The sequence below is a fragment of the Borostomias antarcticus genome, assembly GCF_949987555.1.
Source record: "Borostomias antarcticus genome assembly, chromosome: 10".
Taxonomy (NCBI): Eukaryota; Metazoa; Chordata; class Actinopteri; order Stomiiformes; family Stomiidae; genus Borostomias; species Borostomias antarcticus.
This window is the reverse complement of record NC_140243.1, coordinates 18047545-18118388: the sequence shown is the minus strand read 5'-3', so window position 1 is coordinate 18118388 and position 70844 is coordinate 18047545. Positions and strand designations below refer to the sequence as shown.

Sequence of the window (70844 nt, the reverse complement as noted above, 5' to 3'; positions counted from 1 at the left end):
TTCAATGCACTTACTCAGCGCTTGTATGGGAGTCCCCTATTGATATGGTGATATAAATTTGTGTGTCATCTGCGTAGCTATGGTAACATATTTTGATGTCTTACATAATTTGAGCTAGTGAGAGCATATACATGTTTAACAGAAGAGGCCTCAGAATGGAGCCTTGGGGAACTCCACAGGTCATTTTATAAATGCCTATAGACACAAAGTAGTCCCTGTCCTTCAAGTAGGATTCAAACAAGTCTAGAACTGTGCCAGAAATTCCCAGACAGTTTTCTAGTCGGCCTAGTAATATGTTGTGGTCAACTGTGTCGAATGCAGCGCTGAGATCCAGTAATACTAAGACTGAAATTCTGCCATTGTCTGTGTTTAAATGGATGTCATTGAAGACTTTAACAAGAGCAGTCTTGGTGCTGTGGTGTGGTCGAAATCCTGACTGGAAGATATCAAAACAATTATTTAGTGCCAAGAAATTGTTCAGCTGTTGAAAAACTGCTTTTTCAATGATTTTACTTTTACTACGTGTAAAAACGTGAGGTTTGATGTGGGTCTATACTTAATTTGTGAGGTGTCTAGATTATTCTTTTTTAAGAGTGGCTTGACGGCTGCAGTTTTCAGGGTTTGTGGGAACACACCTGAAAGAATAGATGTGTTTACAATTTGTAGTAAATCAGAGACCATACAGTAAGATACTTCTTTTTTTTTTAAAGCCTGTAGGCAGAATATCAAGGCAACAGGAGGATTTCAGATATTGTATGATGTCCTCCAGGGTTTTATGGTTTTGTGTCATGGTATGGATTTTAAGTGGACACTGGGACAACACATATCCTGTACCTGATATGGAGCAATAGGGAGGCACTGACTGCTTGTCTAATTTTCTGAATTTCTAAGCATGGATTAAAATCCAATAAAGGACTCACTGACCACAAGGCAGTTTGGTTCACTACAGGCTCTGCTAAACGTCTGAGTCACTGTGTGTTGTACCTCTTTGTTTTAATCTGTGAGTGATCCCAAGCTACTACCTTATTAACTTAATAGTGGATGAATCTGAGACTCACAGGTCGCATTGTCTTCATTTTGTTTTCTGTACATGGTACTGTTCCACCAGTGAAGTTCTGAACATCCAAATATAGGCCACACAGACCACAGCTCATATTGTCCCCACATTCATAGCGAACAGGCACATTGTGGCGATTATGGCTTCTAACAGCTTGGCTCCGCTGGGTCCGCTAGCGTCAACAGCAACCATCAACTATCAGACGCTAAGGAAATGAATCCATTGTAATCAATGACAGCGGCTCCACTGCAGCTGCTGCGTCGCGTTCGACGCCAGCGTCCGACATTAGAGAATCGCAGAGGTTTGTTTCTTGATTTTTGACGGTAGAATGTCGATGCTGACGGTTGACGCTGATGGACGCAGTGGAGCCAAGGGGTTAGCCAATTGATAAAAACTGCACTGGCCAGTAGTCTGTTGGTAGGAGAATTACTCAGCAAAAGACATCACAATTAACTGTCAAGCTGACTATGGCACCTGGTATACAGTTCAAGCAATAATTTACTAAGCTATATCTTTTAATCAAATCCTAATTTGGTACAGTAGCACGTGCAATGACAAGGCCGGCTTCCCTTCTTTGATCAGCTGGTTCAGAGTAGGTTGAGCTTAACCCGTCTAAAGTAGAATTATTGCTACAGTATGACATTGGTAATAAATCTTCACATGCCATTATACCAACATTTTACTCATCACCATCATATGAAACCCATCAGCAACAGACTCCTCCCATGGCAGAAGATTGCATTCAGCTGCTCTCTTTCTCTCTCTCTGTCTCCTTTGACCTTGCTCTTGTGCAACCCAAACTAAGGACTGTTTCTTGTCTCTGTGGAGTGGATCTCAGAGATTCTCATTCCCACTGTGATGGGGGCCTATGGTGTTGGTGCTTGACATGTTGCAGGGCAGTGGAGATGAACTTCCATTCCTGGCGTATTTCAGTGTTGTCCGAGCTCCTCCATATGGCGACATAGCTGGCTCTTGCATAACTCTCTGGGGTGCGAGGATGAGGAGAGCAAGTGGATGGATGTGACCCTTCAGACCCCTGTCTGCTCCTCTTGTCCGGATACTGTAGGACTGGAATGTGCAGGAAGGAACATCACTTAATTCAGGTTCATCTGATTATGGATATTCTCTGGCTTGGTACTGCTTATCTGAGACATTCCTCTACCGTGGAGTCTCGAGGAACAGTGCTGTATGTCCTGTCTGTCACATGTGCAAGTAGCTTTGGCGTTGCTGCTTGTCAATCACAGTGTCATTATCTCTGCTCTAGCCACAGCGCAGGGTGAGATGTTTTTGGTGGCTTTTGTGCATGTGTGCGTGCGTCTGTGTGTTTGTTAGCAGGATGACTCAAAAACTACTGGACAGATTTTTACGAAACTCAGTTGAAGGGTGTAGCATGGTCCAACTTGGGACCGATTCAATTCTGGTGCAGATCCGAAGCACGGGTCAGGTCATTGGGCCGCCCAAACACGTTCATTGGAGGCATTCACCTCCATTCATTTTTTAAACCAGGATTATGCAAAAACTACCTGACTGATTTTCATAGAGTGGGGTGCAGCATGGGACAATTTACAACCCCTTAAATGTTGGAGTGGATCCGAATCACGAGGAGGGCTCACAGGCTGCTGAGACGCAGCCGGACTGACCTTTCACCTCCATTAATTTTCTGGACTAGGATTAAGCAAAAACTACCAAACCGATTTTTATGAAACTCGGTGGAAGGGTGTAGCATGGACCAATTTAGAACCCCATTCAATTTTGCCGTGCACAGAGCCACGAAATGCATTCAGGGGCGGAGGTCTGTGCTCTCTGAGCACCATTTCTAGTTTTATTTATAGCACCGTTCATACAAATCACTGTAGCAAATTGCGCTTTACTGTACATAAAAAGAGGGATAAAAAATATAAATCATGTAAACACAGTGAGAACAACAATAAAAACACAAAAGCTAAATAATTAAAAATGTAAAGATAATGTAAAATAGAATAAAAACAGAATACAAACGAAGAGCACTTAAAACAAGTAAAGCTATGCGGTAAAAGCAATGTTAAAGTTATGTTTTAAGATCTTGCTTAAAAATGACCATGGTCTCAGACATTCTCAGGTCCTCTGGCTTTAGGAACCATTAAAAGCTCAGTGCCAGAGGACCTGAGGGACGTACTAGGTGTACAGTATATCTTAAAAGCATGTCTGATATGTATTTAGGTGCTTGATTATGTATGGATTTATTGACTAATAAAATAATCTTAAACTAAAACTGACAGGTACCCAGTGCAGTGATTTTAAATTGGTGTGATGAGAACCCTCCTTCTGGTCTTTGTAAGAACACGTGCTGCAGCATTTTGAATCAGTTGGAGTTGACTAATCGCTTTTTTTGGTCGGCCAGACAGGAGAGTGTTAGAATAGTCCAACCTGCTAGTAATAAAAGCATGTATTAATACAATAGTAACGCTCTCCAGACTGATACTGAAAGACTAATTAGTCTTTCAGTATCAGTCTGGGAGAGGAAAAGTTTCACCTTGGCATGTTTCACCTTTTACACCAATGATCAATACTTCAGCTTTGTCCTGGAGGAAGTCCTGTGACATCCACACATTTATGTCAGCAATACATTCAATCAAACGGTCAATTGAGCTGTAGTCGGGGAGCGTCTCAGAAATGCAGTGCTTCTGTACAGAGTACTTGGCAGGTTTGGTTAATCTCCCGCTGGTTTTCTCCCACTCTCCTCTCCATGTGTCTCCACCTCCATGTGTCTCCGACTATCACAGACATCTAAAATGGCGCAAGAGTGGATCTGTCATCCTCAAGCTGCCCGCCAACTCTAAACATCTGGCGCAGGGGAAGGTGGGGGACCCGAGTCAATGGGAACCCTTGTCGGGTCTGTCAACGCCAAGGCACAGGCAAACCACAAGGTGAACAAGGAGGTGTGTGTGTGTGTGTGTGTGTATGTGTGTGTGTGTGTGTGCTTGTGTGTGTGTGTGTGTGTGCGCGCGCGCACTGGTTCGTTATGGGTTAGTCATGTATGATATTCTTGCTGCAGCCACTCCGTTGCCCTATGCTCTACCACAGGAATGTCAGCCACTGCCTTCTGCAGAAAGTGAATGTGATGGCCAGTGATTTATAGGTTATGAGGCTTCATGTACAGTATGCACCCTCCAAAATATGTTCCCGGAAGGCATGGAACACTTATTCACAGGATGGAGTTACCCTTAGCCAATCAGATATTCACGGTAGGTTGAATTCAAACCGAGCAAATTTATGTGATGAATTTCAACAAGCCTTCCTGGAGATATGACTGTTTTCATTCAGAGTACGATAAGTGAGACACTCAAGTTGAGAAAGTGAACAAAATGAACACAGTAGAATGTGACATGGAATAAAGAGCCGATTGAACAAATGGCCTGTTGATGTTTATCCTCATCCTGTTTATACTGTAAATGTTGAAATATGATGGGATCATGTTCTGGCCGGCAGTCTTTTTGAAAAGGAAAACATTTTAGTGCCATTTAGTCTGAAATTATTCTCTCTAGACATCCATCGCTGCCTCTCAGGATGGCAGGTCCAAGTGCAGCTGACTCCCATACGGGCGTGCACATGCACACACTCTGACCAATTCCACAGAGGTTACCCAGCGGCCAACTCCGGAGGAAGGCGGTGTCAGCTTGGGAGAGTAGCCCCTGTACAGGGGGAGTGATTACGACTCTTAACAGCTGCGGCCCCTCACGAAGGCCGTCAATAGGCTGCTCCCGGAGAGGGAGGAAATGCAAGGCTGCGCTTCCAGGACCAGGAACACTGGGAATCGCAAAAAAAACATGTAGAAAAACTCAGCTGTCTTTCCACACTTGATTTTAATCTCTAATGATGTATTCTCCGCATATTTTCTCTTTCTGACGCCAAAAAAATAACAATGAGACGCTCTCTTGGTTTAATTACTGTGCTTGCAGGGTCTTACTACGATTACGGTGTTTTGATTTTGGCACGGACATTTTAAATGAGGGTGAGAATGGTAGGCCGCACCCAGTCAGATCTTGTTTTGTGATAGCCAAAATGGTCTCTGTGCAATAGACGCGAATGCTTCTGGGCTTATCCAACGGGGACGCTGAAACAGTTGATGGGCAAAACAGATGTGGGGCCACTTTGGAGCTTTTACCAAAGTTTTCATCAGTTGCTTTTCTTTGTCTTGGGGTTCGTACTTAGAGACCCCATGACGAGAGCAGAGAAACTCTTGAACCTAATTTAAAGGAAGATGATATAAGTCTGTTGAATAGATTAGCTGTGAAGTATCTGGCCCAACAATGGGCCTTCATATCCTGAGTGACTATGAAATAATGGGGAAATATATTTTATGTGATTCACTGTAGTGTCAGTTGGAATATAAAACCTTGTATATATTTGGATGTACATAAAAGGCCTAATTGGTCCTACGTGGACGATAATGTCAGTTAAACATACAGACAAGCCAAAGCTTGGACTGTGCCCGGAATATCGTCTCCCACCCCTCCGCCTTTCTCATCCTCCTCTTTTCTCCTCCTCCTCCCTCCTTTCTCTATCTAGTGATGAGAAACAGCCCTTGGATTTCTGTCTCAATCTCCTTCTAAAGAGGTCTTCCGTGTGGGCGGAGGGGGCGGGGGGCACATCTCCCTCTATGTGCTGCTAATAGCCTCTGTAATCAAATGGGCTGACTTGAGAGCCAGGCCTAATCTCCCACAATCCATCAGGATGGCACTCATCAAAGCCCAGGATGCTCCGAGTGTGTACAGTCAGGCGGGTCATTTTATCTTTGATAGAGTGTGCATGCACACAAAATCTGGTAGGTTATGTTGTGGTCATACGTGCTTTGGTGCTACTGTAGATTGGCCGATGCTGTTTAACATCTGCTCGTAAGATGAACACAAGGACTGGTAAAGTTCCGTCGGTGTTGGTTCATTCCGTGGCTCAGAGCGACTGCTTCCTCTTCCTCTGGACGTGAGAGTAGAGGATGGTAAATAGACTGCACTTATATAGCGCTTTTATCCAAAGTGCTTTACAATGGCCTCTCATTCACCTATTCACACACACATTCACACACCACTGGCGGCAGCTGGCATGCAAGGTGCTAGCCTGCTCATCGGGAGCAATTCGGGGTTCAGTGTCTCGCCCAAGGACACTTCGACATGTGGACAGGAGGAGGCGGGATTCGAACCGCCGACCCTACGATCATCGGACAACCCGCTCTACCGCTGCCGCCCCAGGAGGAGGAGAGAACTTGTGAACCACGGGGGAGGCGCGAGGAGGGAACGAGCGCCGGCCCACGTAGGCCTGCGGCGGGAGCTCCTATTTTTACCCAGCCCTACTCGCTCCGTCACAGCTGTTAGCCTCCCCTGGACGAGCCGTTCACAGCTAGCCACTCATTACAGGCTTAGCTGGGTACTGCGTTACTGACTGGGTCCCGTCTGTCTTGGCTGCGCTCCCATACCGGGGTGGTTCTCAGAAGGAGCGGGGTGACAAGCCGTTTCTGCAGGGTGCAATTCCCGCGGTCGTCATACAGCCGCAACCGTGGGCCGTGGGCGGAGCGATACGACGCATCCTGCCAGCGTGTCCCGAGCAGCGCCAAGCACCCCACGGTGCTGTTATAGCCTGGAACCGGGTCTTGGCCTGCTCCGTCGACGTGCCGTTCCAGAGTAATCCCTTCAGGGTTTGGCGGAGACTGCCTTCCCTGTTGGCTGCTGGGCCGAGGAGCCTTGCAGGGGGTCTAAAATGGTCCCAGCCGCAAGCTAAGGCAGCAGGCTGAGATACTGTATTGTGATCTGGTGGCGTGGCTATGCCCATATTTGGCGCCCGTCTGTGGGGGTCACCTTTTAGCTTATTCAGTGTTTGTTTGGATTTGAGGTCAAAGAGTGGCTGTGAGTCATTTTAATGACTTGGTTGTGTTGGATAAGACCTGATCTGGCCTCTGTCAAAACAGGACTGTAATCTTCCTCCCCATCCACGGTCAGTGTTTAGGTATCCATTCTGAAGATGTGTAAACAGTTGTGTCTAAATAGCAAGATGTCTGGTCAAACTGCTGAAACAGAGAGATTCAGACAGCAGTGCATCACACTAAACAGGCAGTGTTCCACTGGTCTGGGACAGATTTGGAAAATGAAGACCTTGGATTCTGACGGAGGCAGATTTAGACTTGGGACGCTCACGGCTGTAGCAGGGCTTATTGTAAAGCTGTCTTTTAAAGGCTGTGGTGGTAGAATTCCTGTCAAGTCTATCATTTTCCTAAGATAATGTATGTATTTGAAAAATGAGAGGTCATATCGCTCTGTTTTCTCTGGAAGTGATGCAGACTGCTTCGTGTCCAGAACACTGAAATAACAAGGATAAAGGAACTGCCCCAGAAGCCCTGAATATCGCCTCAATAATATCTCTTCCTGTGTTAATTGAATTCAGCTACCAAAGTGCCGTTTCAGATTTGGGAACATTTGAAACCCCACAGTAACATTTTTCTGTTTGATTTGGATTAGATTAAACTTAATTAAAGCACTTATAAGATGTACTGTGCGATCAACTGAAGAATGGTGTACACAAGCCAGAAACGCCAACAATTTGTCAACACATTCTGTCAAACGGTCAATTGATCCCCACAGAAATATGAGATGAGTGTTATACAGTGAAATTCAGTACCTGATAAAAAGGTAGGATTTGAGACCGTTCACTCTCAGTTGTCTCCAAAGAATAATACGAGTAAGGCCTGCTCCTGGTGATTGCCAGGACGATATAACTCTCTCCTTCCGTCTTTTGAAAGGCTTTCGAGACCTGGCGCCAGAGCAAGGATGGTGTTTAGTGTTAGTGTTGAAAAAGGAGACCCACTGTAAAATGGGATTTAAAGGCCACGTAGTGTGTGCGTGTGTGCGTGCGTATGTGTATGTGTGTGTGTGTGTAGGGCGCGTCTGTTATTTATTAGGGCCTGCACCAGTCATCCTCCATCTTGCGCACGCTCTCCACTTGAGTGCTCACAGTTCAGCGGCTTCATCATTCAAAACACCTGGCTCCTCCGGGAGCAGCTGACTGCCACAGCAGCAGCTCAAGAGGGCAGGAGGACCGACGGACACGCAGACAGGAAGGAGGACAGGCAGGCAGGAAGGAAGGAAGGCAGGCAGACAGGTGAGAATGCAGACAGACGGGCACGCAGGCAGGAGGGAAGGCAGGCAGGCAAGACAGGAAGGAAGGCAAACAGACAGGTGAGAAGCAGACAGATGGGCGACCAGGGGATCAGACCTGGAGGAGCCATGTGAGTGGTGAGGGTTCTGCCAGAGAGGGAGGAGAGGAGAACTACTTTATGTACTGAGGAACTAAGAGGTTCTTACATTTTAAATTTACATTTTTACATCTTACATTTTCTCAGACACGGACAAGGATATTATCATGGCAAGGGTGCACTTTGACCTCAAGTTGAAGTGTGTGCGTGTGCGTGCGTGCGTGCATGTGTGTTTTATGTGTACATACAGTACAGTAAGTGTGTGTGCCTGTTTCTGATTTTAATATGTTTGTTCCACTGATGATTGTGTGGTTGTTTACAGTAGGAGTCAGAGCCAAGGGTTTGCTGGACGGATGTCAGACTGGTGTTTTTTTCCCCGGACAAGGTGTCAGCTGTGTTTATGCTCAGACATAAAACACCGGCATGCCCACCTGCAGGCCAGAGCTGAGGCCTTACTTACTGTCCCCCCAACAAACAGCACTCCGTTTCCACAGGAAGCATTATTTTTTTGTCTGTGTCCTGGAGTGAACTCAGTACTTTTCCAGATCATTGGTCTGGCTTTACTAACCGATATTGTTATCTTTGGAGTACCAGGTAATTTTGTTTTATAGAGAAACATTAGTTCAACACTACATAGCCATCTGGAAAAGCTATTAGCTGTGGACTCCAAGGGGAGACAAAATGGCAGGTAAATGCACAGAAAACTACTAAGTTCTAGACCTTTGGTAATGGGAAAAGGAACTATAAATTAGGAGGAACATTGCATGGAACCCTGGCCAGGGAAGACTTGACGATGATATTCTGTCAACATTTTCATTTCAACTTTCAGACCTGTAGAATAAGTATTATGGGGGAAAAGTAGGCTATAATGAATAGGCACAGTAGAGTATAGTATTGACTGATTGACAGGAGGCCAATATGTTCCCTCCCTAAATAAATGAAAGGGTCGTCCACAGACGGGCCTCCCAGTTAACCTGGTCCTCCATACACCTGGCGATCTCAAAGGTGGTCTCCGCTTCCGGATCCATCTTAATTATGTCCACGCATGTTTTGGTAGGAGGTCCTCGCGACTTGGGTCCGCGCCATGGAGATGGCTCCCATAACACCAGCTTGCCGGCCGGAAGCTCACGGTGTGTGTAGCAGTGCCCAGCCAGCCTCATTCTCCTTGCTGCTATATTCCCACTCACCCTTGGCCTCTATCCGTACAGATCTTCAATACTGACGTGAGCGTTATGACTTATGTCCAGTGCTGCATGTAGCATTCTGGTGTAGCATCCGTCCAGCGACCTCTGCAGGGGGGGGGGCTTAGGGTCCAGCACTCACAGCCATACAGGAGAACGGCCTCCATGGTGGCGTCGAAAAAATGGAGCTTAGTTTCATGGGGGAGGTTGGATGAGGTTAAGTAAAAGTACTGTAAAAAGACCCGCGACATGGAGGTAACTTCAGTGTGACTGGAGGCATATGGTCTCTGGAGCTGTTGAATTGAACCATAGATTCATTGTGAAAGCGCCATTATGATACCCCCTGAACGGGCAGACTGGCCTTTAAAACTGATCAGCGCGCTCCACGGCGAAATCTAACCTGAGCGAACAATTTGGTTTGGCTTCAACATGTGTCTCGACACACGGTACAAAGCACTAGCTTGATCCTGGACTCGCTCTGGAAACACCTCTCAGCATCTTGGCGAGTTTATTTATAGGTGATGGACTCCCTCCAACTCACAAATCGGACCTTGGAGAAATCTACTCCTCAAGTGATGGGGGGTCGGGGGGGGGGAGTAGTGGCGGGGGTACACGACATACGGGGGGGGGGGGGGGTCAGAGGTGAAACATCTGCCGACTCGTTCGTGTGAGCGGGGGGCACATATGCATCACAAAGCCTCCTCTGGCGTGTCGTCGGTGACCACAGCTGCAGACACGGAATGCCGTACTGTAACAGGAGATGTTTATTGCGTTTCACCCAGTGGAGCAAAAGGAGATTTCCCTCGGATGGGGAATGCCATCGGGTTTGTTCGCTGTGTGCAGAAAGCAGACTTAGCACCCAGGCGGGCCTGCATTCTTTATTAATCTCTGGGCTTTAGTGGGCCGAACGGGTCCCTGCACTGTACACAGTACTTTGAAGTCTCCACTACCACTCTGACTTCATGAACCATCAAGGTTCACTGAAGTTCCATCCAATGCTAACGGCACAATTCAATTTCTACACCATATTATTCATTTGGATTTGCGCTAAGCCTACTCTTTAAGAATTGACCTGAGACTATATAAGGATATACATTGCTAATTTAATTTAGTTTCTGGGCATAGCTCTTTGGCTCAAGCCCTGGGGTGAGGTCGTTGACTTCGTTATTGACACCCAAGATAAACATCATACAGCACATACTGTATATACACCAGAACAGAGCCTTAAAGAAATTGATTTATACGGCTGTTGGGTCCTTTTTTAAAACTGCTCAGTCTTAGTGTAAACACCCTGACACTGCACAAGCTGATTACAAGTGAGGCAGATGGTTTGGACTTCTAGGGAGTTGTGTTTTTACATTCCTATGTCATGGGAGAGCTAAGAGATGATAGGAGAGCTCCCCCCCCCCTTGACATGACAGTAGAAACTATGGCTTTTAACTACAGTATGGTACTGAGGGGTTGATGCATTTTGTTGAGTAAAGAGGAGGTAGTCCTGAATGATGGCGGTGCATTTCCTAGAGTGGATCAGGGAGATATATCTCTCTTTAAAAATTAGCTGTACATTATTACTGCAGCTAGGAAGTTTTTTTTACATTGATTATACTGGAGAGCAGATCTCAGTTTCTCAGTTCAGCTCTCAACACCTTATCAACCTGGGGATCAATAAATGATCTGTCTGTCTGTGTCTATCTATCTATCTAGCTAACTAACTTAATACCATCCCAGGAGTGGGACTCTTCAAACACCTTGAACCTCTGAACAATCCTCTTTCATGGACAATAATGAAAAGGCAGTATCTATCTATCCATCCCTGCGGGTTGGGCCTGAAGCCTGCCCTGAATGAGGGCTTTGATATGGTTCCTGCGCAAAGACAAGAGCTCTGCTCTGTACAAGTCAGCTCCTGCAGCAGGGCTTAATGGGCAGGAGCAGAGATAGTGATTAAGTCATGTTGGCTGTGGATGCAGAGGTGTCCATGCATGCAGGAAACATCAGGGTTCAAACCAGATGTTGTTAGAAGATGATGTGCGCATTATAGATAATTGCTGGTTTTAGACGCCCAGGGTCGTGGCCAATAAATGTTCTCTCCTTAATCCATCTTTAAAGGAGATAATCACACCCTGATGATGTATGTGTTTATAATGCAGGGTTTTGTGTATGACCTCATAACAACTCTGACATTAATGTCGAGCACGTCTACAGCCAGGGTCTTTGGAAGAATACACACCGTACAGTTTGTCTTAATGCAGTTGTCTGTGTTTCGGTACAGCCTGCGGCCTATTCGCCGACGTCCCACCCCCCCCCCCCCCCCCCGGTCGAGAGCTGGTGCCGGCCTCGGTGTAGAGAAGGCCCCGTGATGAGAAGCAGCACCGCTCGTTATCTCGTGGCATGGGAGGCGTTCGTGGTCCAGAGGTAAATAACCGGAGGGCCACGTCGGGGTGGACGTAATGACTCGGGGCCCAGGAGAAATTAAACATGAGTCAACGGTTACCAGAAGAGGGGGGGTAAGGTCCACCTCATCTGACAGGAATGTCAGAAAGAGGAAATGTAATCATTCAGATGACCAACATGTGTTAGTGAGTGACGTGGATGGATGGGAGTGGAGAGTGTGTGTGTGTGTGTCTGTGTGTGCGTGCATGTGTGTGTACTGTATGAATGTACGTGTGTGTGTGTGTCTCTGTGTGTGCGTGCATGTTTGCATGCGGGTGTACTGTACAGGTATCTGTGTGTCTGTGTGTGTGTGTTTGCGTGTGTGTGTGTGTGTGCAGGCCAGGTCTGTTCTCTGCTTCTCAGATTGGGCCTGTCGGGTCGTGCAGTCAGAATGTGCAGTGAACCCGTGGCTAACCTGCCGTGAAGGCTCCATGGTTCTGCAGGCCCGGCTCTGTTCTCCCGTCCCTGTCATTACCCTGATCATACAGCTCTGTCTCTGGCTCCGACACGCTCCCCCACAACCTCACCTCCATGAGAGGGAGAGGCCTGGTGTTCAGGGATCTGTGCCACGGTAGGTCATGAAAAACGCACGGGTCAACTCGACACACGCGCACACACGTCAATTCAGTCATTTATTTGCCATGTCAGTGATAAGTTGATAAGGAATGTGTCAGGTTCGCTCATCACATCGAACAAACATCAAAACAACAGCACACAACACATATAGTAAGTGCACACACACACACACACACACACACACTTCCATGCACTGCACTACAAGTCTGTGTATGGGCTTTTTGAATACCCATCCTGTATGTCAGCAAGCCCAGACCGTGTGGGACTTTTAGCGGTGGGACCTTATGACCATCCACATTGTTTGCTGTCAGATACAAATTGTAAATGCCGGATCGCGTATTGCGACTGAGAATGCTACAGCGTTCTGCTCAGATGAGACTGTCGCCAAGCATAGGTTTCCACCCAGCCAACCAACTTTGTGTTGATGTCTCGGCTGTAACCGTTCAACTCTGTCATCTCTCTTTCTCACGACAGACATAAATAAACTCACAAAACAAGGACATATACTGAGGGGTTGTAATTACAGTTCTGTTTTGATAGCTTCCCCAGCCAGTCTGTAAGTCTATCTCTGCCTGTGTTTGCCGTGTCTCCAGGGCCAACGAAGCAGTGTGTGTGTGTGTGTGTGTGTGCGTGTGTGTGCGTGTGTGTGCGTGTGCGTGTGCGTGTGTGTGTGTGTGTGTGTGTGTGTGTGTGTGTGTGTGTGTGTGTGTGTTTCTACAGATAGGCTAGGCCGGGCCCCAACATCCTCTGGGACACCAGGGGGTTCCAGGAAGTATATTGCTGAGGTATGGGCGTAGAGGATGACCTTGTGGATTTATCTGCCATCTGATTGGCAGGTTCCTTCCCAGGGGGGTGATTATTGGTGAGATTGGTAAGGAGGGGGGGAGTGACAGCCAGAGATGATGGGTGACCACGCGGTTAGAGTCGTCACCATCCCTCCCCTCTCCTGCTGTGGTACACTTCTGCTTAGTGAACCCACCAACTTCTTTCCAAACAAAACCACACATTTCAGTCATTTCAGTCGTCAATAGGCAGCTGCTTGGGTTCATCACACAATCTGTGTCAGCCTGGCTTCAGCCACAGTGAATCAGTACCATACTCTCCTGTCAGCCCAAACTACACGGAGAGTCACTGGCAACGGTTAAACAAGTCGCCCTTTTTATTGTCCTGACCACACAAGGGGCTTTTTTTTCCATCTCGGGCCCACTCTTTCCTCGTAAACAATCCATCAAGCAGCCAGAGAACCTGAGAGACTCCATGTTTCCAACAAAAGTCCATCAGCAAGGAAATCCTCAGTTGATAAACAGGGTGAAACAAACAGACAGTACGCCGCCCCGTGACCTCTGACGGGCCTCTAGAAGACGTCCCGACAACGTTAGATCATGACCTCTGACAGGCCTCTAGAAGACGTCTCCGCAACGCTACAGTACCTCAGCCTTTTCCTTTCTCGTATCCGTTTTTTGTTTTGTTTTTTTGTCGCCACGGACCAGGAATAACTGGGAATTCGAGACGGGCTTGGACTGGTTTCCTGTTGGCAGGCCTGCCTTGTTTACGTGTAAACCAAATTACAGCTCGGAGCGCCACAAGGCACACCACACCACTCCTTTGGGTCTCCCTCTAAGCAGAGGGCCTTACTGCGGGTGATTCAGAGCCATGGCATCAGTGTGTGTGTGTGTGTGTGTGTGTGTGTGAGTGTGTGTGTGTGTGTGTGTGTGTGTGTGTGTGTGTGTGTGTGTGTGTGCACACGTGTGTGCGTGTGTCTGGGCAGGGGACGTGGTGGTGGGTTGTTAGAGGAGGGGGAAATGACTCAAAACTTAGCCTGGAGCTGTGTCCACTGCCTGAAATGGCATTGTGGGTGTTTGGGTTGGCCTCACACCCTATAGACACAACCTCGCCTCGTCATAAAGAAGAGGCCCCCTGGCTTTATTACGGTGGTCCATCAGCACCATGCTTGTAGGCTAAACACTGTGGACAGCAACGGTTAAAGGACAGGCTCAGAATTTAGCATTATAAGCCATTATAAGTTTTGTTGTCAATACAAATCAATGGATTGAATATGATCAATGAAACCCGATCGGAAGCATACTTTGTGGCGATTTTTTTGTCAGAACATCAACGGACACCAGTGACCACTCGGTGAGTTTCCTGTCTTTGAAAACAAGAGTTTATGGTGTTTTTGAGGTATTTTGTCTATGCACCTACGTATGGATCCATTGAGTGTGTTAGCTGCGACGGGCTATATCTCAAGGGTGCACCGTTTGACGAAACTTTGATAGCGGCTGTTGTATATGATCCTAAATAACCTCAATCACATACAAATAACATGGCTTATAAAGCTAAATTCTGTATCTGTCCTTTAACTAGGAAATTTGAGATAAGTAGTTGGCCAAGCAAAAACTTAAACGCAATGTGACAGCAACTGTGATCTGCCGCCTGCGTCATATCTATGTCATGTGAGGTTAACAAAGTTGATTGGTCAAGGGGCCATAGTTCATAGGTCATCTCAGGCATGTGAGGCATTGACCACCACACATTGTTTACCCTGGCCAGTTGAAAACTGCATTCCTCTGAAATATTCTGCTTAGCGTCTGTTTTTCTAAAAGGGGAAAGGACTCATCTGTCAAGCATTCTGAAGTATTTTTTTTCTGTTGCAGTGCTATCTAGGAGGCGCGCTTAAAGGGGGATTGAGGAGGCCAACTAGGGGGTGTTGAGCAGAGGTCAATGGAGTAGAGTGTTCTAGAAGTGGAGGCCTCAGACAGGCTATGTCATTATGACTCACTTGTCAGTCGCCTGTGTGTGTTTGTGTGCGTGTGTGTGTGCGTGTGTGTGCGTGTGTGTTTGTGCGCGTGTTTGTGCGTGTGTTTGGAAAGAAGGGAAGGCAGAACTACTGTAACTGGCTTCAGTGCTTGACGCCTTCTTGGTCCTGACGTCTTATCAAACCATAACCACTACTCTTGCTGTTTGAGTGCTCAAAACGTATATTTTGTGAGTGCAAGTGGCCAGTGGTTGCGCCCCATAACCCCTTTTTTACACCCTGTAAACGATGGACTTTAATTTAACTGGGCTAGTTTCCGAAATGTTCAGTCTTTGAGAACTATCATATTTCAAATTGGTCAATTTTAAGAAGGCTTTGAATATTCTTTTGAGGGAAACATTACAGAGGTGTTGGATGTGAAAGTCATTTCATTTCAAAACTTTATTTATACTCGTAAAGCACTGAGGTTTCCCTCATTTACAGTGTTGACGAGTTCACACAGATACACAAATAACAACAGAACATATACAATATACAATAATTATAATAATTAAAAACAGTTACAGGTCAAAGTACAAATGCCAAGAGCCATGGATTTAAACTCTGCGACTGAAGGAAGTACCTCAAGCTTTAGAGTCTGTTGTAGAGTATTCCAGGTATAAGGAGCATCATGGACAAAAGCAGATCTACCGAATTCAGAATACACACGAGGAACCCTGAAAACAAGCCGATCGTTTGATCGGGTCTGGTAGGTACCAACACAGTCAGAATAACGAAATATATAAAGAGGCTGTTTCATAAACTGACCCCCTGAGGTGACCCACATGACTTAACGAGGAGGATGCACGTCACACACCCGAAGGGACTTCTATTAATACATCCATGGACTCTTCCCACCGCGTCCAGTAAACCCAGCCTCCAGCTCGCTGACTGCCAGGAAAACAAGCATTTGAGGGTCTTTGATGATCCTGTAGATAACCTCAGCCTTTACTTCCCGTCCTACTTCAAGATGTAATGAATTGTGTTTGTCAATAATATGAACGTTGTAATAGACAAGGGGAGTTATTGGTGAAATATTATAATTATTTTAAGACAGTTTCTTGTAAAAAAAAATAAAATAGTAGGGCCATCTTTATACGTCAAAGGCCTGTATGTTTCTGTCGGTGTTAGGAGTGGTGCTACTGGCTAATATTGGGAAGTAAACCATCTCCAGAACGGCCTAATCTTTTAGGGCCGGCCGTAAGTGCATTGTGTTGCCTCCGTTTGAAATGCGCGTTACAAATAAAGTTTGATTTGGTTCCCCCTCCCCGGGATGCTGCTCCACGCAGCCCCCTGGCAGAGTGTCTGACTGGGCCGGCCGGCCTTGTGACCGCGGTGACACACTGGGAGCCTATACAGCCTGATAATGGTACATTGAGACGGCCCCCGAGGGCCGTTCCACAGCCACCTCCTCAAGGCGGACTTTATGGCGTAATGGACCCAGAAACACGCAAACATGGAGACGCGCTCGCTCATACACACGCACCCAAAAGCGCATACAAATCCGGACGGCTGTACACAATGAACTAGTCTTGTATGCAAATCGAGGAATGTAGTTTCAGTTTTGCTTTGGTTTGTGTTGGGAAGCTGGCTTTGTGTGTTGTCCGTTTGAAAGTAATTCTACACACATGTCCCGATAGTTCACAAAAGGAGCCTGCTGTTTGTCTGGGTTGCAGACATGTGTCCTCTCTTACCAAGATCTGATTGCTACATTTGGAAAATTCCCCATATATAGTATAAAAATTCAAGTCTCTCATCGTAGTCTTCATTAGTCCAAAGAACTCAAACCTGCAGCTGAATGCTGAACGCTGACACCGATAGCCCTGTGTGGAGTGCCAGCGATGCACTTCCAGCATTTTGAATGAATGAGACCCACCCGCCATCCTTCTCGGAACACTCCACACCTACTCAACCTTAGCATCATCATCGACAAGCTGAACACCTGGAATGTGTGGCGTGCTGCTGGAGAGCCTGTAACCTTGTAGGAGCCTGGGGGGCTTTGGCTCAGCCTGCCCAGGAGAGAGCAGGGAGGGAGGGAGGGAGGGAGGGAGGGAGGGGTAGGAGAAAGATGCCTGACTGCCAGGGTGTTGAACTGTTAATGCGCTCTCCCCCGCCCTCCCCCTCCCCAACCCCTGCTCCAGACTTGCGCTTGGCCCTCACACCAATTTAAACTCTGTCACCCCCTCCGAGGAGAAAGAGAGGGAGAGAGAGAGAGAGGAAGAGAGGGGAACACTAAGGCCTTATACTAACCCCCAACCGTCCCCATCCCCCTCCCCCCCCGTAGCCGCGGGACTCCTGCCTACCTACCACTCAGAGCGACCGCCCCAGTCTCAGTCCTCTCTTAGCCATTTCCTGTCCCTGCCGTTCCCGCCTAATCCCAAACAGACCTCTCCTTCTGCCTCCTCTAGCCTCCTCTCACTACACAGTGCACTCTGCATGGGTGTGCCGGAACGGGTGTAGCCTTCCAGAGTCCCATACACCCACTTCTCCTTCTCCGTAGTCCCACAGAGACACTGGACCGGGGGACTACTGTATCGGCTTGGACATAATACTGTGCTACTGCTGTGACCAGTTGATACAAGGCGGAATTGGCTGTCAAGTAAAGAGGAGTTTCGACAGCGACACCAGGACTGTCATCACAACTCTGGAATCACAAGGTAAATAAGGGACTGAAGGGAGTGGACTGTGTGTGTTCGCGTGTGTGTGTGCATGTGTGTCCATGTGCGTGCGTGCGAATGTGTGTTGACGGAGTTGAAAAGTGTAGCAGGGAGGAGTAGGCTGGCCTCCCTCGATAACAAAACAAGCTCCGCGTACAGGAGGGAGCCAACGCCACAGAATCCCACGTGTGTCGTAAAGATGCCACCGATGCCCGCAGAAGCACTCCGCTAACGGCGCCTGCAGACAGAAAGGGGGCGTGCGTTTTCACGTACACTTCCAGAGGGGAGAGAGTGAGCAGACCGTACCTGGAGAGTGATCTGGGACTGTCTGTCCTCAGACTCATCAATGGGAGAGAGGTGCCAAGTCATGTTGAATGCTGGCATGGACGGCGTTGCTTAATGTGAAGGGAACATCATGGGTTTTTCCAATCCCCTCCCTCCTCTCCTCTCCTCTGCTCATTCTTTCCATTGAAGAGCTCTGCAATATCCAAGTCAGTAAAGTTGAGGTAAGCAATCAGTGTTCTAGGGAACATGTGTTTGGAGTTTGGAATCTTAATACGTTTCTGATTTGAAAGGGACTGGGGGGTATAAAACATAATGCTAATTCTCTCTGGGGATTATCCAGTGGTGTTCATTTCAGTGAGCTGCATTTTGGACCGATGACTTAGTCAATGGTGTGAGGTGGGGTTTTTTTCTCTCCTGGATTTGGTGTCCTGCCTTTTGTCATAGTTTTCTGTGTTTACAAGTGGCTTTTGGGGCTTGATTGATGACATTATCCAGGTCAATTATCAGATTACAGATAGATAGACAGATAGATAGATAGATAGATAGATAGATAGATAGATAGATGCGAGATGTGTGTTGAAGTGCAGCTACTGTATGTGTGCGTTTACATGATATGCATTTACAGCGTGTACGGCATACAGTTTAGGTTTGGCTACAGTGTCTGTTTATTGTTTCCTTGCTTTGTCTATGTGTGTAAAAGCCAGCCCAGCCCAGCCCAGCCATTCAGCTCCAGTCTTCACAGCGCTATTCATACAGCGGACTACATCCACCCCACTGGCTCCATCACACCAACAAAGGAGTTAGCCTACATGGACGCGTTTTCAATGGAGTGGGCGATGCCTGCTCTTACACTACACACTGTAATGTCGGCAAGAGACTAGTTTCTTTGTCTTTGTTCCTCCGAAATCTGTTAAGTATTTATCACCTCAGTTCACCCCAGCGCTGTGCTTGGTGAACGAGTGCTATCTTGTCAGGAGATCTCCCTCCCCCCCTTCTCTGCTCCGTTCACCTCACCCTCCCCCTATCAGCCCCTGTCCCACCTGCTCCACGCAAAAGATAGGATCTCCATTGCTCCATTATCCTTGAACATAGTATCCTCCCCTCCTCTTCCCTTCCCGCAGACACGCCTGCCGTGATCGATGGACATCAACGTGACTCAAGTGCCCCGTTCCAGTCTGCGGCTCACTTTAGACGGTTGTCTCCTCTTTAGACGGTTGTCTCCTCTTTAGACGGTTCTCTCTCCTCTTTAGACGGTTCTCTCTCCTCTTTAGACGGTTGTCTCCTCTTTAGACGGCTGTCTCCTCTTTAGACGGCTGTCTCCTCTTTAGACGGTTGTCTCCTCTTTAGACGGCTGTCTCCTCTTTAGATGGTTGTCTCCTCTTTAGACAGTTCTCTCTCCTCTCAAGACGGTTCTCTCTCCTCTTTAGACGGTTGTCTCCTGTTTAGATGGTTGTTTCCTTTAGACGATTGTCTCCTCTTTAGACGGTTCTCTCTCATCTTTAGACAGTTGTCTCCTCTTTAGACTGTTCTCTCTTTAGACGGTTGTCTCCTTTTTAGACGGTTGTCACCTCTTTAGACGGTTCTCTCTCCTCTTTAGATGGTTGTCTCCTGTTTAGACGGTTGACTCCTCTTTAAACGGTTGTATCCTCTTTAGACGGTTCTCTCTCCTCTTTAGAGGGTTGTCTCTTTAGACGGTTCTCTCTCCTCTTTAGATGGTTGTCTCCTCTTTAGACGGTCGTCTAAAGAGTTGCACCGGCTTCCTCCAGACTGGGCGAGATCAGTCAGTCTTGACAGCACGGACCCTCCCTCTCCCCCCTCCCTCTCGACCCCCAGGCCTCTCCTCTCCTCTGTCCAGCCCCGGTGTCAGAGTATAAATCTGTTCCAGGGAGAGGTGGACATCTGCCAGCCCCGGGGAGCTCCCAGACAGGAATGTGATCAGGGATGGAGCTTCCTGAAGAATTCCTGGGGACTCAGCATGATCAGAAACCCCTCACACACACACACACACACACTAAGTAACACACACACACCCGTCCAATCGCCTGAGCCGACCCTGAGGGGAGAGAGGCTGGAGGGGTGCCTCGCGGCTGTCTCTTTCTTCTCTCCGGCGTTTTTGACCGGGGACCAGGGAAAAGTGAACAGAGGAAAGTGGGAGGATGTTTGAATTGGAGCGACGAGCTCCGCGGTCGGGACAAGCTACGTGAATTCCCGCTGAACTGATTCTGCGTGGTCTGCTGCCTTCTCATGGGTACTTTAGCGTTGCTTCTCGCGAAGCGGATAATGAGTGAAATATGTGGCTGGAAACCGAGATGTTCTCAGCTGGGTGGATCACCATTACAGTTCTGCTCTGCAGCTGACCCCGGTGAGAAATAAAGGGGTCTCGGTGACGCACTCGTAACGGCACTTTACAATATTGATTTCATAGGCTATTTTCTCATGATCTCAATGGAAGCGAAGGCCCTGTTGACGGGGTATGCCTTCATGCCCTCCCAGGCACATGGTTTTCATCAAAGCCGGTCAAAGCCTGGCTTGGTGGCCGAGTACATTTATAGCTGTTGATTTGGTAGGAGGCTCTGGGCAAAGGGGATTTACACCTGTTACAGTGTTGGTTATACTGTACAACACTGAGGACCAGCTTGGGAAGGCAGTCAGGGGACATGTTTGCATGGTATGGAGTAGCACCAAACAAGAAGACTGTCTTTCAACATGAGGAGCTTTCAGAATATTATGGGTACTTATGAGATTTTGTGGGGTTACATGACTCAACCTGATGCAGCAAGGTAAATGACTAGGTACGGTATTTCAAAATAACTACAGTTCAGTGGTCTCTGAATCTGTACCATTGACATCCATGTGCTGCAACGAGGCCTCCAACTGTTTACAATTAGCCAAGTCAACAAGGGAGTTGTCATGTTATTCGGAGAACATGTTTACCCTGTTTCGCGACCTTCCAAACTTTGACTCCACTATCATCATTCCCAATGAAAGGCATGTGATGCAGTTCAGTCTTATGTTCTGCTTCTTATCTTCGGTGATTAATGGTTCTGTACGTAAACACCGATCCTGATCTCTCACGTATTATGCCTTGTTTTGCCTGCTGTCAAGCTGTATCCAGTGTGGAAAATCTCTGCTGGCTAATTTGTCGGGAGTAAGATTTTCCTGGCTGTTTCCTTAACAACAGAGGGGAAGGCTGCCCCTCCTCCCTCCCCTCTTCCTAGATCCTGACCATTTTTGGTTGTTCCTGTTTTTTTTTCTCCCTCCCTTATCCTCTCTTTCTCTCTGAGCAGAGGGGAGTGTGACAGCCTTTCCTGCTGTAGTGGAGTGGAGCCGGGCGGGAGAGAACTACTCACTCAGTCTCCGGTTCTGAGAGGAAGTCACCACCTCTTCCCTAGACTCCTCTAACACACTGGCTCTCCCAGCGCCTGTCCACTCACACAGCACTGCCGTCCATGAAGAGGACTGATCTGACAGGGTCAAGGATTGAGCCTTAACTTTCTCTGACAAGAATGACATGTCCTAGAGGGACTTCGTAACGACGCTTTCTGGTGAGTTTGACCACTTCTACCTGTGTGTGTGGATAATGAAATAGAATCCTCTGAGTCATTTTATCTTGTTTTTTACAAAGGCTAGAGCTCCTAGTTTTTCCATAACATCAGTCGTCTCGGTCCAGCGATCATGGATTTCAATGGACGCCTGCAGTTTCAGTGTTATGCGCTCCTCAGAACTTCAGCGTACAGTAGCAAAGCTGTTTTGGTTTTGGTTTTGGTCGCACGTTTTGGAAGTCTGACTCGCCAGTTCCTACAAGCGATCCACAGAGTGCTGTAAATCCCGAGGTCTGGCAGGCAGTCCACATCATCACAGTGCTAGATCGTATCTTCTCCACTATGCAGTTTCCACTGACGTGAAGTACGAGGTCCTCGTGTGTTTATTTTCATATGAGACCATAGCCTGAAACGGTACTCGCACTCTGCTTTGCAGATCATTTCAGCACACATCTCAGATGCCCAATGTCTTTAACAGAGTGACAGATCGCCTTAAAGTGGAATCTGACTTTGAAATGAGAATGGGAGGAGGATGGGCAGAGATTGTCTCCCACTCTTCTTCGTGCAGAATCAGCTTTAAGAGCAAAAATAACTGCTAACCCCCCCCCCCCCCAACTTCCCAGAGCATCCCAGCCAAACAGATACTGCATATCGGAACGTGTGGACGTAGCGTCCATGTGAGGTGACCGTTCCAGGCAGGGGCTGATGCATTAAGGGTCTGGGGACCGAGAGGAAAGGACAGGCCCGGTCCAGCTGCACGGTGGCTGACCTTGCGGTGACGAATTGGTCGGCACTCAGCCCGCAATAAAAGCAAACATCCTGTCTGCGTGCAGCGTTCTGGTGAGGGCAGAGTCAACAGCTGTAACATGATCTGGATGGGAGGCGAGGTACGGGGGCGTCACGCTCGGGCACCGTGCAGGCCACCCGTCTCCTCGACATGTAGGGGTCCTGTGTTTGCAGAGCCAAAATCATTATCTCCACGCGCATGCACGCACACACACACACACACACACACACATATATGTCAGACATGCACACTCACACTGATAACTAAGTCATGTACAGTAATCTCAAGCTGAGAAACACACTGCCATAGGCCTCCAAATCAGTTCCCTTAACTGCTGCGGTCAGCGTCTCTTATCACTGAGACATATTTACTCTCGGAGGTCTCCTACAATTACCATATCTTAGTGGGCGGGCAGTTTGCGGGCAGTCCGCCTGTCAATCTGATAAGCCGACAAATTAAAGAGTGAGTGTGAATGCCTCTCCCCCCTAAAGGTTGTTTTGGGGCCAGGTGACTTTTGTCTGACCTCTCCTTGTTATTTATCCAAGTGTCCCCCTAGCTCTGTTTATCCTTGGACCTAACTAGTCTGTCTTGAGAATGGTTGTTAACGGCAGCCGGAGGACTCGGGGCGGGGGGGGGGGTCAGGGATCAATCTGTGACTTGAAACGCTTGTCTGAACTCCTGGCGTGCCTGTCTGTCCTTCCTCAGGGGTGCGCTGAGCGCTTACACAGACACGCACGGCATAGGAAGGAGGAGCTCCTGGTTACACAGAATAACAAAGTCAAACTTTTAAATTAGCGTGCAGTTAAATGGTTGACTTATTGAGTAACGTGGATTTTAGGGTGAGTTACTGTATGCAAACTCTCTTAGGCGGAGTGTTAGAGAATGTGTTGCGTTGTGTCAGTGTTCTGAAAGGACTCAGGGGTCCTGAATCGGCCTGAGCGTACAGTATCTACTGTCTAAAAGCAGACATGGTATTAGATTGTCATTGAGAAATAGCCTGCTAAGTGATTTGTCTTTGAAACTGCGTTTAGCTAGACTCCCCCTAACCGCTGCTGTCGTAGAAGGCTTTCTAGCAGCGGCTTCTCTCTGGTCTAGCCACTCCTATTTCTCGGCTCCGAGGGATGTTTGACATATTAAATCCAGCAGGGTTTGTTTAAGCCTCTCCACTCCCTCTGCACACACACACACACACACACACACTCACTCACTCACTCACTCACTCTTACACACACACACACACACACACTCACTCACTCACTCACTCACTCACTCACTCACTCACTCACTCACTCACTCACTCACATGAATACATGTATGCAGGCCACCACGCACACACACATACACACACACACACACACACATACACGCACTCACTAACTCACTCACATGAATACATGTATGCAGGCCACCACACACACACACACACACATACACACATGAACATCTAATGATTTTGTTTGAATCTCGTTCAAACTCTACATAGGCTTTTGGTTATAGAGGAAAGCATATGGCGATCAAATTGAAACACGACGGGGTTGCCAACAGAATCTCTGTTGTTCTCTGGTTACACATTAACCAAAGCGCACACCAATCAGTAACAGTGAGCACACATATATCTTTGAATCAAATCACAGTTTATTGAGTGATAATAAAATCTTTATGAGCTTAAGCTAACAAAGGCTCAGGCGGAGCCCATAGGCGCTCGACAGTCGTGCACAGGCTGTGGACCCTCCAGCGTGGGCCGTCCAGCCCGTTAGACCCCCGTCCATCCCACATCTGAAGAGGGAACAGCATGTTTGCGGACGGGGCAGAATTAAAACTGCCCACCCACCCATCGGGAGGGCGAAACACATGTTTTGTGTCAGGGTGTAATCAGGGGGTCCGTGTAATGAATGCAGCGTGTGCGTGGCCCTGGTGGACCGGTGCGTGTCGGGGGGGGCGCTGGGCCAGATCGATCAGATGGCTGAGATCAGCGCTCTATTTTTGAAGCCAAACGTCAGGGATCACCGGGGGGTCACTGCGCTCTCAGAGATCACAGGGGTGGATGGGAGATTTACAGCACTGTAGGGGGAACGCACACTTTTACTGTAAACTCACACCGGCGTAGAGAAGCACACACACACGCATGCATACATACAGTAAACACACACACACACACAAATTTGGCTTGGGTTCTTTGACTAAGTGTAGCGCCATGGGCAGTATAGGGTATAGGATGATGTAGTATGTACTATACAGGCAGCATGAAGATGGAGCATGTGATTTCTCTTCTGGATTAACATAGCAAAGCACTCTGACTCTGTCTCCCATCAGGCTGACATCTGGGCACCATTAAACACCCCTCCCACCTCCCCCCCCCCCCCCCCCCCCCCCGCCAAACCTGACCAATATCTCCATTACCCCCCGCCGACCCCCCCCCCCCCCCAATCCTGACAGGACAATGACGACCCTCTCTGCTTTATTTCCTCCGTCGACTGAGATGACACCTGCTCCGCTTTGTCACAGGGTTACAGTTACATGTGCTCCTAAAGCGCAGAGGTCCAGCTGAACCACGCTGGTGTCCGGCTCCCGAGCGCTGATGTCATGGCCGTTCTCTTTCATAGGCGCGACATCGAACGCCGTCTAGAGAATACTGGACCCGACAGTGAAGAACCGTAGATTAAATTGTACAAAATGCACAAAGGGAAGAGCTCTGTGCCCAAGTTCAGAGTGTGAGACGCCAGAAGGCAATGCCAGTGTAGAATGTTATCTCTACTAGTTGATGCCAATCAAGCTGTTAGGGGGAACAAGTGAAAGCTTTTTTCGTTTTTTTTCCTCAGGGGAACTGTCGGGGCCCTCAGCTGGGTGGCCTGCTCTGGGGCCAGCTTCACTTGCCGCACTGGGTTTATGGCAACCACATGTCTCACACCACATGGCAGGAGTAACAAGGAAGAAAGATGCTCTCTTTTCTCTGAAAATGCCCCTTACAGTATACTTCACAGTATACACACTGTACTTCTGTGGGTACTGAGAAAGCCATCCGTGTTGCCCGGGAGAAAACGCCTCCACCATATGCCCCCCGCCCCCCCTCCAGAATACTTTCACAGACAGGGCTAACATGCCCCTTGCATTGGAAATGTGTCCGTGTTTATCGGGTGGAAAGTTACCGCCTGTGTCTCTGTGGTTTTGGGGAGAGAGCTTGAAGTTCCATCATGTTTTTTTTGTGTGTGTTTTGTCTTGGATGCACTCCCGGATAAGTTGGTTGTCAGGTGATCCTGGTTTGGCTAGTTTTGGGAAAAGCCTTGGAGACCTGACTCTGGACTGGCTGATTGAGGCAATATGGTAAAGTCCTTACTGAAAGCTGTTAAATCAAAAAGGTACAGATATAAAATGTCCAGGAGATACTTCTGTGATACACATTTGGTTTCTCTCATGTTACGAGTATCTGGGGAAGGGCCATTAACCCTGTTTCTGCTACTTACAGAGTCATGGCTTTTCAGTGGAAAATGGAGCCCGAATGAGTCCAGCTCCAGCTCAGTTTCAGCGTATTCATTCAGGTTGCAAAAGTCAAGTGGAATTCTGGACTTGTTCAGCTGGACTAAAATGACTAACCAACAGATAAATTGTTCTTGATCCTCAGCAGCACAAACAAAATCAAAGACAGGAAGAAACAGTGGAACTTTTTAATGAACATGGTCAAGGGCAGAATATATATAAATCCTCCTAATTTTACACTCAAAGTGGCAGTCTCTCTGATCTTGCTCACCATAGATGTTTGGGTTTTTGTATAAAAACAAGGAAATGTAATTAAATTCAAATCAGGGATTTTTTCCGTCACTGAAGCCCCATGCCAGGAAACGCCACAGAGAGAGTATCTATTGTTCCAGTAGATTCTTGTGGCTGCACAGAAACTCTAGGTATCAAAAATATCCTCTTCCTTCTGTGGTGCATGGTGTCATTACGATAGAGGAAATGGCCCGTACTCACTCCCTTGTGTGATCTGTCTCTCTCCATCCTCATTCTCAAACTCAATCATGGTTTAAACTCCATGAATAAATCCCACTCCTACAGTAGCCTGTAATTGTGATTTCTCAGAGGTGGTTGGACGGCATCTGGATGGTTTATTACTGCCCTAGTATCTGGGGGAAAGTCTTCTGTTGGGTGAATGAGAGGAGGAATCCTTGCTTGGTATGCTGGTCCCTGTCAGCATGCGGTTGATGAATCATCTATTTAACATCCTAATCCAGACAGACATCTTATTCAGCCTCTCTTACGACCTAAAGACAACACAGCCACCTTCAGGCAACGCAAACTGTGATGTCCTAAGTGGTACGAATGGTGTTGTTCTGGACTGGATCTCAGCACAGATGAAGGGACGAGCCTGACGAGAAGGAAGTGGTCTTCTTCAAGTGGATAACAAAGGGAATATCACTTGCCGTGACAGTTCTGGAATCTGCAAACCCAAATAAACTACGAGGCCGACTTCTTCCCAAACCTCACGACACCACATGTTGTTTATCTTGGCGTCAATCTAAACACAATTGGTGCTTAGGCTCTGCATAAAGAAACTCAGTATTTGACTGACATCTTGATCCCTGGATGAATTTCTCAGTATTTCCTCTTGTTATTCCTTCCAAGTTATGTTCCTGAGACATGTGATCACTCTGCTTTCAGAAGAGATAAGACCTCTCCCACACTCTTCCCAGACCAATTGGTGCCAAATGAGGTGACTAATAACCAAATGGTCCCTACCATATATGGACACAGGAAGCAGTGTCGTGCTCTGTGTGTTTGGCCTGTGAATGGCGTTATTTGGTCCATGCAACATGATGTGTTCTATGTGAAGCCACAATACAGTAGATGAAGCAATACGTCAGCTGTAAACCCCACTGCCTCAACCATAGGAAAAACGCTCGTTGCTTGTAGTCTGCGTGTTGAAGTACTTAAAGGATATGTCACTTTTCGTTGTAGTGCCATAATGACCAAGGTCAATCTTTCAAACATCCTACTTTAAAGGAGCAACATGTCAGAACAGTCTCAGCTCCCAAGGTCCCCAGAATTGCAGAGAGGTTAAAAGGTGTAGAGGTTGTGTTTTTTCCATCCGTCAAGGGCCATGGCAACATCTGCTATGGGAAAGCGCATTAAGTCACTGGGAGAAAATGACCCAAAGTTGAATCCTGGGACTGTGGGCTGGCGAAGAGAGTGTCTGTTAATAATTTCCTCCTGAGGGTAAAACAAAAACACAACAAAACAACAGGCCAGGTTAATTAGTGTTTAGCTTAGCCTCAAACAAGTCTCTGGTTGTCATTAAGCCAGCATTCACAGATGCTTTCGTCCTGACGAGCCTAGTTTCGGGGCATTCCAGTGTGAGAAAACACCGGCGAGGTGTCCAATCATTAGCTTTGACCGTCAGGGACCAGTAAAGGTCGTTCAAGTCTTTCGCTTTATTTATCCTTGGTTCCTCATGATTTCTTACCGGGAGCCTTGGAGCTCCTTCCATCCTGTCATCTGCTCTCGCTGACTGGATGACGCTGAATCATTCCCAATTGTGGAAAAGGGATTAGGCACTGAGGGGCTGGCGCGTGACCTTGTCTGTCCAAACCCAGGCTGCCGTAGTTGAAAACAGAAGGAAGTGTGTAGATCCCCACAGATGGGACCAAAAAAACCAAAGAGCTCATCTCTCCTCACTCTCATGGGCGCGCCAGAGAGGCGTCGCCACTGACAACCGACCGTTCCGCCGTTAGTGCCCCAGTGCCTTCTCAACCAGGCGCTGGTGTTCACAGTCTGGCGGGAGTCAGCGAGATCCAGGTCTGCTCTGGAAAGCATAGAGGCTCAGCTAAACCAACTGGAGCAGTTAGAGGGTTAGTAGAGTTCGCAGCACCGCGCCTTTCATAGTGTTCTTTCCTGACATGTTAAGGGATAATATTCAGTAAGATATATGGTGGCGGTCTGGTTTACCGGGTGAAAGGGATTGCATGGCTCAACCCCCTGGAGATAAACTGCTTTGGAGGGGATCCCGGCGGTTTGATGTGTCAAGAAAGGAACTTCAGTGTCATCTATTCCTGGGAAACATCAGCTTTATTATTTCACATGGTTAGGAGTTGAGGTGTGTATGTACCTGTAGCCTAAACTGTGCAGGCTATCTGTACAGTGTAGTTTTCATGTGTCAGAGAGCAGTAGTCACGAAAACGCTGAAAGCTAAAAGCCTGTTTCTTGTCTCTTGCCGGTCCGTGTATCCTGCTGCAACAGCAGAAGGCCCGTCATTGTTTGCATTGCGAACGGCTCGGTGAGTTTGGATCTGATGCGGTCTGACGTCTGTGTGTGTGTGTGTGTTTGCTCTTGTCTCAGGGCGGCCAAATGAACCGTTTGGCCTGAAGAGCGAAGGACACTGGCTGAAATCCAGAGAGAGAGAGAGAGACAGAGGCTCAATGATTCAGCTCCCATCTCCTCATCTCATAAGGCCATGAACTGGGACTGAGAAGTTACCATCAGAGCTGCATTTTAAGGTAAGATTTACAATTCATCATTTGCACTGTGGACTGTCCACTCGTATTTAAAAGCATGGACATTTACTGTGCTTTTAAAACTCTTGTGCTATGAACTACATATGGTGTACACGTGTATATGTGTGTGTGTGTGTGTGCGTGTGCCTGTGCGTTTTCTACTGGAATTTGTTATCCTTTAAAGCACTGAATCAACAAATAAGCAGGATAAACGCTACATAAATCATCGGGGGTATTAATATTCATATCAATGACATGAGATTATCACCAGGCACAATTTAGAGGAGATTTAGAATACAATCGTGCGGTTTGTGCAATGCCAGGGAATCCTTATGCTCTTCGACGGCCATGTGGTACGACTTAGCATGCGAGCCGTTCGCCCAGGTTAAAATGGGACCGCGCCGGAGTCAGCCATCTCTTCATATTTGAACAAAATGTTTGCTCCCTAGAGAGCCATAACCCAAAGCACATGTGTACTGTAGCATGAAAGGAACCGGCGACCGCAGCTAATGCCAGCACACATCGGAGGGGTAAGGGGTTCAAGGCCCCTCCTGTCGGGGTCGGCCTCCGCGCTCTATATCTCCGGCTCTCATGTGGCGCTGGCCGTGCGCCATGCCCCATGATGTCATGACGGATGAGGGGGGCGGGGGGGGGGGGGGGGAGAACAATAGCAAGGCGGACGAGAAAGGCCGGACTCAGCAGGAAAGGCTGTGTGACAAGGGTCGCGGGGTTTTGGGGGGAGGGGGGGCGGGGGGGGATGGGGGGACAGGAAACACGGAAAGACCCGGCAACACCACATGACCCGAGGGTAGGTAGTGTTCCACGCTGGCAAAGCCCATCAGCCACTCAGTCAGATTAGAAACAGCCTGTCTGTATCTGAGAGAGAGAGAGGGAGAGAGAGAGACGGAGAGGGAGGGAGAGAGAGGGGGAGAGAAAGGGAGGAGAAAGAGGGGGAGAGAAAGGGAGAGAGAGCGGGGGAGAAAGGGAGAGAGAGGGGGAGAGAGAGAGAGAGAAAGAGGGGGAGAAAGAGAGAGAGAGAGAGGGAGAGAGAGAGGGAAAGGGAGAGAGATGGAGAGAGAGAGGGGGAGAGAGAGAGAGAGAAAGAGGGGGAGAAAGAGAGAGAGAGAGAGAGAGAGAGAGGGAGAGAGAGAGGGAAAGGGAGAGAGATGGAGAGAGAGGGGGGGAGAAAGAGATAGAGGGAGAGAGTGGGGGGGGTAGCATGGGGGCTGGCCTATAGGTAATTGGCAGAAAACAAAAACAGACCACATATAGGAAAGAGCCGGCCGTTCTCGTCTCACGTTAGGCGCGGCGCCGCGGCTTTCTCCTCCGTAGGAAACGTGAGACTTCCTGACGAGTCTGAGCGGGGAGTCATGACCGGGCCAGAGGAGTATCAGCAGCACAATAGACCCACACAGACCTGCCGGAAACACTGAGCAAAAGACAGCATCCTGGAGGACGAGCCGGTCCCCAAGTAAGGGACGTCCAATGTCCAAACGGAACAGGCGGGTAAACAGAGCAGGGGGCGTTAAACTTCAGCTGACAGGAAGTGGCGTTTATTGGCTACTGGGGGTAGAGTTGACCTCTGACCCCTCTGAGAGTCCTGTCACGGCCCACGGAGAGACAGAGCCACGTGCCAAAGGCGTCGCTAGCCCAGTTGGAGCTGGTATTTGAGGGGGACACAGTGGAGCTTTTGTTTGCCAGTTGGAGACCTCCCATCCCACCCACACACAGACATATGGAGAAGTGCTGTGGTCAGAGAGTTTTGCCCACTACAAGAGTGGCACCACAGGCGGTCGTAAAACACTTTCACCACATTGTAAAGGGGAGGGACTCGGAGCAGCAGTGGTGTCTTTGGTGTGCGTGAGGTAGTAGCATGACCAAACTCTAAGTATCTCCATTGTGGGCTGTTGTGTTGATCAGTTCTGATGCAGGTTTTTGTTGTTATTGTTGTCGTTGTTGTTGTTGTTTTCTAGGTGTGAGAAAGTGACAGTCAACCCAGAGACGGCATGGACGTGAAGAGGAAAGAGATGGACCTGTTGAGCAACAGCATTGCTGCCTACGCACACATCAAAGGTCAGTGACCAAGCAAACAAACAAACAAACAAACAAAAACAGCAAACAAATCTAAGGTGTGAACAAATCATTTTTAACTAAGATAAACATGGATTACATTACATTACATAATGTGGATTACATATAATATGTAATGTATAAATGTGGATGTTCTTGATCAGAAGACGATCATTGGACGATTGTGCCATGGTCTGTTTTCTTCCTGCAGCTAACCCGGAAAGCTTTGGCCTGTACTTTGTGATCGGGGTGTGTTTCGGCCTGGTCTTGACCCTGTGTCTCCTGGTCATACGCATCTCCTGCAAGCCCCGCACCAACGTCACGCCCCCCACCCCCGAGAAGAAGCGCTTAAAGGACTTCAGCGAGGACGAGGAGGACGCCGAGAGCGAAGACGAGGACGAGGACGACGGCGAAGAGGCGGAAGCCCCCATCACCCTGCCCAGCACCCAGATCCCCATCGGAAACCATCACAGCCAATCGGACGCAACGTTGAGCGTGAACGTGTTCACATCGGCCGAGGAGCTGGAGCGGGCGCAGCGATTGGAGGAAAGGGAGCGAATCATACGGGAGATCTGGAGGAACGGACAGCCGGATATTCTGGGATCAGGGACCGGCACCATCGGACGGGTGCATTACTACTAACGCCCGCTTACTGAACCACACACTGTACTGCGCCAGAGCCAGGGCCCCGCCAAAGACAGACTCCGCCCCATGGCTTCGGGCGGTTCCGGTGCCCCCGACGGACAGCGAGACGTCGTGTTGTAGCATAAAGATCAGCGTTTACGTGCTGCAGTACATTTGGCCGGTCAGGCATGACTGCTACTCTCTCAGAGGGATGTGCTATATGTTGCATCCCCCCCCTGCCCCCCCCCCCCCCCCCATGGACATGTGTGGCGTACTCCTGTCTCAAGCGTAACGCCACAGCCCGGTGAAGTGGAGACCACTGGTGCATCCATGACGTCTCAGGACCATCAGTGGGGAGATCGATCACGATCGAAGAGTGTGGCTTACAAACCTGGGACTAAAATACTATTTGGAATACTTTCAAATAGTATTTAAAACACACCAGCGTTTGCTTGAGTCTGCCTTTAATGTCGGGTGGGCGGGGTTTGCATTTTTGTGTGACAGCTCATTGGTTCCATTGTGACAAGAGCAGTCATGCACAGAAGAGTAAATGGAAGTATTTTCAAATAGTATTTTGACCCAGGTCTGGTAGCTTGGTTAGAATGTATTGCTCTTGAATGAAGCACAAAGACAAACATATGATGTACTGTAATAGGGTCAGATATTGATTGATTCATAGGAAGAGATTAGGACCGAGTGTTTTGCAATGGTTAGTCATTTATTTTTGTTTGCAATGGGAATGATTCCCTTCTTAACCGGTGAGTAACCAATGGGACAGTTCTGTGAACTGTTTATGCAAGTTCATCAGGATAAGATCCCACGTGTCTTAAAGTGGTCTTGGAATCCTCTAAGAGGAAATAACTTTGCTTAAGCAAATAAATACAAACATATTTCTTGGGTCATTTTTCACCTTATGTCAACTCATTTGAAATTAGCTCTTCCTGCATTAGGGTATACAGTAGGGTTGTGTAATGTCTGTTTACAGGAACAATTACCAAGGGAAATTAAAGAATTAGGTTATTAAATTAAAATGACTTATGGTTGTTACAGTTCCACATGCTGCCCTACAGTATGTTTAGAAAAACAGTGTTCCTCCTCGAAATGTCTATGGGCCATGTATTTTCAAGTCTACAATATAACTGTCTGGGGCTAATGAGATATTTCTGAGATTTAATAAGATAACTGAACAGACTCAGTTTACCTATATAATTACAATAAACTCAATAGTCAACTGTTCCCCTTGTGTGCCTTGAAATGTCGAAGAGATTTTATAATAAACCTTTTAAAAGACCCATTCTGCCTCTTTGTTTTTGCACGAAGCAAAATCATGTAGCCTATGTATCTTGGAAAGGACCAGCAGACTTTGTACTTTATTCTTGGGCTTCTACTACAACAGTTACTCACAGAAGAAAGACCTGGCTTCAATTTTTAAAAAATAAAAAAATAAAAACAGCGGAAATATACTACTTATCAGTGTATGGCTGGTGTCCACTCGACTTTCTCAGCCAACCTGGCAACCACAAGTCTTGGTTCCACTGCCCAAGTATAGTGAGGTGGAGAAGGCTTTCTAACTTTGTGGGGAGGAAAGCCTTGCTTTGAGAGGAGGACAGCCAAGAACGTCCATGAGATGTCTGAAATCTCAAAGTACCGTACGCAATGTTCTGGAGAAGCAGACCTGGTGCCGGTTTGCCTTGGGCCTCAGACTGTTTTCAGAAAGCTAGGGCCTGATATGAGGTTTCCTTTGTTGAGGTCACAGCCAAACCTCCTATGTGGAAACAGACGCCTCCAAAGAGATTGGTGCTGATATGTCATACACCTCTATCGAAGTCACTAAAGGCTTATTTTTGTTCAAAGGGGTTTCCTTGCACCCACATGTATTATCTACTAACCTCAGTTAGTACCCTCAAATCACACTGTATGACAGTAAGTCTAAGTTTTTTTAATCATCTATCATCTTCATCTTTGTAGGTTGCAATCAAAGGTCTTATGTTGGTAAGTTGAGGAGGACATATCTTTCACTTATATGCCATGCAAATTACACAATTATGACAAAACACATTAATTAACTTGAGGAAACTCCAATTAGGATGCCCCAGATAGATGGAAGGGATCACCACACATTGAACCACAATGCAGCGTGGGAAAAGGCCCCAGCTCGCCACCAAGAAGATCTGAACATCATGGAGGATTGAAAGACTGTAATTTGTGGTTCTCTGACTGATTTGGGAAAACACCACTTCATAAATAATTACTGGCACGGTACACTCACTCTATTCATTCAACATACTGGTTTCGTCTTCATATTGTTCGGTGAACCACACCAAATTGTGTGGAGCACAGACAAATCTCCAGTTCATACTATTTGGAGGTCTAGTATCAACATGACACAAGCCATACTTGTCTGAAATCCTGTTGTTTGGTTAAAAGGCACAAAGCCTATTATTTATATTTATGATAACGTCAAAATATATTAGCCAGCATTGAAAGCTGTGCTGCCTCAAGGTATGGGTCTCTTTTGAGGTGATGACATTTTAAATTAGAGCTTTGTTGTCATTTGCTCGGAGGCCAAACAGCTGATATACTGTAGCTCGTGGCCCCTTCACAGGCTTCACTTCCTCTGAACAGAGGCAAACTGTTCTCTGTCATTTGAGATCCTTTTCATAATTTTTCTAATTTTAGCAGCTCTGTGTTTCCTACAGAGATTCGACCTCTGACCTCCAGCATCCTCTCATTCTGGCATGCTGCCTTGCCACCAGTTGTATTTTTCACCTCTGAAAAATCCCCCCTCGTCTACCAGTAATTGTTACTTTCACAAAAACAAGTTTGCCCTCTTCTAAGGAAAACTTATTTTCTTTATGACAGCCCTTGACGGAAAGTTTAATCATGTAGAAAAATGTCTTCAATAGAAGGCTTGTATGGAGGCCTCGCCATCGTGATTCATCTAACATGTTGGAATATCTGATTTTAATTATCTGACCTCTCAGGGGCCAGGCGGATAAAGTATCATTTTTTAATATACCTTAAGTTGTGAAAATTTTTTTGAAAATACCACATTATCAGCAAGGCACATGTATTTACTTTTTCTTTCACCTTACACTGCTGGTTTATCCCTTTAGGAAATATGCACTCAGTAATGCATATTCAATGCCCTTTTTAAAAATAGTTTGTTCCCATGGCAGTTTCAGAAGCCCAGTCTCTGTAATGACTTCCAGATGTTGTCCAGATGTACACCCCAGCTCACAGCCCCTGCCAGAAACATGTCTCCAAGCCAAGGACCAGGAAATACATCTACCGCACCGTATAGGCCCTATTCGAACGAAGAAGCAAGGCCCTAAAATGGTAACAACAGACATCGGCCTCCTATCAAAAGATCCGAAAGTCTATTTTCTCCTCAAGGTTGTTCCCACTTTGTCTATTTCCATCCTGATGAGTAACCTTGTTTTCAGCTTCAAAACGAGTCATGTTTCCAGTAGGTATGATGCAACATCCTTTGTCCAGCTGAAGTTAGTTACCTGCTTCACTGATAGAGCATTACGTATGTTTATTCACCATTTTTCTCATGGTTTTCATTTTGTTTCCATTCATTATGACTATAATTTAGTTACATTTTAAAACGCAAAAAGTGTAACACACTCTATACCCAGTTGAAAACAATGCTGATGGTAAATTTGAAGGAATTAACACAAGTATTGTTGATTTGTGTTTTAATTTTGTAAGTATGTGAATTAAAATCCTTAAAAGCAAGCATAGCAACTCTATCCCATTATACAGTAGAACAAAGGTGCCCCCTTATGGATAAATACAACATCACAACTGATGCTTGAGAACCGTACTGTTGAGTGTTGTTCCTGGGCCTGTATTTCCAATAAGAATACAGTAGTACCATTTTGATTTGGACAGATACACGTTTAGTTGTTTATTGAAATAACAACAACCACAACAACAACTTTAAAATATATTTTATATACAGTATAATAGCATATTCGATTGTGTACTTGTCTAAATACAATGCTAAAAAAAACAATATATTCTCACATTAAGCAGAAAATAAACTGCTAGAGGAAAGACAGGATAGAAAATCGAACCCACATTCAATTCTTATTAAACTGTCCTCCCTTGTGTTCTGGACCAGCATTGTGTAGTCAATCAAATACAGTATAAAATTCACTTATTTATGCAAAGCCTATTGGACAATACACTGGCCATAATAAACCAGTATTCCCCTGATGCACTGAGCTGATGACCGTAACATCTCATCTCAGGGAAGAATATTTACAGCACACTTTTCTGGCCCCCTACTGTTTATTTGCTTCCCTCTGGAATATGTAGGGGTAGGACCCATGCCCACCTCCCTTGTTCTCTGTAAAGCGCATTGTGTTACCTCTGTGTATGAAATGCACTATACAAATAAAGCTTTGATTGATTGATTGATTGATCTCATAGTTGCAATGCAGAGGTAGTAACCTCTTCTTTGTGTTCATGTCCGCCCTCCGTGTCACGAACACGTTTGTGTCATTTTAAGTGTGCGTTCCGAGGAACAGCCCAGCAGGCGTGTAAACGTGTGGAATGTCGTTAATGGTGGCAGCTTGGATTAATGTTTAGTCTGAAGAAGGCGATGTACTTCCTCCTGCATAGGGATGACAAATCCATTACAGAACATACAGGTTCGTTCAGTTAAATAGTGTTAGTAGTGCAGTGATCTGGGTTCTGGACAGCAGCGTCTCACTGACCTGCAGTGTCGTCCGCTTTCTTCTCTCTTCTCCAAGTTCCACTTTCAGTTCCTCCACGTCTTGTCTGATAGGAAAGGACAGAACAACAGCTTAAAAATGGTAGAATTTTGTTTCAAGAAGCATCCAAGGAAATTGAAAATGGTCAGACGATTTGGATGTGTGGTTGTGGATGGTTTTAATTTTTCTGAATAATGATAATCCTATATATATATATATATATATTTATATATATACTTTATTTAATAATCGTCATATCTCATCTGGTAATACAGAGCTTTGCTTCTATTGTCCTATTGTGTTGTCTACTGTGTTTTTTGTATTGATTGAAATGGAAAGCACTTTGGTCAACTGTTGTTGTTTTAAATGTGCTCTGTAAATAAAGTTGGATTGGATTGGGGAGCATGAATTCCAGTGGTTGTTGAGGACAGGGTTGTACTCACTTGTGCTGCGTCTGCAGAAGCTCCAGAGCCATCCTCAGCTCCCTGACCTCTGCCTGCAGACTGTCTGGAGGGGGCTTCTCATCGCGGGCTCCCCTCCCCTCCTCCTCTACTCTCGGCCGTGCGGACCTGGCAAGCGGCGGCGGCGTGGTCTCAGGAAGTTGCTCGGCTTTGCCGGGCGGTGGTGACAGATTTTCGGCTGCCTGCAATGGCCAGGTGCACACTTCAGCTTGATTAACGGATCAGGCCGAGCTCAACTCACGCGCACGGTATTAAATAATTGATCGCACAAACCTTTGGCAGGCCGAATTTCTCTGTCTGTGTCTTTTTTGGTGATGTCTCTGCTTCTGTCTCGTCGCTGGGAGTCTGGGGATGAACAACAAACATAACCTTAGTGAACGAACGAGACTTCCTTTTTACAGTCTTCCTTCCCATCACTATCGCCCTTCAGGCTCGGTCGCTCATTAACTAGCCATGTCTCCGGGCAGGTGAGCCAGGCAGACGTACACAGACCACGTCACAGACTGCTACTCATCAAGGAACCACCAGAGGAATGTAGTAACCTAGTAACCTATTAATGTCCACTGGTGGGACCTTATCAAAGGCAGCAGTAGTCTGTCTGTCCGCCTGCCTGTCTGTGTGTCTGTGTGTCTGTGTGTCTGTGTGTCTGTCTGTCTGTCTGTCTGTCTGTCTATCTATCTATCTATCTATCTATCTATCTATCTATCTATCTATCTATCTATCTATCTATTTATCTATCATTCCTGTCATAACCAGAAGGTTTTTGAGGTTGTGAGCCTGTCTGTGGTGCAGGTTGGGACTCAGCGCCCCCCAGTGTCCCCTCGGTGTACCTACATGTGTGGCTGTTAGGACAGACGGGGGTCTCCTGTGGGGGGGCTTGACCCTGTTAGCCGTGAGGTGGCTCAGCTTCTCCGTGGACACGTCCACTGCGTCAAACTGGTCTGAGTCGCTCTCCTCTGGGCGTTTCGGCGAGGGGGGAAGATTGTCACCGTTGGTCCTAACAGAGGGGCAAAACCCTTTTAAAAAGGACGTAGTCTCACACAGCCAGACAAGTCCCCACCCTTTGTTTACGCTATGCCAGCGCTGAAGAAAGGACTGGCTGGCCTCATTACTATTCAGGGAAAGGGGGGCGCTGTATTTCTCTAGCCAATCACAACCGCCTTTCGTAGTCTGGGTTGAATCTGATTGGACCGGGAGTCAGATTCGTCGCCACTGACTGGGCAGTAATAAATTAATGACTAGGCTTATCCCCCAAAACCTACATCCGTTGAGTCGGACTAAAAAGGATGTAAAAAGATGTGAAAGGTCTTATGTGGTTGTCTTTGCACATGATTATTTTGTCAGCATGTCAGTGGATGATGACTGGTTGGGGGCCAAGCAGCAGAGCTGCGTAGGCCACCATTGTGTTTGTACCTTTTCTTATTATAATTATTTTTCTTCTTCTTCCTCTTCTTCTGTCATTGCAGTCTATGGCAGGCTATAGATCCATATGGTAAAAGTTGGGCATTTTGGCACACTCATTCATGACAGTTCCCCTGAGCCGATTTTCAAAAACGAGGTACTGTTGGATTCCTTGGCTCAAGCCGAATTCAATGCACCGCATGCCATCATTTTCCGCCATAATGGATTTTCCGCCATTTTTGATTTTGTGAAAAACACAACAGCAACAATCTATAGACCAATATATACAAAAGTCTTACAGGGATTTGTGATTTCCCTTTACCAAGTGTCATGTCGACACCTTGAACACTCTAGCGCCACCAACATGTCACAGTTGGAGGTGCGTTCATGCTGAGCCGTAGCCTATGCCCGATTTTCAAAATGCAAGTGCCATTGGATTCCTTGGATCAAGAAGAGTTCATCGCATTTCCTGCCATATTGGATTTTCCGCTGTGTTGGATTTTGTGAAAAACACTTAAAATGTATCTCCTCCTAGGACCTTCACCAATCTGCACGAAACTCAGTATGCATCTCTAGTCCAGTATCTCTAGACCAATGTCTATAATGTCTTACAGGGATTTTTGATCTTCGGGTGCGTTAGGCCGTTACAGACAATCGAAATCTGCGGTAAAGCCGCCAAACAGGAAGTTAGGTCATATCTCAGCAACATTTTGATGTATCAAAACCACATTTGTACACTCATTGAGGACAGTCAGGTGACCCCTGTCACCAAGTCTATCACTCAACGTGTCAATGCCCGATTTTCAAAACTGCGGTAGGGATTCAAATGTGGCTATGGTGTGTTTCACTTGTTGCCTTCGAAGCGATGGTCTCGCTTCCTGCTTCCTGCATATCGCTGCTTGCAGCTATATTTGAAATCACATAACTGTGGTTTCTGTTCCTTTGAGGCAGGTGCAAAAGCCAGGCAATCTAAACATAAAACTATGAAACCAAGTTTGAACAAGCACTCATATTTTCCCCTTTCACAATCCACACCCTTAAGGCTTAAACTTTAAATCTTTGAACAAACCACTGTATATTGATTTAACATAATATGCAGTTAGCATAAAAACTCCTTGACAGTGAGAAATATTTTCACTGCTTTCAACGTTGATACAGATTATTTTAGCCACGGTGTAAAACGCACCTTTACGTTGACTCCAAAAATGTGACAGTTCAATTGGAAAGCTGTCTGAATAGCCGTTTCTGTCTCTTCAGAAGTTCCTTAAAGACAGGGCCTTATCCCAGTCTAATGTCTGTGTGTTTATACAGGAAACAGGAAACGAGCTGCTGCTCTAGTCTACTAAGGCCCACTCTGACTCACTCTGAGTTTCCACAGGGCTGCTCACGACTGGGCGTCCTAGCCTTCAGTAAGACTGGCATGGCAACAACGGCACCACGCAAACTCGTCTTGTCCTCCTTGTGCCAGTTGAAATAAAGGAAACTGTTTCAGAAGTTTTTTTTTTTAGACTGTTTGCTTTTCTCGGCAGTGGGTTTGGAAATACAGAGCTATGGTGGTTTCAGTTTGATTGCCCAGTTTGTCTGTCTTCATTAGTGAGAGGCATCCTTCAAAGAGAGGTCTTACTGCTCTCAGCATTTAGATTTGTGCAACCCATAAAACAACTTGAATGATGAGCGCTGATGTATGATTTTGAGAGAGAAGGTATTCAGGAGTTTTCACTCACTTATGTTGGAACCTGGTGGGCTTGTCCTTCACTGGGGGCGGGACAGGCTTGCATATGCTCGGGAGCTTGACTTTGATTGGAGGGTTGCTTCTCAGGTCCTTACTTTCCGGTTTCTCATCTAAACAGAATTAATTATTTCTACAATAATAATGTTAATTAACTTGATTCACAAGACCACATTAAAACATACGCACATTGGCACAATTCTCAAGTGCCTCTCCTTTGTATCTGGTGTTCATCTCTATCTTGTTATGACAAGTCTTACCTTGTGTCTTTGCAGGGCTGCCCTTCTCCATGGCTGAAGCCTCTGCCTTGACTTGGGAAGAAGGAGAACAAAATGAATATACCAATACACCAGTAAACCAATAACAGTGCTGAAACATAATTGGACCAATATAATGCCTTTGATCTACACACAAGACAAATATGTTGCACACAAACACAGCAAAACTCTGAAGCTGCAAATATGTGCCCTTTCATACAACCAGGAAGTACTGGGTTTTTAATGTGGCCCACTAACCATCAGTCAATGTTCTTCAGTTTTCTGGAATTCTAGCCTAAGAGCACTGGCATGGACAGCCACAGATCTGCACATCACATGATGTGGTGTCACAGCTGGACCCAGGCATACCGTAAAAGAACTTTCCCTGAGAAGGCCTTCACAGCCTTGTCTTGGAGACGGAGAGAGCTCATTCAGAGGTCACTGTGAGGACCCTCAAGTGTGAAGCTCATTTTAATGGACTTATAGGAAATAGAACATGTGTCTTTCGATAATTAACCACCCAGTGATGAACAATTCTACCGACCAAGAGAAAAGGAATGAAGGAAGGAAATGAAGCCTACCTTGTCAAACAAAAACAAATAAAAACATACAAAAAATCCTCTGTCTAACCATCCACAGTTGTTACAGAGCTGCTTCTTTGGCTGCTTTTGAAAACTGCTGTGTGACAGTTCTCTGCGGTAATCCACCCGCCGGTTTCCTCCAAGACTTCTGAGGCATGTCACATGGCTAGCACCCCCGAATCTACTACTTCCTGTGAGGATATTACCCACAAATTATAGACAAATAGCATGTAAATATCCTTGTCAGCAATTGAAAGCTTGTCAGCAATTGAAGACTTACTGAAACCTACTCTCAGGGTGCGTATTGCTAAATAGTTTGTGTTCAAATGGGAAAAGGATGATTGATGTATGTTTTTTATGTCATGCATCCACTTTGGATGAGAAAGGGGGATTGAAAATCAGGGCCCTGCTAAGAGCACACCAAAAACACACTCCTTAAGATTTCTGCCAACTGTTACCTCAGCAGAAATGTCTTAGCAAGTAAAAACAGGATCTGTAGCTTCTCACAAGAAAACCTGTCAGCAAACCGCATCCTGCTCTGTGCCTCTGATAGACTGAAGATTTCCTCTCATCTGCGCTCACCGTGTTGAGCAAAATGTCTCATATACTGTCTGGCCGTCTTCATGACAGACATCAAAGCCAAAGACGGAACTTCTGACAAAATACACTGCATCGATTCCATTTTTTCATATTGTAGAGCAAATTAAAACTAAAACAAACAAATTAAAACTATTTTGAAACTCTTTCAAGGGAACCCAAGTTTTAAAACTCAGGCTTCATCTTCATGCAGCTGCAACAAAGAAGAGAGCTTCCAATAACTTCAGATGAACTATGCTTGACATGTTTAAGTTGGCCAATCTAACTTATTGTACTGTAACAAGATAGTGGTTATGCTCAAGATAGTGATTGTGCCCATGTCAGGGCTCTGAGCATGAAGGGGTTTTCCCCACATGTTATCCATCGTTTAGGGGTTGCATCCATTTTATAGTATAGCATACTGTACAAAGGGTTGTGAAAGGTCACTGTTCACGCTGGCTCGGCTAGGTTGAGTTATATAACCTCATGAGCTTTCAGGCAGCCATAGACAGCCAATAGAAGTAGAGACCCAGATACCAAGCGGATCTGGGCCATATACAGGCCAGATCTGGCCCTTGTGGCTTAGTTCCGGCCCATATATGGCCCAGAATCATTACACATCCGCTTGCTATCTGGGGATAGATAAATACTTTATTAATTCCCTTAGGGAAATTCTATACTACAAGACATGCTGCCACTTGGTACGGCGCAGGCACAATCACAATACACGGTAGCAGTGCAAACACAACCTTTAAACATGCAGTGTGTGTGATTTCCTGTTAGACTTAGGAAAATGTTTGAATAGTATAAACGATAAAGATTTTGAAAAATGCAACTGACAAAATCCCCACCCCTCCCTTCAGGTCTCCCTCCAAAGCCCCTCCTCCAAACTGCGGGGAAAACAAATGCCATCCAATCATTTCAACATTCATAAATGTTCTTAGCCGTTAGACAAATATATTCCAGGAGCTTGCTCCAGGTTGCCTATTTTAATATCTGTGTTGGTTTTATGGCTCTGTGTGCTACTAACCCTGTTCTGCCTCCCCTCTCCCTAGTGCCTCTCTCTCTCCCTCCTATCTTCTAACCAGGTCCAGTGGATGCCCCACTGTCACCAGCAGACCACCCTGAGTCCGATAGATACCCCTATGTCTGCTGTGGATGTCGTAGCATTTAGTTAACACACACACACACGTACACACAGACATACACCAGCCCACTTCCGGCTTTAAACCTGGGCCATGGCAAACACACACCAGTATTTGCCATGTCTCTCCTATGATGTTTTTAGCCTCTCTTACTCTGAAAATGTAATTTAAGACAAACATACTCCAGGAGCTTGCTCGATCGCCTTGTTGAGAGGGGTCAGGGAAGAATTTTTACAGCTCACTTATCTGGCCCCTGGGTGATACTGTTTTTTTGCTTCCCTCTGGAATATGTAGGGGTGGGTCGTATGCCCACCTCCCTTGTTCTCTGTAAAGCGCATTGTGTTGCCTCTGGGTATGAAATGCGCTATACAAATAAAGCTTTGATTGATTGATTGAGTGATTGATTGATTCAAGTTGGCAACTCAAAATGATTGGACGCACTTATTATAGTCCTGGATGTACTGCAATGAGAATTGGAAAAAAATATAACAAAAAGTGCTTCTGAGCCAAACCGCATAAAATGCCATTATGAGTCATCTTTGCAGATCCAACAACATGAGTCAGATTTGTATTGACTGAGTTATGACTTTTTACGACTGTCATTGAGACAATACGTTCCTACAGGGACTAGAGCCAGATCTGTGGTTGCTTGACAGAGGTTGTCTGCCCCAACTTCTGCAAGGACACAACCTACAGTTTAAAAGCTAAGGAGCACCGTCTTCGTATTCTATTTCTCTCAGGGAGCCGCAAGACCTTCAGAACATCTCATATCCATGTACCTCTACAGACATGTGGTCACCTGGCAGACATGATGCAATATTCTACAGCTGCTTAAACAACCAACCAAAACATTACCAGCATGCCCGACTAAACAGACACCACCACAGGTGCAACAGTAGTCATTTTCCTGCAAAAGATGTTCATTTCATTTCTTACTAGTCAGCACCTCTTAATCATAAGACGCACTTCTCTGCCAAACAGTATTTAGGCTGTCCCAGATACAGGATTTCCTGTCGAACCAGCCTCTCTGATAATACAGCTGTTCTTACCTGAGCGTCTCTCAGCGCCACAGCGGATCGGCGGTTGGCTCCTGTTCCCAGACTAGAAGGGGTGATATAGAACACATACACACAACAGGTTGGCAACTCTGACTCCGGCTCTCAGGAAAACACTTCTGAACCACACACTCTTTCCACGGGCGGGGAGTTTTTAGCGAGTGACTCCAAAACTGCAGATGTTAAGGAGAGTTGAGTCAGAGACCCGAGTTCCTAGAACAAAAGCATTCACTTCTCATACAGGGAGAGCTTTGCGTTCTGACCCGTTTAAGTCTAATAAATACTCAATGTTAATTACTGGAAGATGTGTTCTTGGTCTCATGGCGGCTGAGGTCAGTGTAATAGCGAAACTCCCAGTGGAATGTAGCAAGCTTCTGTTGACAGCGAGGGCTGATGCCTAAAGGAGGTTTCCCTGCTCCACTCACTTGCAGGGCGTCCGTCGTCGGTATCACCATGACAAAGTTGTCGGGGAAGAAACCGCTGCGTCCGTTCAGCTCTCCCTCCCACCAGCCCTCGTCCTCTGTTTCCTGTAGAGCAAGAGATTAAAAGGTTAATAACGAGCGGCGCCTCAAAGAACCGCACTGGACCAGCAGCCTCTGACTGGGAGGTCAGCAGAGGGTCAGTCAAACTCCATTGTAGATATTATCATTATAAACATGTAAAGTAATTTGTCTTTTCCACTGATACACCGTATGACCCTATTTACACTGTATCGCCCTATTTCATGTTACTTGACATGCCGCGTTATGTGGATTGCGGCACATTATTTTCTCACAGTGTCTCACGAGTGACACAACAGGTTCGGCAGCTTGAGGAGAATATTAACGACTATGTATTTTCCTCACGAACATGCCATTGTGTTTGCAGTGTTTATCGTAGCCTAAAGCGAAAGAACAACTAAGATCTCCGTTCCTGGCATCCAGACACTGTATCTACAAGAACAGGAGCTTACAAGGGCGTTATGTCACAAAGACTCCAACCTTGGAGATGATTGTAACAATGTCCCCCTTCTTTAGTTCCAGCTCATCGTCTGTGCAGACCGGGTAGTCAAACATGACTTGACAACATTCCTTTACTGTGAAGGGGAAACACAGAGCAGTTATTCACTCAGCCATTAGAAGAAAGGAAACACAATGTGACTGGAATATGTGGTTTCTAAAATGTACATAAGTAGGGGTGAGTGTGTGTGATGCGTTGAGATTAAGCAGGAAACCCTTGACCCATTTTCACACTGAACTACTGTATGACGTCAAGCCCAGGTTATTGTCACAGTTTCTCAGGAACCACACCTGCCAAGTCTTCAGGGATTACTGACTGTCACATGCCAATGATTTGTCCTTTGCTATTTTGATCCAAAAGTAGAATAGACGTGAATATGGGTATCGTTGCTACCGTTAAATTAACGAACATTTTATAGTGTACACTGACAACAACCCTTATGGTAACACCGAGCAGACACTCACTTCCTGGCGCTATGGACGTACCATTTCTTGTTTTGTTCCTCACACTTGTCCTCTGAGGAAGTTTTGTCTGAACAAAAACACAATGACACCACAATTGAGTCACAGCTGTTACCTTTTCAAATATTGGTAGAGGTTTTGAAAAGATGAACATGATTATTATGGTAGCATACTGTACCTCCTGGCTGAATACTGCGTCTGAGAGTTTGGGTCTGGTCTTGCCTTCATTCAGCTTGACATCTACAAAACATAAACAACAGTAAGAGGGGCTACTTCTATACAGAGTAGCCTAATTCATTTTAGCCGTATGTACAGCCCTTAAATGATTTAGATTATGCAGACACACTGTCATGTAGAGCACCGGGAGAAATAGAATCGGTTGACCCTGTAGGTAAAAGTCATGCGAAGATTGCGTCACGCCCACCTTTTGGAGAGACAAAAATCTCTATGACAAAATTGGAGGGAAAAGCTCCCACTTTTCCATTCTTCAGCCCCATCCACCAGCCATCCTCAATCTGTCAGAGGAGAGGAGAGGATGAGTGTGTGGAGAGGATGAGTGTGTGAAGAGGATGAGTGAAGAGGATGAGTGTGTGAACTAGAGTGACCGAGATAGAAAAAAATCAAGTAGAGTAGGAGAGATGGAAGAATGATAATCCAACATTTTATGGACTACTTTTCGTTGCATTCCACAAAAGAATTACACTGCAATATAAACATCCAGCAGCTGTGCCAACAGAGACCGCTATATTGTAGACATCAAAACATGCAATTCAACACAGAAGGTTTTGATAGTGAGACGCTGGAGAACGCTCTGATTACTTGATGGCACGGACATTCTGTGGCACTCTTGAGAACAAGTTTGGTTGGTTTACACGCCTCCTGCACGCAATATGTCTCAGGCTGCTCAAAGCATTCTTAAACGAACATACAGTACCGGTATCACACTTAACCAACCATTAATATCTATTTGTGGAACCGTGTCCATTTCTATTGCTTGGGTGCCTCAGGTATAGGTGGAACATGTTTTGTTCTACCTAGCCAGGAGCATTCCGTCAACTAGGTCATGAACACTGACGCTGTTCAACATGCGTAAAACGATACCAGCAGGCTAAAAAACTCCACAACTCAACATTGCATGACAGATATGATCTATGACAGTCAACAATATACAATATCTAAACAGACACTAGTTTGTTTTGTGTTTGTCCAGTCCTTGCGGCAGACGTGATGAGAGCAGTAAGGTTCTTTACTAGGGCTGGTTTAAAAATATCGATGAATCGAGTCTGAATCAAATGAATCCCAAAATCAATCTTTTATTTAATGAATGAATAAATGAAGGAATGAATAGTTCATTAATTCATTCAATGATTCATTCATTCATTATTTTTTTCATTCATTTTTGGAAATCAGTATCGATACCCAGCCCTTGATGTGTTGCATAACTTGGCAGTCATGTAATTAAGGCAGTCATGTAAAAAACAAAACAGGTTTTAGTAACACTAACCGAATCGATATTGAATCGAATCGAATCGAATCGTGATAATCGATTCTGAACCTTGTGAATCGGAATCGAATCGATTCTTGAAATTCAAATCGATACCCAGCCCTATTCTTTACCTCTCTGAGGATCTCGACGGTCTCTCCAACGACCAGCTCCAGCTCGTCTTCATTCATGGGGCTGAACGAAAAGGCTACCTCGCATTTCCTTGACTGTTTCACCTTCGCTGCGCAAACAAAACATTTCACCAGCCACATAATTAGACAGAAACGTGCAGATGTAAAGGAAAAGCGGATATACAGTAATAGGACATGGGAGATATCCATAGATTAAACATGTTTCATTGCTATAATGTATGCAGACACTCCAAAGCAGAGATTTAAAGACTCCTTCATGTTTCGTACATTTAATCCCTCAAAGGGACTGAGCTTTTCAACAACAGTGGGCACTGTGTGTTATATTTATCGTTTCCTCTTTTGAAGGTTATAATTATGCTGGAACTTGCAAAGTTGTGGTCTACACACAGCAGACCTCTCATGGCTTGTTTCAGTTCGTCGTGCTGACCACAAACCCAAACACTTCCATGTTTCTGGTCAGTGCTCATGTTAGGCTAGCAAATATACCAGCATCGTTGGTGCTTGAGGGAGATTTATTGAGCAGAGTTCTGTTGCAGTGGTGATTTAAAAACAACAGCAGCAGCAGCAACAACAACAACAACAACAACAACAACAACAAAAACGGAAAGCAACACATACATGTCCTTATGCTTCTTGGTTCCCTCTTGCTGTCTCCAATCAAATACACTGGTACCTCCTGTGTGGAAAAGGAAACAACAGGATAAGACAACACATGCGCGCGCACACACACACACACACACACACACACACACACCCGCACGCAGGCGCACACACACACACACACACACACACACACACACACACGCACACAGACACACACACCCACACACACTTGGAACACTCATGGGACGGACAGACCTTGACAAAGTTAGCAGGGAAGATCCCCCTCTTGCCCCTGAGGTCTCCCTCCAGCCAGCCCTCCTCCTTGGCCTTGCTAACGTTCTTCACCACATCTCCCGCCTGCACCGTCATCTCGTCACCCAGGGTGCCCTCGAAGTCTATCAGCACCAACACCTCTGCAACGAGACGCGAACGGCTGAGAGTTTGACTGCAGTGATCTTTGGATAGTTCTGTAATGCGCCCAAACATCCAGCGATGAGGTTGAGCCTGTCTCGGCAGGCTGTATGGTATGTGGTGGTGGGGAGCACAGTAAGGGGGACAGTGCACGGTAGACAAGGGAGAACAATGAGATTCTATTATGAGACTATTCTGTTTGAAAAACAGAAATCATTGCAGGGCAAATAATTGTTGCGTTGTATGACGGCTGAAGCTGAACAAACAATCTTGGGCCACCCATACAAAAGCCTTTTTAAAGCCTTGTGTGTATATTTAAGGGCTTATCACAAAAAAGGGAAAATATTAGATAATAATATTAAAATGGTAACACATGGCTACTCTCAGAAGTCAGAACCAAGCCACACGTTTGGAGCAAATGTTGACAGATGTTGACGTAGGCTAGGCCTACTTTTTAAACAGTGAATCAGCTATTTAACATTGATAGCAGACTGCAAGCAGACATAAACCAACAAAACTCCATGGGTAAATAAGAAAAACAAACATGATCTCTAATGGTCTAGTGCTAACTTGTCCCACCCACATACATTGCAATCCTAACCCTTACTGATAAACAGTGTGTATAATATAATCACTCTCTCATTTAAGGCTTTTAGACAGTACATACAGTATTCTTGCCCAAGCTTTCACATGAAGGGTGTCTTACACGGAACCACTTGCGACATAGGCTAACAGTCACATCAATATATCAACTGACCATAGATCATATTTCCCTGCCACTGAAGGCAATAGACATTCCCCAAGCACCTCAAGCGGTTGTTTAGGGCACATTTTTAAACTTACCCATTAAGCTTTCCTCTGTCTTCCACTTGGTAATTCCTGGTTAGAGTGCAGACTGAAAGCTCATGCTCAAGCACAATGGGAACGGAGGTAGGATTGCTAAAGACCCACACAGATATGAGCGCACAGGCCCTTCCGTTTGTCAAACATTAACATTGAGCAACTTTCCTCCGTTTCGTTGTGACATGTCACTGGCAAGGAGTGGGATGGATCACAGAGAGCGAGTAGGAGAGCGAGGGAGTGCGGAAAAAACGGAGGCAGAGAACAGGTGGGACAGGTTTTGAATGGAATGAAAGAGCCAATAGCAAACCCAACCAAACTCGATGGCTCCAATTAAACAGCATGAGTCCGGAGGTAGCGGTAGAGCCAGCTTTAAAGGACAATGCTCGTTTTTGACAACCTGGACCTTATTTACGACATATTATAAGACGTTTGACTCACCGAGATCACTTTGGTGTAGTTCGGAGGCATGTAGAAGAAATTTTAAATCCAGCGCAAGCCAGTATATCCATGTAATGGCGGTGGTCGGGGCACTTAGAATGCAGTTTCTAAAAATCTATTTTCTGCCGCGAAACGGTTGTTTTCATCAATCTGTCTTGATGAATCGCTAGTTGTGCTTACATAGAGCATATAGGCCTGTTGTGGTTTTTCACATGCCTCTGTAATATGATCTTTAGAAACGTCTTTAGACACGAAATAGCTTCCTCACTTGCTCCAGCATGCATGCGCACAGCGTGCTGGAGCAACGATTGCGCGCTGTGCGTATGCATGCTGGAGCAAGTGAGGAAGCTATTTCGTTTCGAAAGACGTTTCTAAAGATCATGGCATGTGAAAACCACAACAGGCCTATGTTCTATGTAAGCACAACTAGCGATTCATCAAGACAGATTGATGAAAACAACCGTTTCGCGGCAGAAAATAGATTTCATTTAGTCATTTTTTGGACTAGGATTATGCAAAATTAAAACAAAACTTATAATGAAGCCAGCTACTGTACCTGTGTGAAGGTGCTAGACATGGGATTTGGACTGGGGTGTGCGGGGGAAGAGCTTGTTGTGCACTGCACTGCCCCCCGCTGGCTGTGACCCGAAGGCGCCACCACAGAGCCAGTCAAATACATCCACCCATTCACCTGCAGTCATTTTTACCTCCGCCCCAGTGAATCACGAGCCCCCCGAACACGGCCCAGACAGACATTCACCTCCATTTGTTTTTTGGACTAGGATCACACAAAAACTACCAGACTTCTTTTCATGAAACTGAAAAAGGCGGAGGGGTGTAGCATGGGCCACTTTAGAACCCATTCAATTTAGGCGTGCACAGGGCTACGAAATGCATTCAGGGGCGGACGTCTGTGCTCTCTTCTTCTCCTTCGTTTGGGTAGGTTGGTTGATTCGACCTCTCCCCCAGGCTCAGGGCCGAGGGGCTATCCTTTTACCACCCCGAGCCTGGGTGAGGGGGTCACCTGGGCTATATATCTGGGCACACCTCCAGGAGCCACGTCACCGTTTCGTCATCCACGACTGTCAGGCCACGCAATCCATTGGGTGTCCAATATATCATGCTCTCTGAGAACCATTTCTAGTATTTCAATGCATTCTTTGTTCCTCTGTTTAATCTCACCCGATAATGTAGAGATTACAGCTCCAAACACTTTCAATACAGGTCAGAGAACTGCAACACAGGTTCAGATATAAAGGGGAAAATAAAAGAGAAACTCAATTGTAAATAAACACTCATATTGAATTATTCATCATTCACGTTTAATTTACACTCTGAGAAAGAAATTGGCAAGAGAAACATTTTCTAAAAAAGTATCTTCAACCTCATTAAATTGAACTTGAAAGTGTGAATCACGATGTCTAGACTATACTGTACAATTAAAAGCAGTGCATCCCACAGCAAGACCCAAATAGTGCAATGATATACAGAATAGAAATCTACGTTTACTTTGCTGTTAGATAGCACATCAAACATTTCATATATTTCGACCTTTTCCTTATTGTTGAAAGACTGTCTGTGCCCCAAGCGCATTATACATACAATTCCAACTACACATTAAAGACCATGGAGAAAAGTCCCCAATCAACAGAGAAAATCACTTCAAAACGTTGAATTCGCCATGAATTTGATCATGATCTTTCTTTCCCTTCACATAAGGTCAGCATTAGAAATGATTAACATGTCAACGGAGGCCTTTGCGAGAAGAATGCAGAGGCATACTTGCACATAGCTTACATCGTCAATAACTACTGTATGCTAGAGCCGTTCCAGTTTACAGCTCTGAAAAGTATGAAGGGTAAATGATTCCCAACAAATCCTAACTTCTATTGACAACCTACAATATGAAGTGTTCTCTGAATCTGTGCAGAAAGTACAGGTATTTAATAGTCTTTTGTCTACAGACCATGATGTTTTTGCTTGTAATGGCCGATCCACAGTGCAGGTCTGTAAAATATGACCTCTTATAGTTTGGTCCCATTTCTAGAGAGGGGGAATTGGCTAAATAAGAGGTTTGGCAGAGAAAAAACTGCAATTGAATGCATGAACTTGCATTATCTCCATCTGCTGGCTAAACCAAAGAAGCTGTTTAATTGCATGCCTATGTATCACTTCAGAATAAAATATATCTCTCTCTTCTATTGTACATTACTGATGTGTTTGGCCTTAACCATCAAATTCTTTAAAGTTAACGTGGGTCTGAATGGTACAAATGTAAGGCACATACTACATGCTCCTCTGCTGCTGCTCTATAAGGTGGGATATCTTTAGAAATCAAGATAAAATAGATGCTGTTACATCTAGGAACTGTAAAGTGACATCTGCCATGATATATCACAAACACTGTATATCACTGCTGTCAAACAATCGGATTGCTTGGTCTGAACTATTTGCATAAATCCACATATTGCATTGCTAAAAGTGAGCGGACATATCAAAATCAGAAGATGATTAGTATTGAATTACTGTAAACACAGCAAGTTACTGTCTAACAGCACTTGTACTACAATATAAGCAGATAGAGAACAAGCTGTACCCTGACATAAAACTGACGTAAAACTGTCAATAAAATCATGACAAAAATACCCATGATGCATTATTTTACCATGGTGTGATATCCATTTGAAAGCACTGACTGTTAATTATAGTCCATTGTATGTGACTATTATCTCCCTTGATTTAATTGTACAAGCAAAAACACAGCAGGGGTTGTGAAAGAGTATCTACTGCTCAGCGATGTCCACGTCTCCGCTGCCCGCCTCGTTGTGGTCCTGCTCTGGGTCCTCCTCCTGGGCGTCCCCTTCCTCCCCGTCGCCCTGGAACTTGTCATGGGTCCACTTGGGGCTTCTCTTGTTGTTGTTGTTGTTGTTGTTGTTGTTGGCGCCTACAGTGGCTTTCCGGAAGATGAAACGACCTCTGTTGACCCGTCCTCGTCCCCGGTTGTCCAACCAACTCGGCTCGCCTTCCCATTCCCTGTCATCATGCTGGGGGACAGAGGAGGACAGCGGTGGAGCGATTCAAACTTCCTGAAGGGTGTTTCTAAGCACACCAAATGCAAATGTGATCAATAGTGATTAAATTGGTTTGGTTGTAGGTTTACAGGTGCATCTCAGAAAGCTAGAATGTTGTGGAAAGTTCATTATTTTCCGTAATTGAATTCAAAAAGTGAAACTTTCATGTATTCTAGATCCATAACACAAAGTGAAATATTTCAAGCCTTTTTTTGTTTTAATCTTCATGATTGTACAGTATGTTCAGTATGTGCATTTATACACTCAATACTTGGTCCGGGCTCCTTTTGCAGAAATTACTGCATCAACGTGGAGCGTGGCATGGAGGCAATCAGCCTTGAAATATTTCACTTCATGTGTAATGACTCTATAATATATTCACTTTTTGAATTAAATTATGGAAAATAATGAACTTTCCACGATATTCTAATTTTCTGAGATGCACTGTATTTCATAAGAAAGAGGGAAAGAAAAGAGAACTTTTACAAAGGTGATGTACAAACCTACCAAGTAGTACCTCCTACTCTTGGGGGTAAACTCTGGGTCCCAGTCCTCATTCTTTGTGTGCATTGGCATGTTCAAAGGGTTGCCATTGGTACTGCTCCCTTGGTAGTTTCCCCTGTTCCAACCCCTTCCTCTTATTCTGAACTGCTGCAGTGAAAAAAAAACAGAAAATGACAGGTGCTAGATATGGTAACTAGGATTTCAGGTCAAATGTGACTTTCCAATAAAAATGCTCACCGACTTGGGTGCACGTTCAACTTCTTTTATCATTTAAATGCGGTAGCAAAGATGGCCGTCTGTAAAACGAGCACAGCTGACTTACAAGTCCTCCGCGTGGTCTTCCCCTCTCCATTGGATCGACGTAGTCCCTGGGCCCCAGCCGGGCCCTGTCGAAGCCCTCCTCTTTGAGCTCTGGCTCTTCCCGGGGACGGTCTCCCCCCCTGTGAGATTCAGACGACGAAGAGGAAGAGCGAGAACGAGAATGCGTCTTCTTACATTTCCTAGGGGGAGAGGTGCAGGGAGCAGGGACAACCCCCCGTGGATAGGTTAGTTGAAGGCTATTGACTTTCAGCTACCAAAGATATGCCACCTGCCCCAGACAGAGAGTTAGAAAGAACACAATCATGCCACTTGTGAATTGTGCCGGAGGACATACTTTGACTTCTTGTGGTGCTTGGAGGAGACGTCAGCAGATCTTTCCCTGCTAGGTTCTGGAGAGTCTCCTGGATCCCTCTCCCCATCCCATTTATAATCTCTCTCTCGGGTGGAGCATTTTTTACGCCACTCAATATCCAGACGGAGGTCATTTGAGTCTCCCTTCCCCTTTTGACCTTCATCCTGTGCGGGTAAAGACAAAACACAAGGCCGTGGACAGACATTGGGTTAGCGTGTCGGTGCCGTCAGTCCACTGTCCAGCCTGTTTGCATTAACTGTGTGAGAACGGTCAGCAGGGCTGCAAAACCAAACTCAAACCAAAAAAAACTCTCCAAACTGCCATTTTAACGGTTACCGGGACACAGTAGTTTGATCGACATTACGGAGAGCAGAGCACTATGGAAATGAGTTTTCCAGGTCTGCATCTCACAATGTTTAACAGCTACGACAAATTCAGACATAATGTGGTCAGAAGCTACTAAAAGCGTATTTATTTTGCATTCGCTTTTACATTATTTTAAAGCCCTCTCATTGAAGGTGGAGGCGGAGCCATATTTCCTTTTGAAGAGACCGTTTCCATGCGGAAAAATGACGGATATGAGATCCCTTTCCAAACAGGTCTCTGTAGACTTCAGCAATAACGAACACTACAGGAAGGTCTATACACAGTACAACAGGTCTTGCTTTGGACTATTTTTCCCTTGTTTGTCGAAGAAGAATACTTACTATGACATTTGCTTAGAGTCCTTTCAATGGCTTGTGCACAGGAGCAATAGGCCGATTCCATTTCTGACCCCTCACGTTTTTCGACTCAATGGTCTTGGGCAGGCTTGTGCTGTACCCACAGTTTAACCGACCCACCATAGGTGGAGGGTGGTATATAACACACACACACTGAATGCGCCTTGTTCTGCTTTTGCTTTTCTTAGACTTTATGCATCTCCCTTCAAGGAAAAGCACAGGCTTAGAGAGAGAACGCAGTCTAAAAGGCAGCTGGCTGGCTCACTCGCTCGCTGTCGTTTGTTTGTTTTCCAATATACTTCATATTTTCAAAATGTTCAGTCACCTTGTAACTGCCATCCCCGGAGCTTTTCGTCCCTTCAAAAAGCTGAGAGTGTTTCTTAAAAGCACTCGGAGAAACATCAATTCTCCTGCAAGACAGAAATATACATACAGGTATGAGGCAAAAAAAAGGAGAAATACCGGTCTGGTGTCACACAGCCGAGGTGCAGTGAAACGAGGACTGGAATGAATACAACGCAAGTACAGGAAAGAGATTTAGAGGAAACGGTACCACTGTGAAAGCAAGAGACCTGATGCACCTGTTGAACAAGGAAAATACCTGGAAGCTGAAATGACAGGTGAAGCCACAGCACAAGGAGGGTGAGAGGGTCACTCAATAGGCCACTTTACCTGTGTATTTCCGGACTCTTTCTTGGCTTGGTCATTTCGTTTGCTGCTGCTGCTCTTCTTTGGTACATGGCAAATCGCTCATTTAGAGTCATTCCAGACGCTGGAAAGTGCTGTGCTGTAATCAATAGGAATAAAGCCTTGAGTTATTGAAAATACATCACTGTGCTAGGTGTTAAAGGAGTAGTAAAGGGGAAAATCATGTTTAGCCCTGTTTTAAGGTTACTTATGATCATATACAATGGTTCAGATCAAAAAGTTGACAAAACTAGCACTTTTGAGAAAGTCTGATAATTGCTCTACCACCGTTTTGGTCATACAATGGATGTGGGTGGGCACCTTGAAAAATCATTAAAAAAAACATGTTAAACTCTCAATTTCAAAGACAAGAAACTCACCGAGGTGTTAGTTGGCGTTCTGACATATAATTCGCCATAAAGTAAGATAGTTCATCTGGAAATGCTTTTTTAAATATTTAGCATAGAACTATTTAGCCGCAGCACATACGTGTGTAAACTTCCGCAAACTAGGTAGCCTAGAAACATAAACAATAACAATAGCTACCGTAAGTAGTGCCGCTTCCTGAATCCCCTCTGCGGATTGATCTACACATCTACAACGGTCGCTTCAATACAAGTCAATGGATTTCATAAAATTATCTATAAAACTCTACAGGATTCATACTTTGCAGCGAATTTGATGTCAGAACACCAACGGAAACCAATTACCCGCTCGGTGAGCTTCTTGTCTTTGAAATCGAGAGTTCAACATGTTTTTGAATGATTTTTCAAGGTGCCCACCCACATCCATTGTATGACCTAAACGGTGGTAGAGCAATTATCAACTTTCTCAAAAGTGCTAGTTTTGTCAACGTTTTGATCTGAACCATTGTATATGATCATAAGTAACCTCAAAACAGGGCTAAACATGATTTTCCCTTTACTACTCCTTTAATACGGCCTCTCCAGCTACTTTTGGTGTCAATGAAATCTGTGCAGCTGTTAGAGGAGGGGCTTAGAGCAGACAGGTACCGGACATATATGTGTTGTGAAGGGTCCAGAGGGAGAAGTCACCTTTGACGTGGTGTACGATGGTGACAATGTGCTGAGCAAACAGCTCTGAGGGACTCTTGGGGAGGTGCTGGGTGGCCTGGACATGCTGAAAGATTGAGCGGAACTCCTGCTCCTTTTTAGAGGGATGAACCAGATCCCGAGAAGACCAGCGCTCATCGGTCAAGACCTCCGAGGAGCTGGGGGACGAGACACAGCAACGACAAAGTCATCAGATGTTTCACCTTTGACCCTCTTGTTGTTCTCATTTAGGCAATGATAAACAAAGAACACAAAATATCTTGAAAAAAGCGATCTTGAAAAACTAAACACAACCGTTTGAATATACTGCAAGAGGCGGTTGTTTCATCAGCATCTCCAGGCTGTTTCATTTATTTTGATAAAGGTCAGTGCTTCAGAAAGCTATCACTCCTTTTGCTATCGAAACAGGGCCTTGAGACAAGTCAAAGTAATGACTGCCTGTATCTGAATCAACATAACGTAACCACTGCATGGTGCTCACCTTGCCATGTCATCCCTAAGAGAATCCAATCTGACATTGAACTCTCCTTTTTTCCCAGAAGCCTTCTCCCTCTCAGAGTTTCTCTTGGGTGGCGGTGAGGGGGACGGGCTAGACACCTGAGCTTTCTCCTTCCTCCTCTCTCTGCTGCTTTTCTCTGGAGAGCGGCCACCGAACATGCCTGCCATCCCTCTCTTGGCCAGGGCTGCAGCGATGGCCGCTGCCTTGTCATGCCTCTGGCTGCGGTATAGTTCCTCAGCCATGGCTTCAAGGTCATCGTCTTTGACCGCCTGTATGTAAGCCAAATCCTCCCACTTGCCAAAGCGCTCTTCGAATAGCTCTCGGGCAGAGAGGGCGACGTTACTCTTCGGCTTGGGGTCCTCATTCGTCGCGTCCCAGTCTCGGCGGGGGGCCTTGGGACGGGGTTTGGAGACCCTCTCCTGCTTCTCTTCCTCTCCATCTTCACAGAAAGGAGAGGTGCGCAGAAGGCTATTCAGTGACACACTGTCGTCACAATTCTCCTTGAACTTATACTTCTCTTTGTCCCCCTTAGTACTGTCCGTCCCTTTGGGTGCCCTGGGGCCGGACACTTTGTCAAAGATGCCCTCGGGTGACTTGCCATTGCCTCCCTTAGTAACGTCCGTCCCTTTGGGTGCCCTGGGGCCGGACACTTTGTCAAAGATGCCCTCGGGTGACTTGCCATTGCCTCCCTTAGTAACGTCCGTCCCTTTGGGTGCCCTGGGGCCGGACACTTTGTCAAAGATGCCCTCGGGTGACTTGCCATTGCCTCCCTTAGTAACGTCCGTCCCTTTGGGTGCCCTGGGGCCGGACACTTTGTCAAAGATGCCCTCGGGTGACTTGCCATTGCCTTTCTCCTGCTGCTCCCCATCCAAACCATTTGACTCTATGTCTCTGCCATTCTCCCGGGCAGATTGCTTTTTCTTATTATTATGCTCCTCCAAGAACCTGGAGAAATACACAAAAAAAGCAGCTGTTATTCACTATAATTGTTTAATCAATCAAGCTTGACGTTTTAGTATTTCGGTATCTCCATAGGGTCTGTGTGAGAAATAAGAATATGTCTAATTATACTAGGTGTGTAACTAACCAATTGTGGCTTTTACTGTATACTGGGTGGCTTGTTGGAAAGACTGGCTGTGAAAACTCATCCAAAAATTCCCAAGAGCACTTTCTGCCTTCTCAACTTACAGAACACTGTTAGACCCTGCTATGACTACCGTCAGGGCAGCGAGGGCTGAGGGCCAAGGCAGAAATACCACAGGGAGTTATTCTCTGTGGTTTAGACTATGTGAAAATGGGGGAGGGAAGGGAAGGGAGTTCTGAGAGCAAACCAAAGAACCGAAGCACAGGACATGCAAAAGCCATTAAGAATAAGCTTGAATAAGAATAAGCTCGATTACGAAATGACAAAACGTGTGTATTAAAAAAGAGCAAAGAAGCACAGTATTGAGCTTACTTTTTGAAGGCAGTGGAGATTGCTTCTTTATCTGCCAGGCTGTCATCTTTAGAGAAGAAGCCAAAGCCGGAAAACACCGGTGTGGGGCTTTTCTGAGAAGGGCTCTTGGTGGAGGGTGCACCTCCCACTGGCTGTCTTGAGGCAGCGCCGTTACCAGTAGCATTAGAGCAATTAGGGGTGGGGCTGGCAGTCGGCGTGGCCTGACCAACGATGACAGCCGAACGCACCTGAGAACCGTCCCTCTTGGGGCTGGTGATGTAGTCCGTCACCTGTAGCCAGTCACCCCCAGCCTGGCTACCGCCTGAGCCCTCGTCAGCCCCTCCAGACGCCACTGTAAGCTCCAAGACCTCCCCATCTCCCCCTCCTCCTCCTCCTCCTCCTCCCTTCTGGACCTCCTTGGAGGCCGAGCGTTCCTCTTTCACATCCTTGGTGCTCTGCTTGGCCGAGCCGGGGGCCGATTTACGTTTGGGAGAGGAGGAGCGGGAGGAGCTGGGAGAGCGGCGGGAGCGCTTCGACCGGGGCGAGGAGGAGCGGTCCGAGTGGCGCGAGTGACTGTGGGAGCGAGGGCTACCTGAGCGTTTTTTGGGGGTACGAGAGCGCCCCCTTCTGGGACTGTGGGGGTAGTGTTGTTGCTGCTGCAGCTGCTGCTGTTGTTGCTGCTGCTGCTGGGGGTGCTGTCTGTAGTTCTGCCAGTTGTTGGGGCGGTAGTTGTTGTTGTTGTTGTTGTTGTAGCCCCCTCCCCTGCCCCGCTGGAAGCGCCCCCGTGGGAAGAAGCCCCGCCCTCGGCCTCTAAAATAGTATGGCCTCCGGAAGCCTCGGTGGTAGCCCCGGAATTCGCGGTTGTTCTGATACTCCCTCGGGTAATTCCTCTCCCGGTTGTGGGACGGAGAATGGGATCTGGAGCGGGACCGGGAGCGAGACCTAGAACTATGGAAGACAGAGAGAGAGAGAGAGAGAGAGAGACAGAGAGAGAGAGAAAGAGAGGAAGAGAGGGAGAGAGAGACGGAGAGAGAGAGAGGGAGATATAGAGAGGGAGTGAGAGATAGAGAAAGAGGGAGAGAGAGAGAGGGATAGAGAGAGAGAGAGGGAGATAGAGAGAGAGGGGGAGAGGGAGAGAAAGAGAGAGAGGGAGGGAGAGAGAGAGGGAGGGAGGGAGAAAAAGAGAGGGAGGGAGAGAGAGGGAGGGAGGGAGAGAGAGGGAGGAGAGAGAGAGAAAGAGCGAGAGGGAGGGAGAGAGAGAGAGGGAGAGAGCGGTCTAATTATACTATTTGAGAAAAGACAACAAGCACTTTCATCAAGACTGTAAACAATATGCATGAGCAGACTCTTTAATATTTAATATTATATTTCAATATTTAGATATTTTAAGGTTACATATTAGTTTGTCTGAGTTTAAAATATCTTACCAAGTTTAAGTGACATAACAAAACACAAATGTTTGCTGCCATCTACAGGGAGGTTCTGCAAAATACATGACAATCCCCTAACACCTGACACATATCACTGTATAATATAAGTTGTCATATTTACAAGCTGTGAGTGGAGTGAAAACAGGAGTGATGGAGGAAAACAGACTCAGGACAGGCTCAGCACAGGGTTGCGATACCCACTCTGTCCACATGATGGCGCTAGAGCACCACTAAGGTACTCTCAAGGCACATCCAAGCTGAGGTGGTTTGGCCAGTAGCTCCAGTTTCTAAACACTATTCACCAAACGTGTTAAGATAATTTAATCAACATACAGTAGATGCTTGCACCGAGCAAAAACATTTCACTAAATGTTCATAGTGTATCTTTTTGGGTGTTGGTAGGATACAACATTAAATACAGTTTGTTACTTAAAACTGTAAATCCAGGAGAAAACTATGACAATAACATTGAGATGATTCCGTATATAACATTTAAAGTCATTATAACTGCTCGAATTCATAGAAGCGAAGATCTCAATGCAGACAAAGATCAACACCGCACCGATAACAATGGGAAGACCACACTCAGCAGAAATTACAGAGACTACATCATGTTAAACACAATTCATAACCAAGTCCCACAAAAAACAACCTAGACAGGACAGACGAGCTTCATACAGTAAGTAAAACTGAGGTGCTCAACTAAGCATTGCTGTACTCACCCAGTGTGTTTTTTCATTGGAATAAAGAGTGAGCAGAGAAGACAGTGTGCCGAGCAGCATTGCACGCTCACATTGAGAGCTACAGAGACCCTGCATCTGAAGCCCAGCGCTAGTGGAAAGAGGTAGTCACATAAGCCATATGGGAAAAATTTCAACTCTAATCCTTCGAAGAAAAAAAAGGGGGGAGTTCAGCTTGGTGGCCCGCCTGCCCAGAAACCGTGGCGGGTGATTCAGTAAGACAACTACAGGGATTTAATACATCTAAAACAATTTTGAGGGACAAAATATGTGATTTTTTTGTATTTGTTGTGGTATAGTAGTCTACTGTACTTGCAGTGCCTTTGGTGAACTACTTCAACAAATACTTTCTGTTGCCATGATAGATGCCATGATGGATCACATGTAAATGTGTATATTAACATGATTCCCCCCCGGAGATGAATAAACCTCTACCTACCTATTTAAGTGAAAAAAGTACCTACCTACTGTACCTACCTACCTTTCGGAAAGTCATTATTCCATGCATTGATTGGCCTACACAGGTCTGGTATTAATTACCATACTCAATTAATTTCTCATTCTTGGATCACAGCTCTTACACTTGAGTCCCATGCCATTTAGAGCCACTCCCAGGAAAAGATCAGCCACGCCATTGCCAGAATCCAGTTGCGGCATCACACTGAGACCGAGCAACATCCTAATCAACAGACAACATAGGAATTTCCATTTGGGCTCCACAACACAATAACAAGTGTGCAAGCAATTGGTAGCTCTACTGTAGATGGCTTTCATGTTGGGGGGAGGTAACGTGGAATTCCAATAGCTCAGCAATGCAACGAATTTGAAATCATCACAGCTGCTCCTTCCTACACACATCAATTTCCTTTGAGCAAAGTGCTCCAGATGTTGGTCAGGACCCTGGGTCTGCTACGGCTTCTGCTAGGACTATGAGCCAGTGCATATAAGCACTAACTCCATAATGCTGAGGCAGGAAAGACATGGTTTATGAGCAGGAAATCAAAAATGATGTGCTTAAGTGTGACTATAAGCCTTCCTCTCCAACCTCAATGACATTGTGTGCAGTGAAAATCGGGAACACACATTATGGAACATGGACTAAGCTCAAAAATAACCCAGATATTTACAGAAAAAGGGTCAGTTAAAATATAAGGTCAAAGTTCAAGTTCAATTTCAGAGGTTTTGCTACAAGGAACCCCTGGTTTACATCGTGGTAGCAACAGGTCTATAAATGCACAACCGCAAGGGTACCAATGTAAACATGTGTAACAGTTGCACATGTCTGCAGCATACTGTAGCACATGTCATGCATGGGGATCATATGAGTCATACTGTGTACAGAGGTTCAATCGGTGAAGAGTGTTTATGTTTGAAACACTTCCCTCCAAGCCCTGGCACTCCTCCTATTCCACATGGCAACAACCTTTGTTGGGGTCAGTCATATCTGACAATCAACTTGAAGAGTACCTGTCAAGACTCAGTTAGCAGTTACCCTTATCTTGGTTCAATTGGTCTGGTCTGACAGAGCAATGTGTAGAATGCGTGGGCTGTTTATGGCTTTCCATACCAGAACACGGGACAGAAATAACCTAGCTAAAAAAGGTGGTGCCTCCACCAATCAGATTTGTCGTGCTTGTTACAAAACCTCTCCTCTCAACAAAAAAAAAATCATGGCATTTCTGATGGTTTCATTCAGGTCAACTAAATTAAATCCAAAGAAAAGCAGGCATACTTTATATCTTAATCCTCCTGAGCATTGATTACACTCACAGAAACCTACAGTAGTTCATACCACTGTCCTGATGACTCCTCTTCCTGGGAACAGAGATGAGCGAGAGATTGAGATCTACCTGTGGCGATACTTCTTCCTCGACCGGGATCTGGAGCGACTGCTGGAGCGCGAGAGAGATCTTGACTTGGACTTGGAGCGAGACTTGGAGGCTGACTTCGGCGTCTTGGACATCACTGCAGGTTCCTGATGTCAGACGACAGCCTGGAAGACAAACAGACAAAGATCCGTCACTGAGCAGCTACTCAAATGCAAGATTCACTTTATAGATTCTGAGAAAAGCCTGATACATTACGCATAAGCATTAAATCACCTCAACCTGTCCAATCTCTTTGGTATCAACAAGAAACAGAAGGCCAGACGCCCACACCATACTTCAAGAAAAGCCTGTTCTGTAAAGAAGCTTCAAGAGTTCAGAGCGGCCTTACACTGTCAGAAAACTATATAGCAGTAGGCTATACAGATGTTTTATCGACTCAGCAAAGGTTACCAGTAAGCCCCATAACGTGTGCTGCATCTATCAAAGACAGTTCTATGCCAGCACCTAGGTCGGAACATCTGCAAATCACCTATAATCCACCAAACCTGTCAACTTTTTATTTATTGTGCTAGCCAAAAATAGTTGATGATAATGCCTTTAGCTTCTCCTAAGATAACCAGTCCTGAAGCAGGCCCAGATGTATGCCCTGCAGCAGGCCCCGTAGACAAACGAGAAAAGAAATTAGCCTTCAATTGTGGGCCGCTTCAATGTTATCGTCATCACTTTTAATTAGGCAAAGGACAAGCCTCTTTCTTGAAATGACAGTGTATATTACACCAAACAGACCACCCACAGTGCGCATCATTACACACATCCTTCATGCCACCTATTCATTATTGGACTACGTCAGAGTTTATAGCTACAGTACATGCCAGACTATGTTGAGTGAGAAAGACTTACACGAAAGAGAGTCCAGTAGAGACAGATACAGAATATTAAGACAGGAGTTAGAGATGGTTTTAATGTGAAGTCATCCTTGAGGTAAGGATGAGAGGCATGATTTATGTTGAGTATAAAGGAGAAAACGCACACTCTTGGAGAGGTGCCGGTAACGGGTGAGTGTACTAGAAAGGGAGAAGAAGCCTAGGCATGATTTATGTTGCGTGCATTTATAAAACATTAAAAAGGCTAACGCTAGACATGATGTAACAGACGAGGACAAGGGAACATTTACCGGAACATTTACACCATTACGTTACAAGACATTATTGAGGTTTTTGCACAACTGTTGCTGCCAATTGTCACCAGAGTAGAATAGACCGCAAGCATATCTACACACATTACATTGGTTTAGCTGTGCTGTTGCTTTAGCCGGCCCCAAGACCACGCATTTGCATTAGTGCCTGCACTCTATGCTGTGGTTAGTTTGCATTTAATCATTTACATTATAGACATGACAGCAGCAGGAAAATGTACAACGTGTACATTGTTTATTCTCCAGCTGATATGTCTACAATGTAAATTATGCCATTTCTATGACGTTAAAGGAAACTAAGCACTGGCTGTAGAGCAGCCATTCATGCAAAGATAATTGTACATGTATGAATGGGTGTGCTACATTTCCATGTTGATTAGAAAATTGTGATTGAAAACAAAATAAATTAAGAGAAGTCGAAAAATCATGTATATTTCAAGGATTGTTATTAAGGATTATTATTATATGCTAATGAAACATCAGAGGAGGCATCCTGACCTTTCTGCAGACTATGCCATTTACTGTAGACTAAATACAAGGAATCGAATAATCGATTTTTAATTGCGGGAGGCATCTATGGGACCAATCGAGAAATAAATGGTAGACTAAACATTAGGATGACTTCAAGACTATAGCACTGGTGTTGCACGGCAGCATGGTGGATGGACCCAGTCCCGGTGTATCCCTGCTACTATTTTGAGAGTATTGAAATGGATCCCCCCTCCTCCTCTTGGTCCTCCTCTATGAAGCGCCGTCTGTTGCGACCGCTTGTTGTTTTTGGCTTTTGGCGTGAGTAATTTCCTGAAAGCATTAACTGAGAAGACTTCTTTTGTTTGGTGAGCACATTTTCAAGGACGGCTTTCGAAGGTGCTCCTTGCCCACATTTGGAAATGTAAAGAAACTAGAATATTGGTGAAAAAAAGGCGATGACTATATTGTTCTATTGAAGTCTTCGACTGTATTTCTCTGCTTTTCAGAAGGCCCTTGTATCAATCATGCAACAGACGAAAGTGATAAATGTTTGAATCTGTAAAGTGTTAGACAATACCAAAAAGCAGTTGGAAGCATTACGCACATCTGTTCTGTGCTCTCAGGTTTTCCCCCAATCCAGTTTCATATAGGCTAGCTGAAATACAACTTTCTAAACCCCTCAAATACTCATGAAAGTCAACTGTAAACAAATAACAGCCAGCAATACAGTTAATCTTCCAGGCTTCTCCTGTATAACACTTCTATATGTTGAGAAGCTCTCCATTAATTATCTGTGACTGGTTTATCTTACTAAGAAAACTTAGGATGAGGGCAGCAAATTCCCAGCATAGTTAACATAATAGGTAATACGTGTTGGTGAAAGAGGTGGTGGGATCCATTTCAGAGCGCGGTCCTGTAACTCTGAAGTCCAAATTAATAACCAGACACAGCTGCTGTCTCCGCTGTGCAGTAGGCTGATCACTAGGATTTAAACTCTAAGACTGTGACAAGCATATAGTGTAATCATTCACACACACACACACACACACACACACACACACACACACACACACACATACACCCCTACATGGTTAGCCTTGGAGCAGAGAGGGACAGCTGTTCAGGCCTCATCACCTGCTTCTTTCATTTTCAGGGCAATAATGGCTGTGTGGACAGTGACCAGGCAACTGGATACAGAGTTTAAAAAGACAGCATGTTCAATCAACTGTTCTGAGTCTGAGAGGTCTCAGAAGCAGCTGCTTCAGTATCTGTATGAACCACTGAGACGACATCTCCCGCAGGAAGCGCCACTGCACCTGTCACCTGCACTGTCTCTGGTAACCAAAACGTGGCAAAATGCTGGCATCAAGATTTCCCTTAAAACGTTGCTTTATTGACGTGGTTTGTGGTTGACCAAGCCAATAGAGAGCTGTTGAAGTCAAAGTGAATTGTGCAGCTTCCTTGTAGGAAGTACTATCACAATAAACTGGTTCCACTGCAGCTGACTCAATGACAGTCAGACCTTCTCTCATTTCATGTGGGACTATTGTTGATGATACTTAAAAAATAAATAAATAAAAAGTCCAGACACAACTATGACGAGTTGACAGACGTAAACTATACAGAGAGAACTGGAGGGAGCAAAGTATCCACATCATCTGCCATCAGTGCAAGTTCAGCGTCAGTGAGGTGCAACATCTGTGATGTGCTCTCAGTAGAGTGAGCACCATGCAGATGATCCCTGTCCCTGAAACACTTTTTCCTTCCCAAAACTGAAATGCACATCACCACAAATAGTAGCCTACTCGGTGAATCTATAGGTTTTCAACTTACATGGTTACCGCAGTCCTGAAAAAAGCGCCACAGTGAGCGACATCCTCAAATTGTGTAGACAGACACGCTTCTCAGCTTTCTGTCAACGCTGCATTTGTGGGCCTCTGCTAATGCTCTGTACCTAGAGAGAAGTCCTCGTCTAAAGGTCCTCTCTATTTTGGTCGGTTGCGAACAGCCTGGCAAATGGAAGGCGATCATTCTTTATTTCATCAAACAAGGACTGATCATACATGCCGTATGGATTATTTTGGGAGTGTGTGTGTGTGTGTGTGTGAGAGAGAGAGAGAGAGAGAGAGAGAGAGAGAGAGAGAGAGAGAGAAAGAGCGTGTGTGTGTGTGTGAGCTGTCAAATTTGCAAATAATATACCTTTCCTATACTTCCCTTTTGGGTATAGGCACAAGGTGTTACCTATTGTAATGCGAGGGACTGATGAGTACACCAGAGAGTGACAGACACAGGATGAGCTGTGGACCCCATTCATACCCATACTGTAGTATTGGGGTGTGGTGGTGACTAAAGACGTGGGTATACTGTAGCAGAAATGTTAGTTTTTACATTAGTGGTGTTTAAAGAGGTGGGTATACTGTGGGTCCATGGATAAAGAAGTGAGTATATTCCATATACTTCCGTATACCCTCTATACCCACTGAGTTGTATAGGCTGCATACCTGTAGACTTCACCTTGACCTACTGTAGGCATATATCTCTTCCATTTTACATTGATTTGCATTAAGCCATAGCCTTTTTGTAGTGAAAGTACAGCTGTTTTGTTCACACACTTAAGTCTAGCACCAGGATGTTAGTGATTGATGGCAAGATCCCTGCCCATCATAAGTAATGGGGAAATGAACAGATAGGTTACTGGGCTGGCGTGATTCAAGCACCATGTTGCACTTTTACATTATCAAGATACACAGCTAGTTTGCAGATGACAAAATGGCATTTAATGTTACTACCCGCGTGCTCATAGCCACCACTACCCATCCCATTCAGGAGGTCATGTCATAGGTCCGCTATAACATGATGTGAGTCTATTCTTGATGTGATGGTCTTACCTTTCTGTGTTACAGTAGGCTATATGATCAGAATCCTCTTGTGGCTCCGGTCCGGACCCGATTAACTTGGATGGGTGAAACCGCCTCCGTTGCTGTCACCGAGTCGGTGTCAGTAAAATGTTCTGCGACGATGGGTCGCAATCCAAGCTAACTGAGCTTTAAATCAGAATAATGAAAAAACGCGGAGCAGTGTCTTTCGTATTCATCTCCCAACGCAAGCGCAAATGTGGCATTCTGTGCTCCCGGGTGATGAATTCAAAGCGGTGAAACTCACCAGTGGTCGCAATTGCTTTGCAAAATCCCACTGGATGAGTGTGTTCCGTACTGTAGCAGTCTACCACATGAGCCTCAAATTGAACCAAGGGGGTGTGACAGCGACTGCTCAGTAAATGCCGTGCAATGCACGTGTGAGGTAAGGTCAAATTTCCTTCCTCCCCTCCCTGTCGTCAAACGCGTTTTAGGAGATAGCCTAGAGGGTTTCTCAAGAGCGGAAAAAAACAGAGCAGAGATTTTAACAAAATTTCGCTGCGACTGTTTCGGCTGTACACGGCTGTTTTAGTCGCATATTCTCAGCTATTTCTTAAATAGCCATAGGCTACTGTAGCCTACAGTAGGCCAACGTGGGATAAACTTAATTCAGTCTCGAAACATTCATTCATTCATTCACAGACGGGGTATGGACCAAAAGTCAACTGACAGTTCAGGGACTGGGGTTACAGAGTTGCCTTGAGCTTTGTATTTGCAAGGCAAATAAATATGTGACTGCCACCAGAGGTTTGGTCCTGATGCCTGACAAGGTTATTTTCAGATTTTTTTTAATTTTTGAACAGATTATGAAAGTGTAAATTGTAAACTTCCAAATTATGTCGGCCTACCAGGCATTGAAATCTGCAAATAGTTGAAGAAGATATGCTTCTGTGAATGTTGGTACAACTGAAATCAGAGAAAAAGGGCCTCAAAGATTCGAGCTCTTCACACCTCTGGTGTTCGTCACATTGAGTGGGGTCTTCCCAACTTCAATTGTCATATAATATGAAAAAAAGGAAAATAAGTATTTTTCCTTTTTTGAGGATTACAGACATCAGGACCAGACCTTCGTACACATCTGTGCGTCGTTAAAATAACTACAGAGAAGAAAGCATATTTTGCCCCTGCTGGGTCAGTTTAGGATACATCACAAATGAAAGCAATTAGGGACCCATCTTCCCGGGGAAAATGCCCTAAAACAACAAATTGCATTATGAACAAGGGCCCTTATTAGCCTACTAAAGACCATGCTTGCACTAAGATCAGCGACGCCGGCTAGGATAAACGTCATAGCAGCCAGACCTTTCCATAGCTGTTAACTTTGTCATAGGCCTACTTCTTGAAAATTGTTGCCATTAATATTGATATAGGTTAGAGTAGACCTAGTTTACAGTGATAACAGTCGGTAAACGGTATATTAAACGGTATCATACAGCTACTCAGTGGTAGAGCAACCTCCAAGAGATAGAAAGGGAACATGTTCCACACTTCGCGCTCTTAGATGCTTGACCTCACGCCACAGTAAACTTCTTGCAATGTGTCCTGTTTATACCGCCGGCTGGAAGGCAAAATGTGGAAAAAACATTAATTATTACACTGTAAGCAGCCACTGACAACAATACATTTTCCAATAACCAAATGTGTGGTCTTAGTTAGATCTGCTTATTTGCCAATCAGTTAATAAATAGATAGGCCTAAATAAATAGGCCTAAATAAGTAAATAAATAAATAAATATTAAGTTGGAAGATAAGGATGGATTTGAAATGTTTTTCTGTCATTCAACTTTCATAATTCCACCGAAACAATGTCGTTTTGAATGTCTCATTTTCCATATACAGTATGCATTTCTGCAACTGCATGTTTCACTAATATATCTCAGAAGTAGCCCTACTGCTACAGAACCTGATGAATTATTTGAACTATTCGGTACAGGAAATCCCCAGGAAGAGATTGAGTAGTGACAGACATAAGGCAAAGCTGGTTGTGGTAACATGGTTTTTACAGAGGTCTCTCCATGAAGCAGGTGTTGGCCAGGGTGTTTACAGTTCATTGGTTCAGGGGGTAAAGGGTCACCAAAAGGCATCATTACCCCCACCCCCCACTCCCCCCAAAAAAGGGATACGTCTCACGTCTGTGAAAATGTCAAAGCTATCCATGATAGTTATTGACTATAAAACACTATTAAATAACTCGGGAACGGCATCATATTTTACACTTAGGCTCCTAGAATCAAAGTTATTGAACATTTTGGGGTGGTTTACAAATATTTACAAACATTATGCACTGACAGCCATTCTTTAACTGTATAGCGTGTGTGAACTAGACAGTGGCTTTGCTTTTCAGTTGGCCCTGTCCTGCCCCTGCCTGCCCTCTGACCCCACCCCTCCCTCCTCTCCAAAGCCTATTAGCCCTTGACTGCGACCCATGTGGATGTGTAACCCCCCAAAGTGTAAAGACAGTGTGTGTGTGTGTGTGTGTGTGTGTGTGTGTGTGTGGGGGGGGGGGTATTTTTGGCAACCCCACTGACACCACTTTCTCCATCTGTGCCTGGATAAAAGAGCTCTCACTCGCTCACCTCACATTGTGACCATTTGTTGGAGCCGTCTAGTCACTGTATGACAGGTCAGGAGTCACATGACTTGATCATATCCATCCTAATTGCCCTCATACCACCCGGCCCCACAGGGACATATTAGCAAAGTTGGCCGCTCATGCAGTGTGAGGAGGTCATGGTTTTGTAGATGAGCTTTTATCTCGATTGAGATCTATCGATGTCTGAGAGGGGATCAAAGTCAATGTTTGAGTGAGAGGGGTGAGTCTGAGTCACTTCTCAAATGTTGCTGTGTGGACAGTCCTGTAAATGAGTACATACTACTGTCAGAGCAAACTTGACTTCTCGGGAGCCCCCTTTATTTTCACTGTGTACCTGTGCCAGTTATTTAACTTGATATTGGTTTTACAGTGTTGTTGTCCATCTATTTGTTAATTGTTAGCTCCTGGAGTAATCTATGCAGTTTAGCAATACTGTTGGACTTTGTATTTTTTTGGTATTTACATCTGTAGAGAATTAGGATAAAAACATCAAATTAGTGAGAATTAATGAGGATTGTACTGTATTGCTGGAATCTAGTGTAAGTTCAGAAACATAAATGTCTTACAGCACAATCAGATCGCAAGACACACCTGCAATTTCCTGTCCAGTAACTGCTGTGTGCCAAGACTCCAGCTACCGTCAAATCCCACGTCAGTACCCACGTCTAGAACTCTACTCACTTTCATACTGCACACAACCATGGCACCTGTCCCTACCCACAAAGCCCTGCTATTCAATTACAGACTTTTTTATGTGGGCCTCTGCACAAGAGCAGCTACCCAGGAGCTGAACGTCAAGTTCAAACAAGAGGCAAGAGAACCTTCTCGTGAGGATCTTTTAAGATAAGTCATTTCACTTGAGGTCTCTTAGACCTTAACACTAGGGTTGCAAATTTCAAGGAATTTCATTAATCGATAACTGTTAAACTTTTTGCTCGCTTCATTTATTTGTCTTCTTCCGCTGTGTCGTTGAAATTTCCCGGCATCCCAGTTAGCCTTCACTACATGGCAGGGCACCCTCATATGCAGTCAGACCTTAAATCATGATTACATTTCACGCAACTCCCGTTGATAACGTTCGTTCCCCCAAAAAAGTTGTTCCATTAACAAGCACTTAATCAAGTAAAAAAAATCGATAGTCGATTAATTATTAACATCCCTACTTAACACTTTACCCAACAGAGGTCAGAGCAACTCCTTATGACAGGTTAGAACAACGTTAGGGAGGATATTGTCCTGGAAGTCACAAAATCACATAATTCACAAGTGTTGTGGTACGGCTGTTTGTGATACACTAGAGGATTTGTTTGGTCCGTGCTTAGAGGGGCTCAAACTAAGATGAACGACGCTGAGAATATTTACGCCAGCTTACTTTTCCACAGTAGTCCCTCAATTCTAATACCACCATCAACTATTGCTGGTGTTTATGATTGCTATACCTGAGGGTTGAACTATCTTACCAACTGATCCTGGTTAATTTCATCCAACATTCACAGATGATCGTATTAGACGGTGATGTGTAAAGCGATACCGCGGCTCATGTCGCTGCCGTCTGCAGTGTCCTTCCTTCGCAGAACACATTAAATTTGGACATCTGACACCGAGCCAGGCTGGATGTCTTTCTTGTACCCTTTGTCATGGACAGATATGACCCAAGCTGAGGCTGGGAGGATGAAAACATTAGCCAGCAGGACAGCTGCCCATAACCCTTGCAGGGGCCTGGCCATGGATGTATTAAACTAGGGCCTGACCCAGCTGTTCAGAATCTATTATCACCTTCTAGATGTTTCCAGAGAACCTGAACCACCCAGTTTCTGTCAGACCCAGACCTTCTGTCAGCACTCAGAGAGCTGGGTGGTAACCCAAGAAGGTGGCACTGGATCAAGGTTTTTATCAGGGTGTAATTACCATCAACAATCCTGTGATGAATGAGCGGATGAAGATATCATAAAAGTGACAGAGCTGACACAAGGTTTTGGAT

At 45.6% G+C, this 70844-nt stretch overlaps 3 protein-coding genes across 11 annotated transcripts; 1 reads left to right on the top strand and 2 right to left on the bottom strand.

The window, feature by feature from the left end:
• The first annotated feature begins 21576 nt into the window (after positions 1 to 21576).
• eva1ba (eva-1 homolog Ba (C. elegans)) lies at positions 21577 to 32990 on the top strand. Of its 3 annotated transcripts, XM_084445163.1 has the most exons (5): positions 21577 to 21744; positions 28856 to 29013; positions 30343 to 30481; positions 30984 to 31083; positions 31292 to 32990. In XM_084445163.1, exons 4-5 carry the CDS (start codon positions 31017 to 31019, stop codon positions 31720 to 31722), a joined length of 498 nt encoding a protein of 165 aa, XP_084301289.1. In that variant the 5' UTR covers positions 21577 to 21744; positions 28856 to 29013; positions 30343 to 30481; positions 30984 to 31016; the 3' UTR covers positions 31723 to 32990. The 3 variants fall into 3 exon arrangements, with proteins under 3 accessions (XP_084301289.1, XP_084301288.1, XP_084301290.1); XM_084445162.1 differs by lacking the exon at positions 30343 to 30481 and having other exon boundaries at positions 21579 to 21744; XM_084445164.1 differs by lacking the exons at positions 21577 to 21744; positions 28856 to 29013; positions 30343 to 30481 and adding an exon at positions 30505 to 30875.
• Positions 32991 to 35679: 2689 nt separating this feature from the next.
• sh3d21 (SH3 domain containing 21) lies at positions 35680 to 48723 on the bottom strand. 3 transcript variants are annotated; one of them, XM_084444226.1, is made up of 17 exons: positions 48589 to 48723; positions 47590 to 47747; positions 47350 to 47407; positions 46714 to 46820; positions 45521 to 45611; positions 45275 to 45336; positions 45100 to 45166; positions 44617 to 44711; positions 44062 to 44163; positions 43631 to 43682; positions 40283 to 40333; positions 40018 to 40135; positions 37727 to 37889; positions 37166 to 37237; positions 36875 to 37074; positions 36435 to 36498; positions 35680 to 36331 (listed from the first exon to the last, which is right to left on the bottom strand). In XM_084444226.1, the coding sequence occupies exons 1-17, from the start codon at positions 48590 to 48592 to the stop codon at positions 36296 to 36298; spliced, it is 1500 nt and encodes a 499-aa protein (XP_084300352.1). In that variant the 5' UTR covers positions 48593 to 48723; the 3' UTR covers positions 35680 to 36295. The 3 variants fall into 3 exon arrangements, with proteins under 3 accessions (XP_084300352.1, XP_084300350.1, XP_084300351.1); XM_084444224.1 differs by having other exon boundaries at positions 47590 to 47801; positions 48589 to 48627; XM_084444225.1 differs by having other exon boundaries at positions 45121 to 45166; positions 47590 to 47801; positions 48589 to 48627.
• Positions 48724 to 50332: 1609 nt separating this feature from the next.
• Positions 50333 to 66798, bottom strand: thrap3a (thyroid hormone receptor associated protein 3a). Of its 5 annotated transcripts, none has more exons than XM_084444436.1 (11): positions 66244 to 66798; positions 61711 to 61853; positions 57712 to 58638; positions 56238 to 57200; positions 55739 to 55914; positions 54669 to 54783; positions 54322 to 54406; positions 53257 to 53438; positions 52924 to 53101; positions 52605 to 52745; positions 50333 to 52070 (listed from the first exon to the last, which is right to left on the bottom strand). In XM_084444436.1, the coding sequence occupies exons 2-11, from the start codon at positions 61821 to 61823 to the stop codon at positions 51810 to 51812; spliced, it is 3141 nt and encodes a 1046-aa protein (XP_084300562.1). In that variant the 5' UTR covers positions 61824 to 61853; positions 66244 to 66798; the 3' UTR covers positions 50333 to 51809. The 5 variants fall into 5 exon arrangements, with proteins under 5 accessions (XP_084300562.1, XP_084300561.1, XP_084300563.1 ...); XM_084444435.1 differs by having other exon boundaries at positions 52605 to 52748; positions 66244 to 66797; XM_084444439.1 differs by having other exon boundaries at positions 51931 to 52070; positions 52601 to 52748; positions 66244 to 66797.
• Between the last annotated feature and the right edge of the window lie 4046 nt (positions 66799 to 70844).

What these genes read in the sequence shown, in the direction of transcription:
- thrap3a (XM_084444435.1), bottom strand. Translation starts at nt 61,823, where the DNA reads ATGTCCAAGACGCCGAAGTCAGCCTCCAAGTCTCGCTCCAAGTCCAAG. An exon ending in ATCTCCACTGCCTTCAAAAA is followed by an intron (nt 57,201 to 57,711) that starts GTAAGCTCAATA and finishes GTATTTCTCCAG; the next exon opens with GTTCTTGGAGGAGCATAATA. An exon ending in AAGAGTCCGGAAATACACAG is followed by an intron (nt 54,407 to 54,668) that starts GTAAAGTGGCCT and finishes TCTGTCTTGCAG; the next exon opens with GAGAATTGATGTTTCTCCGA.
- sh3d21 (XM_084444224.1), bottom strand. An exon ending in TACGTCCATAGCGCCAGGAA is followed by an intron (nt 44,712 to 45,099) that starts GTGAGTGTCTGC and finishes TCCCCTTCACAG; the next exon opens with TAAAGGAATGTTGTCAAGTC. An exon ending in AGAAATTCGGCCTGCCAAAG is followed by an intron (nt 37,075 to 37,165) that starts GTTTGTGCGATC and finishes TGGCCATTGCAG; the next exon opens with GCAGCCGAAAATCTGTCACC.
- eva1ba (XM_084445163.1), top strand. Translation starts at nt 31,017, where the DNA reads ATGGACGTGAAGAGGAAAGAGATGGACCTGTTGAGCAACAGCATTGCT. An exon ending in TGCCTACGCACACATCAAAG is followed by an intron (nt 31,084 to 31,291) that starts GTCAGTGACCAA and finishes TTCTTCCTGCAG; the next exon opens with CTAACCCGGAAAGCTTTGGC.